The 72089-nt window shown below is 41.1% G+C and overlaps 2 protein-coding genes across 2 annotated transcripts; one reads left to right on the top strand and one right to left on the bottom strand.

Moving 5' to 3' along the window:
* The first annotated feature begins 27297 nt into the window (after nt 1-27297).
* CLPR1 (CLP protease proteolytic subunit 1) lies at nt 27298-42519 on the top strand. The gene is made up of 9 exons (XM_087691073.1): nt 27298-27621; nt 39872-39987; nt 40106-40303; nt 40389-40493; nt 41081-41143; nt 41588-41699; nt 41779-41840; nt 41930-42112; nt 42193-42519. The coding sequence occupies exons 1-9, from the start codon at nt 27405-27407 to the stop codon at nt 42274-42276; spliced, it is 1140 nt and encodes a 379-aa protein (XP_087547199.1). The 5' UTR covers nt 27298-27404; the 3' UTR covers nt 42277-42519.
* Nucleotides 33821-38117, bottom strand: LOC148039479 (uncharacterized). The gene is made up of 2 exons (XM_087689855.1): nt 38018-38117; nt 33821-35228 (listed from the first exon to the last, which is right to left on the bottom strand). Exons 1-2 carry the CDS (start codon nt 38115-38117, stop codon nt 33955-33957), a joined length of 1374 nt encoding a protein of 457 aa, XP_087545981.1. The 3' UTR covers nt 33821-33954.
* Nucleotides 42520-72089: the final 29570 nt, after the last annotated feature.

Here is a 72089-nt window from a genome sequence, read left to right as displayed (position 1 = left end):
CACATCCTGAATTTCAGCTCAAGTACTAATGTCCAGCTTGACATTCTGATCAAGGAGTGTATCCAATGGTTTGCATTCAGCCATGCTATACTTCTTTAGCATTTCCATGGCATAATGTTTCTGCATCAGCCATAAACCATTTTTAGCCTTGATTACCTCAATATCCAAAAAGTATTTCAATTCACCTAGATCTTTCATGTCAAATTCAGATTTCAACATCTGCATAACATGCTCTATCCCCAAATCATCATCACCTGTGATTATCAGGTCATCAACATAGATAACCGTCACTACTAAGCCTTTGTCTGTCTTTTTCATAAACAGACTATGATCAGCCCTACCAACAGTAAATCCCAACCTCTCCAAGTAGTTACTGATCCTAGCATGCCAAGCTCTCGGAGCCTGCTTTAGCCCATACAGTGCCTTTTTCAGCTTGCATACATAATGCTGAAAATCAGGGTGAACATACCCTTCTGGCTGAACCATATAGACATCCTCTGCCAACTCACTGTTAAGAAATGCATTCTTAACGTCCATTTGCTATAATTTCCATCCTCTAGCAGCAGCCAAAGCAATCACAGTGCGTATGGTTGCCATTTTGGCAACAGGGCTGAATACTTCCTCATAATCAAGTCCATACTGTTGGGCATACCCTTTAGCAACCAGCCTGCCTTTGTACCTTTCCACACTGCCATCTGACTTGCATTTGATTTTGTAGACCCATTTGCAGCCAATGGTCTCTTTTCCTTCAGGCAGTGGCACAAGATCCCATGTCTTATTTTCAGCCAAGGCATTCATTTCTTCATCCATGGCTGCACACCAGTTCTCATTTTCCACTGCTTCAGCATATGTACCTGGTTCTTTGATCTCCATCACTTTTGTCATGTAAGCATAATGCTTTGTAGTGTAGCCACTATATGTCAACCTGTCAACAGGGTATCTAACCCTCTGTGAGCGTCTAAGCTGTGGTGCACTACTCGATTCCTCTCTCTCATGAGGCGGAATGTACCTGCTTTGCCTTGCGCCAGGCGTATAGACAGTCGAGATACCAAGTTCACTGTCTAAAGTGTCAGTAGACTCATATCCAAAAGTCATTCTACCAGGTGTCATCATCCCAAATACATCCTCAGTAACTTTCTCTTTTCCTTTTTCCACGACATCATATCTCCCCCTCACTGACATACTGGTGTCAGTGGATGGTGAATTCCTCAATCTCCCTGTCCATGGAGATACTGTCTGACTACTAAGTCCTGTCATAGCAGTGCTCTACTGTATATCAACTATAGATACATGAGTGGAAGGCATATCCGATGGCACTATTGCCAGTGATACATACCAAGAACCCATCTCATCAAAAATAACATCCCTACTCACCAAGGACTCCCTGGTAGAGGGATCATAGCATTTGTATGCCTTCTTCTCTTGTGAATATCCAATGAAGACACACTTATGTGCTTTTGGATCGAGCTTCTTCCTTTTTCATCTGGAATATGCACATAAGCAAGACAGCCAAAGACTTTCATGTGACTTACATTCGGCTTATAGCCATACAGCTTCTCAAACGGTGACATCTCATGAATATCTGCAGTGGGAGTCCGATTCAAGATATACATGGCTGTCATAACAGCCTCAGCCCAATAATAGAGTGGCATCTTCTTCTCATTCATCATGGCATGAGCAGCTTCCATCAAGACCCTGTTCTTCCTTTCAACTACCCCATTTTGCTGAGGAGTGTAGCTGCAGGTAAGCTGCCTACGTATGCCATTTTCCCCCAGAAAGTTTTCAAACTCATTTGACACATACTCCCCACCACTATCTGACCTCAAGCAAGATATATAACAGTCAAATTCCTTTTCAACCTGCTTTTTAAACTGCTGAAAAATAGCAAACACCTCATCCTTTGTCTTCAAAATGTAAACCCAAGTATAGTGACTGTAATCATCAATGAATGTAACATAATACTTCGAGCCTCCCATGGATGCATTATGGGCTGGTCCCCAAACATCAGAGTGCACTAACTGCAACGGATGTGTACTCTGCCTTACATGCCTGACAAATGGCAACCTTGACCGCTTACCAAACTGGCAAGCATCACATACATGACCAATATCTGAATATTGGAACTTGGGTAAACCTGTAACAAGCTGTTTTTTCTGCATAATTTGCAGCCTTTGCAAATTTACATGCCCCACTCTCTTGTGCCAAATTTTCAAGTCTCTGATAGTGCTAGAACCATGGGCAAACATGGCTGAATCCAGCTCTGGCAAGGTAGCATCAAGACTAAACATTCTGCCATTCTTGTGACCACGAGCTATTAACTTGCATCCATTACCAAACTCTTCAATAAAGCAACCATGCTTGTTGAATCTAACCTGCAAGTTCTGCTCTGTCATCTAATCAACAGACAGTAGGTTCTTCGTAATTGAAGGAACATGCAATACATCATGCAAATTTTTCTTTTCGCCATCATGAACCACAAGAGGTGAAAGGTGAGAAGGATCGAAGCTTGCACGCGAGCTATGGCGGGAGAGCAAGAGCAAGAAAGAGAGAGACAAGAAATGGGAACTCCAACAGTCACAATGTGTGACCGGGCCTTCCTTTATTCAAACTGTCACTAAAAGAATAAAGAATAAAGTGACGTGACGGGCGCCCGCCACCTGCAGTGTGCAGTGGCGGGTACTGTCAGTGTAGTAATACACAGGGCGGCACGGCGGAGGCGCCTTTACCCCCAACAACCTCCCACTTAAAGGCGAATCTGCCCTAGTGAGAGAGAAAAGAAAAAAGAAAAGACAGTACAAATGTACATAGGTACAAGGGATGAGGAAAGGTGACATCTCATCCAACGCCCATCAACCTCCTGAGGAAGGCAAAGCGCTCAGTAGTGAGGCTCTTCGTGAGTAGATCTGCAGGATTCTCGTCAGTGGAGATCTTGACAAGGTCAACAGACTTGTCCTCCACGACACCACGTATGAAGTGATACCTCACCTCAATGTGTTTCGTCTTCGCATGGAAGACCGGATTCTTAGCCAACTGAATGGCACTCATAGAATCTGAATGCAGTGTAGGTCTAGCATCAATCCCAAGGTTAGCAACTAGACGGCCTAACCATATGGCCTCCTTGCAAGCCTCAGTGGCTGCAACATACTCGGCCTCAGTGGTAGACAAAGCCGTACACTTCTGAACCCTGGACATCCAAGAGACAGCCCCTCCAGCATAGGTGAATACATAGCCAGAAGTGGACTTCCTACTATCTGCATGTCCTGCATAATCGGAGTCAGTGTACCCCACGACCCCTGTATCCTGGCTGCCATAGCAAATACACATATCTGCTGTGCCCTTCAGGTACCTCATGATACCCTTCATGGCATCCCAATGTCTGCTGCCAGGTGTAGCCATATAGCGTGCCACAACACCAACTGCATGCGCAATATCTGGACGAGTGGCTATCATGGCATACATCAAACTGCCCACGGCTGAAGCATAAGGGATCTTGGCCATCTCGGCCCTCTGCTCATCTGTCTGCGGACAATCGGCCTGTGATACCTTCACATAAGAAGGTAATGGACAGCCTATAGGCTTTATGTCCTGCATGCGGAAGCGCTCAAGGACTTTATGAATGTACTCCCGTTGTGAGAGATACAAAAGCCCCTGATGCCTATCGCGCTTAATGCGCATCCCAAGTATATGTGAGGCTTGTCCCAAATCCTTCATCTCAAAGCTCTTCTTTAGCTGAGATTTAAGAGCATCTAGCTCATCATGAGCTTTCCCTGCTATCAGCATATCATCAACATAGAGTACCAAGATAAGCAAACTGCCATCACGGGCTTTCTTCGTGTAAAGACACGGATCCATAGCACTCCTGCTGTAGCCCTGTGACTGCATAAAGGAATCAAACTTATGATACCATTCCCTAGGTGCCTGCTTCAAGCCATACAAGCTCTTCTTCAACTTGCACACTAGGTGCTCCCTGCCAGGTTCTGCAAAGCCCTTAGGCTGATCCATATAGATCTCATCATGCAAGTCCCCATGTAGAAAAGCCGTCTTGACATCCATTTGATATAGATCTAAGTCAAGCTGTGCAACCAAAGCCAAGACTAAGCGCAGGGTGGTCATCTTAACCACAGGAGAGAAGACCTCATCAAAGTCCACACCATGTTCCTGCTTAAAACCCTTTGCTACCAATCTAGCCTTGTATGCCGGCTTGGGGTGTCCAGGGGTACTTTTCAGCTTGTACACCCACTTTCATGGCAAAGCCTTCTTGCCCTTAGGCAAGGCAACCAAATCCCAAGTCTCATTCTTATGCAGGGAGTCTATCTCAGACTGCATAGCCCTCTCCCAGGAGTGACTGTCACCCCTGCGCATAGCCTCATCATAAGTGAAAGGCTCTCCTGCATCTGTAACCAAAACATAATGCATAGAGGGCTGAAATCTGTCAGGTGGACGTCTGTCTCTAGCAGACCGTCTCACCGCAGGCTCTGCTGCCTGTCTAACTGCCTGTCCAACACCCTGGCCCTGTGGAGAAACTGCTGCAGGCTGTACTACTGGCTGTGCTGGAGCTCTAGGCTCCTCCTGAAAGATCATTCTGCGGATCTCAACCACCTTCTCAGGCTACCTGTGCATCTTGTCTTCATGGAAGACGACATCATGGCTGCGTACTATTTTCCGCGCCTGCGGATCCCATAGGCAATAGCCCATCTCTCCTGACTCACCATAGCCAAGGAATATGCATTTAATGCTCTTTGGATCCAATTTACTCCTCTTGTCCTTGGGCACATGGCAGAATGCCTCACATCCAAAGACACGGAGATGCGCATAAGAGGGTGGCTTACCAGCCCAAACTTCCTCTGCAACCTGGAAATCCAATCCACTGGAAGGCGATCGGTTTATGACATGCACTGCCGTACTAACTGCCTCAGCCCAAAAACTCTGGGGTAGGCCTGCATGGCTAAGCATAGAGCGCACACGCTCCTGAATAGTCCTGTTCATGCGCTCAGCCAAACCATTCTGGGGTGGGGTGTAAGGGGCGGTCAACTGACGCTTAATACCCCTGTCATCACAAAACTGCTCAAAAGCATGCGAGACATATTCTCCCCCATTATCTGTCCTAAGGCATTTCAGCCTATACCCAGTCTGGTTCTCAACAAGAGCAAGCCATCTCTGAAAAACTGCCAAGACATCGGACTTCTGCTTTATGGGATAAGCCCACACTTTCCTAGAAAAATCATCAATGAAGGTAACGAAGTACTTCGCGCCACCCATAGACATGCAAGGCATAGGCCCACAAACATCGGAATGCACCAATGCCAAGGGCTCACTCATGCGTGGCCTACTCGATTTCTTATGTGTAGACCTATTCTGCTTACCATAAAGACAATGATCACACGAGTCAAAACGTGCATAGTCCAAAGGCGGAAGATACTGCAAACCAGATAACATTTTCATTCCTTTCAAAGACATATGCCCCAAACGGGCATGCCAAAGTGATACATGTGGGATAGAGCCCACTGCCAAAACATGGTCTACAGAAGACCCAGATACAACAAGAGGATAGAGGCTGCCAGCCTTGGCGCCTCTAGCAAGCACAAGTCTGCCTTTGGTTATCTTCCAGGCAGAATCCCCAAAACAGACATGAAACCCTGCATCATCCAACTGTCCTGCAGACATAAGACTACGCGTAAGCGCAGGTACATGACGTACATCCCTAAGCAAAAAGGAACTGCGAGTGGAAAACTGCAACTGAATATCTCCACAGCCCACAATATCAAGAGACCTGTCATCTCCAAGTCTGACTGATCCAGATACAGTACGGTAAGAGTGAAACCACTCACGGTAAGGCGTCACATGGAAGGACGCACCTGAATCCAATAACCAGCACTGTGCATACATACTAGGTGTCTCAGTCAAGTGTGAAGCATCAAAAGAACTAGCTGCAAGTATGAACTCATCACTACCATCGGAATCCTTGGTCTGCATGACATTAATTTCTTCAATCTTGACGCTGGACTTCGCAGGTACTATGCTGCGATCAGAGGACTTCTCCTGCACTTTCTCTTTGCCCTTATCCTTGCGCTTCTCATTACGCAACTCATGACACTGTGGTCTAATATGGCCCTTTTTCCCACAATGATGACAAGTGACATTTGCATTGCGCCCACGCGACTTACTATGCGACTTGCCACGAGATTTAGACCGACCCTTCTGCGAGTCACGGCCTCGGCCATTACCACAGTCATACCTGTCATTCCTGCCTCTAACTGTCAAAGCATGACTACCACGAGAGGCATCCAAGTTTTTGCGATTCACCTCTTCCTGAAGAAGAGCACTCTCAACATCTACCAATTTTAGAGTAGCACTAGAGGCACAAAGAGCAGTACGGAAAACATCCCATGACTCATTCAAAGTCCCAAGCAAGAAAAGAGGAGTTACTTCCTCTCCAAAGGTGATATCCTGTGAAGTCAGGTTCTTCAGTATAGCATGGAACTGGCTCAAGTGAGCAGACATAGTCGCATTATCCTTCATGCACAGATCCATAAGCTGCTTCAACCAGTACATCTGGCTCGCCGGACTTTTCTTATCATAAAGATTCTTGATCTTATTCCATAGATCCCATGCACTCTGTGCTTCCTCAAATACATTATAATGTACATGTTCAGTGAGAGACAATACAATCGTGGACTTGCATAGCTCATCAAGTTCAAGTCAGTCATCATTGTCCATAGTTTCAGGCTGCTCCCCACTCAACCGAAGTGGCTTAATCTGAGATTTTTGCACCAAAACCTGCCATATTTGACTCTTCCAGTAAGAGTAGTTGGTACCATCCAACTTTGTAATGTTAAAGATGGCACTATCATGCGAAAATGACGCCATTATGCAGGCTGGAAATGCCCAAACAGTCCAAAACTGCTTGCTGTTTTACTGCAGAAACTGCCCAAAAATGACCAAAACGGGGTCCAAAGGGCGAGCAGAGTGTGCCAAAAGTTGCTGCCCACTTAGTACTAGGTGCGGTACACCAAATCAGGATATTTCAGCATGAAAAGTACACCTCAGTCCACCAATAACTGCTTGCTGTAATAAATTGCAGGTATGCAGTCTAGAGAGCAAACTGTCCCAAAATAGGATCCAATGTCAAGCAAACAATGCTAGGTCCAAAGCCGGCATGAAATAGACATAAGCAAGGCTAATGACAGTGAAAAGAACATGATCTCAACACCGAAGCATGTCAAAATAACATCTGCCAGTGAAAGGCACACCCCCAGACACTCTAGGCAAAGTGTTCCTGTAACTGCCAAAACCTGACACAAATAGGTGTCTGCTCAAAGAGAAAGATCCAAAATATGAGACTCAGCTCATAAGCATCCTGTGAACCAAGAGTACATCAATGCATATCCATAAAGATTGGAGTATGATCCCAAAGTCTCAATGCGTATGTAGCTGCTCAAGACATAAACTGCTCCAAATACATGTAAGTGCTCCAATAGCACGCAACTGTCAAAGGTCAAGCAAGCATGTAAAATGCTCCCACTCTAGTAAAATGATCCGATTTAGAAAAGTGATAGATAGCAAGTGAGCCGAGATAGATCAGTCATCATGAAAGAACATAAAAATAGAAGGAGTGGTGGCCTCCAATCAAACCATGCAAATGTAAAAAGGAGATGGGTTTGGAGACCCAAAATCTCTAATGTGTGACTAGTGTGCTAAATGAGAGGCCGAGAATTCTAGGTGGAACATGGTCAATTTCCAAGTGGATGAGACCACATGCCATAATGATACATCTAACAATGTGCACTGCTCTAGGATGCATTGATGTGATGGGCCTAAGATTGAAACCCTACCTAGTTTGGGTGGAAACAATGACACATTCAAAAACCCAAATAGAAAAGGGTCAAATGAGTTGAAATTCGCAAATCTCTCTATAGGAGAGGTCTTTGGGACGCTGGAATGACCAATCTATTTGAATGATAAGACACTCAAGCCCAAGGAGGTCATTCGTTTAGTTAAAAACACACAAAAAAGAATAACCCATATTGATATTATATTAGTGGGAAGACAAGGACTTGTGGATATACAAATAGCCCAAGATTAAAACTCAATGATGGAGTTACAATGAGTTGGCATGCATTGGCTAGAGCAAAATGATTTGTGCTTTATTAGGCCAAGTGGGCTATTTCTTTTGTCGCAATATCATTTATGTTGCAAGGCCAAGAGGGCCATGCGTATGTTTAGTGCATGTGCAGTTAATGAGTTTTGTTTTAGTGATGTGCTATACAAATTTAGTAGGACCCAGAGGGAGCCTCTTGCTGCACCGCAGAAGCTTCTTGTGGCCAAGTCTAGGTAACGTTCTTCTTTTATGAGTACTTGTCTTTTAAGCTATATGTGTTTCTATACTTTGGGAGAATTGTTCTTTTGTTGGGGACTAAAAATCAAGGCATGAATTCCTAGGGTTAGGTTAGGTATATCTGGGGGAGGTTCGAGTAGTTGTCTACCTCTTGTAAAGACACTATTAGGCATTGAAAGACTTGTTTTAGAAGGCAGTACTAGTGACCCTATTCTATTAGCCTACTAGGCAAATATTCTAGGAGTCCCTGCTAGTGTGAGGACACAGTTAGAGAAGCCTGTCGAAATAAAAGGAAGAAATAAGCATGAATATTTATCATGGGGTGATCCAAGATCGTGCGATCCTAAGAGGAGGTACTTGTTTCTTTCTGATGGAGAGAGAGAGAGAGAGAGAGAGAGAGAGAGAGAGAGAGAGAGAGAGAGAGAGAGAGAGAGAGAGAGTAAAGGGCTGTAGCTTAGTTGGTTAAGTTGAAAGCATGGTGATTAGAAGGTCTTAGGTTCATCAACTCCTACATTCCACATGCTCAATTATTATATATGTAAAAAATAAAGATATTTGAATCTGAGGCAGTGGGTTAATAAAGTAACTGACTTACTACTAGGATAGCCACTTGATTGTGTGTGTGTGTGTGTGTGTGTGTGTGTGTGTGTGTGTGTGTGTGTGTGTGTGTGTGTGTGTGTGTGTGTGTGTGTGTGTGTGTGTGTGTGTGTGTGTGTGTGTGTGTGTGTGTGTGTGTGTGTGTGTGTGTGTGTGTGTGTGTGTGTGTGTGTGTGTGTGTGTGTGTGCGTGTGTGCGTGCGCGTGCGTGTGAGAGGTTGTTGGGAGTAAAGGCCAACATGGCTAGCTACCCATATTACACTCACCAACCCTAGCTCATTCTTTTATTCTTAGAGTGATAAGATAATAATGTGCTTCTCACAAGAGAGCTATTAAAAGAACTAGAAACATAGCATCCTCTCTCTCTCTCTCTCTCTCTCTCTCTCTCTCTCTCTCTCTCTCTCTCTCTCTCTCTCTCTCTATATATATATATATATATATATATATATATATATATATATATATATATATGTAATCGCCATTATCTTTGCAACTCTAATAAATTAGTATTAGAGTAAGAACTGTTTATGTGTATTTGCTCGTGAATAAGCAAAAATATTGTTCCTTGATGTATGCAATGGTTTCAGAGAGATCAATATTCTAATGTACTTTGAAGCATTGATGATTCAATACCGTGTTTAAAATACATGCAGTGATTTTCACAGTGTTTGGATAATGATATATGCATTATTGCTAAGCAATGGTTCATTTTCTATATTCTCTTAGTTCAAGTGATATTGAGCAAGTGTTGTAGAAAGTCTTTCAATTTTAAAGATAATTTGTTGATTTTTTTATTGTTATTACTTAATAGTTAGTTGTAGAAAATTTTTCAATTTTTTAGTGAAATTTGTTGATTTTCCAATTATTATCACTTAACATTTAGTCGTTTTGCAAAAATGGCTTCATCATTTGCCAATGGAAGAAACCTATATAACCTCAATAAGTTTGATGGCATCAACTTTAGTTTGTGGAAGGAGAAGATCCAAGGTGTTCTTATTCAGAAGAAGCTCTCGAGGCCCATAACAGACATAGATGGAAAATCAATATACATGTCTAAAGATTACTAGTCAAAGCTTAATGCATTGGCCAAATCCACTATCTATACTTAGTTGAACATGTGTATTTCATAGTTGTGAATGAGACCACTATACATGACTTATGGAAGAAGCTATCTAACACTTGTGAGAAGAAAATGGCCTTTAATAAGATGTATCTCATGAAAAAGTTATTTTAGTTTGTAGATGAAGAAGGGCTCTACTATCGCCTCCCACCTCAATGAATTCAACATCATATTTAGTCATATGCAAGCTCAAAAGTTAAAGTTTGAAGATGAGACTAAGGCTATCTTTTTTCTATACTCCTTGAATGCATCATGAGATACCTTTAGATTAACCATCAATAATTCAGCTCTAGATGGTGACTTGAAGTTTAATAATATTGTGAGTAGGTTATTGGCTAAAGAGATATGCAAGAAATCCATAGACAAGGAAAAAATGGCCAGGTATTGGCAATTCAAGAAAAAAGAGTTGGACAATAGTACAAAGGTAAGAGCCAAGACCATGGATAATCACACAACAAAATCAAGTCCAAGAAAGATATTGAATGATTGCACTATGGTAAAATAAGTCATATCAAGAAAAATTATCACAAATGAAAGTGAGAGCAAAAAGATAAGAATAAGGACAATAAGGGTGTCGACAAGAAAGAAGTTAAAAGAAAGGTAAACATTGAAGAAATAAATGCAATACTATGCATCATGATGATAGTGAAGTGTTATTTACTTCTACTCTTCTTGCATATATGCTAGTTACAATAGATAGAAAATTCACTCAAGATTGGATTCTTAATTCTAATGCATATTTTCATGTGACTTCTCATAAGGAATGGTTCTATTCATATGATAATAGTAAGTGTGGATTAGTCTATCTTGGTAATGAATATATATGTGATCATTAGGAGAAATATGGACTCTCTTTTTTGCCCCTTAAGGAGTGAATAAACAAATATAGGCCTAACTAATGAGAAAGCTGGGATTCCAAATTCATGTAACATGAATCTTCTAGCCATATCTTGGCCCAAATCTTCCCTCAATAATAAAATAAGGGAAAATGTGGGGAATACAATACTGAAGCTTCTTGAAAGTTTGCAACTCAAATTTTCATTTTTTTATTTTTTTATGTTTGACTTTTCATTTCTCCCCTTTTCAATTTCCCCCTCTTTCTTAGGTGGAACTCAAATTTATCATATCTCTTTTCCTTCTTCTTCTTCTTGAGGAAATTTTACAGCCTCATTGTTGCTTGCTCTATCTGTAACCCTATGAAATTTCATTTCCTCTACACAAACACAGAGTGAGTTTCACATGTTTTATGAGAGCAGAGCTTGTTCTACCAAGGCCCTAAGATTTTCTTCACAAAACTTTACAGCTATATTGTTCTCTTCCATGGATATTCTATGGTAAAGTTTTATCTCGTTTGGACAAAACCTGTGCAAGTTATGTGCATTCTCTGACATGTAATTTCTTTTGCTTTGGAACTCTAGGAGTCTCTTACAATCAAGAACAATGATCTTTCGAACACTCAACTTCTTCTTCAACATCTTACAGTTTCTTTGTATACAAAGTTATAGGTATGTTGTCTTGTTTTTTTGCTGCTCCATAGTTAAATTTTATCTCATTTGGAAAAAATGTATGCAAGTTATATGCATACTGAGCTTTCCTTTGGTTTTTTACTCCAAGAGTCTTCGAGGTTGGAGAACAATGACTTTTTAAAAACTCAACTTCTTCATCTTTGGGCTTATTTGCACAGAGAGCCACAAGTATATTATCACTTTTTTCTGTTGCTCCATAGTTAAGTTTCTACTCATTTGGACAAAGCCTATGTAAGTTATATGTATGCTTTGACTCGATATTTCTTTTGTTTTTGTACTCTAGGAATTTGTCAATGAAGGAACAATGGTCTTGTTATAAGTCAACCTCTTATTCAACATCTATGGGCTTCTTTCTGAAAAGCATTACACGTACAATGTTTTTTATAAATTGTTATTTAAATTTTATTTCATTTGCAGAGAACATTTGCAAATTATACACGTGTTGATAGGTAACTTTTCTATTTGGTTATTATAGATGTCTTCACAGAGGAAAAACATCAGTAACATACTTGCAGTGGAGGTCTTCAATAGAAAAGGTAGTGGCGGTATTTGGATTTGTGATAAGTACTATAAGTTGGATTGGATTTTGATGCACCCAAGTACTCAAGGGAGTTTCAAAGTCAGGCATAAGGATGTTGCAAACCCTAGCAAACATTAGAAAGGTAGAATTTTAGAGTTCAAAAAAGTGTGTAATGGAACAAGTTCAGTAATAACAGAAGTGTTGATCCAACATGTTTATACGCACAAACAAATCTCTATACACGACAAGAACTACATTGCAAATTATAAACAAAAAAGTAAGTTTTTAAATTTTATCATTGCTTATTCTTTTGCATCAGATTTTTTTTTTAAATCTTTGCAGTGTTCTAATTCAATCTTGTTTTACTGATAGCTCTATACCCATCAACTTTGCATGAATGGTAGAATATGGAATGTTTGAGCAGCAAGATACATGTTAGGCATGAAAACATAGGTTCTTTGATCTATGATAATAACTTTGCAAGTCAACTTGCAACTCAAAATATATTTTTTAATAATTCATTGTATGTAGTAGAAAGATGGAGATTGCAGCATGTCCCACTGCCGCCACTATCTAGTGGTGAATGGTTTATTGGTAGCTTGGAGTTGTCATGAGTATGTAAGTCCAAGATAAAATTTGACATCAATAGTGCTATGAAAACCACCATAGGCTCCCAAGATGTGCATCTAATTTGGTTTATTCCATTCTCATTGTTTGCACATTTGTTTGGTTCATGTGATGTTCTGAAGAAAACAAAGATTACTTATCAATGCAAGTGTCCATCCGAGGAATGGATGAGTCAGCTATTGGGTGAGTCTTGGAAAGTCAAAAGAACACATTTTGATCAGACGATTGAGTGCAGGGTCAACCAATCTGATCTCACATTCAGGTAAATCTTTTTTTACTACTTTGAATACCTTGATTTAATTGACATAGGTCTTGCTTAGATGAATTGTTGTGTTAGTCGCATTTACTTACAATTATTTTTGTTTTTATTACAAGTATTTCATCACTAGACAAACTTTGTGTATTCGCTTTCAATATAAAAGATAGGGGGGAGTGGATCAGCTTGGATCAAGATACCCGAGATGAGACACATACAGCTCTGATAGATGTGGTTATCTTGTGGAATGGTCATAATCCTTTTGTGGTCAGCGTAGAGAGCCATTGGCCCATTTATTTTCTAAGACAAGAAATCCAATTAATGTGTAATGAGCCCCTCTACAACTTCTATTTCAAGTTAGATAATAGAAAAGTCAAGATTCGTAGTAGTGAGCAATCCATGACATGTAAACAATGTGCTTTTCCACATATCCTTGAGATAGTGGAATCCTTTTAATTTTTTTTTATAAAGAACGAATATAAACTTTTTTTACACTTATGAGTACTTTCAATTTAGATAATCTTAGTTTACTATGATCCAAGCGTACGATAATACAGACTGTAATTAGTCAATCGTGCTAGTTAAAATCATAATTAAATTGCAGGCTAGAGTTCTATAATCTATGCAATATTGTCTTTGCATAATGATATATTGTAGCTCATCTCTTCTACTTATTTCTTAAAATTAAATATTAAATTAGATCCAAGGGATTTTGAATGTCTTTTAAATTTTTTTTCTTAAAATTTTTCTATATTTTCTCTAGTTGGACTTGAATATACTCAACGATCCAAGTATATTCGAGGATATAATAATGTAGAACGAAGCATTTGTCTATATAAGTAATTTTAACAATGACTTTAAAGTATTGAAATTAAAAAACTAAGGTAAGAGTTTTAATTTGAAACTTTAGGGTTAAAAAAGAACCTTTATTTAAAACCTTAGATACATAAAAGCTATAACTTCAAACTTATTTTCACTTTGATTCTCTACTTCCCTACACTTGTGCTCTCCTTCCTTCTCTCTTTGTGTGCCATGGCTACCACTCCCACCTTTGCCGCATGGATTGGCTCCACACGCTATGCACATATAAGAGACCAGATATACCCTAGGTTTTGTGTGACCTTGAGTCTAGAGAGCTCGCTTTTCACCGTAGACCCTAGCTCTAGTATAGTGGCATCATTTTGTGATGCGGCAAACCCTCTCACCTGCTCTATTCCAGACTTTGCTCTCAGATGGGTCCCCATAGATTTCTTATATAGTTTACGTACTAGATCAAGCCATGCAAAGGTAATAAATCGAGCCCTCGTGCATGTGCGGTAGCATCTCCATGTCAAAGCAGTGCCCACCTCATCCTAGGACCACGCCATGATGGATCTCATCGAGTGCGATGTAGCATTTGCCATATATGTTTTGTGCACTGAGGTGCAAGAGGACAATGATGAAGACATCAACACATCCTCTCCGCCACAGCTAGAGTATTTCAAGAGGGAGCCTGAGGGGATTACACTTGATTCGAGAGTAGAGGCAGCACAAAGCTTAGCCATTATGCACCCATCTCCTTGCCTTGATGAGACGCCGACAAGCGATGAGCCACCCCCTCACTTCTCTCCATGCTATCATCATTGAGGGGATGGAGTATTTACTTATGCAGGATGTACTAGAAATTTTGGAGCTAAGAGAAGAAGAACTATATTATATCATGGTGCGTGATGCACCTAATGATTTTATAGATTTTGATACACAAGATGCCCCAACACATATTGATGAGGTGGCTCGATATGATGGCACGAGTGTCGATGACATCTCTACCATTGTGAGTATCCAAGAGCAGATTGAGAATGCGATGCCACAGTATGAGATCTCATATGAGGAGTTCGAGTGGTTGCAAGAAAGCATTTTTGGACCTCGACCCGACTACATATTATCTTCCCAAGAAAGAGATGAGGATGGCCCAGTTGTAGGAGCAGACCTGGATGCTCCATTATAGCAATAGATAGATGATGCAGAGAAGGTAATGTTATCGGATTAATGTTATCAAATTTAGGCAAAAAATTTATCAATAGGTCCTCTAGGGCATTGGGAGCATGGAGATAAAATTTTGCCGAGATCGAGCCCCTAGAGAAGCCCTGGCTGGAGGCTCGCGTCTATTATCGAATTCGCACAAAAATTTACTAGTAGGGCCTCTAGAGCATCAGGAGAATGGAGATAAAAAAATTTCCGGATCAAGCCCCTAAGGCATCCCTAGCTGGAGGCTCGCGTCTATGGGCCTGAATCTGCATCAGCCCCTAGAACAGCCTTAGTCGGAGGCTCGCATCTGGGGGCCTGAATCTGTAGACGCGAGCCTTTGGCCAAGGCTGCTTTGGGGGCTCGATCCGAGTAAAATTTTATCTCCATGCTCCCAATGCCCTAGAGACCCTACTAGTAAATTTTTGTGTGAATTCAATGTATATATATTTAGCACACTACATGCATAGTGAGTCTAACACAGTGAGTCTGACACTGAACTTGTGTGATGCAGGACATTGTCTATATAGATGAATTTTCATCTAGACAAGATGATCAATCTGGTAGCCAAGGAAGGGTGTAGGACTCGGCATTGAGGGAGTATATCGGCTAGCTTGTGAGTGACATTATTGTATTTCATAAGACATGCTCTCCGACTTTTGCTGAGAACTGCTTGAAGTTGAGGGCATTAACGAAGTTTGGGCCCTTCAAGACCATCCCAACGAACTCTAGCTTGGAGAAAGTAGTGTTGCTTCAACGTTCGAAGCTCCTCTACTTATTCTCTAGTACTAGGTCTAGGCCACTTTTTTCCATGGTGGCCTGTAGCATGGTTGCTAGTGTTCAAGACTCCACTGTCATTAGGTAGAAACTATTAGGGCAAAATGTGTTGCTACCTAGGATCAAGAATAGCTCTAACCATGGGGAGTGTAGCTCGAAGAAGCCTAGGAGAGAGTATATGCACTTAGTGCCAAATGAGATCTCATCAGCAATGTAATGTAATTTGTAATCTTATCTTGAAGTAATGAAAACCGATATTTGTTAAATTTGTGTGTAATTTAGTTTGTCATATGCGTCGTTTATTATTGTTTTTTACTTGAATGTTATGTTTATTTATCGAATTTATACGCAACACGATTTGTATCCTAAATTTAATACGTAGTGCTTTATCGAGTTCGTGCGTAACATGTATTCATTCAAACGCATGTAACTCAAAGACAAATAAAACAAATAACAAGCGAATAAACAAAAATAAGATGTCCCAAAAAAATTGTATTCATATTCATAACATTTTACATGGGATCCATTACAACCAGGGTTTTATAAAATCTCTTTGGAAGCTACATTCCGTATATGTTTTGGCAGTACACCCCTATCGTTGTTGATCTCTGCCGAGGACTATCCTTCTATCATCGAAGAACCTTATTATCTGCAAATCCCTATTGGTAACGATGACTCTCCTTGCATGTACTGTTGCATAGACCAAGTCTTCGAACAAGTCGATGAGGTAAGTTTTGGTAGTTTCTTATAGTGCAAGGAGGGCTTGGGCAATCCAACAATCAAGTTGTTGCAAGCATGATCCATTTGGAAAGTGCCTCATGCTATTCTTAATCAGTATAATGTCCATAATCTCATGCACTAGCTTCTGGAATGAAGCCTTTGGTATCAGGAGATGCATGGTCTTCTAGTAATAGCGGATTTCACGAAGAGCCACTATGCATGGCTTCCATCGATGTTTGTGATGTTGGTGTGGTGGTGGTGGAGTTGGGGGAGGTGGCATGTACATAGGATTTCTAGGGGGTGTCTCCAAGCCACTTGCTTAGTACATGCCATGTCTTCTAGGAGAGAAAACTCAAAACTCAAAAGTGAAATGTGTAAAATGAGGTGAAACTTTATACTTATAGAAAAACTTTTAAAAAAACCTTAAACTTGAATTAATGTATCCAGGCTTTGGAAAAATATGACCAATGATCCGATTGACGTGAAATTTTACTTGTGGACTCCTCTAAGATATATCAACTACCCAAAAAAAAATTGGCCTCATCAAAAGTCTCTAGGACACATGTCCGAAGGTTGGCATCTCGGGCCCTGAATCCCCAGATGGGGCTAATTTTTTAATATCCATGAGTTTTTATGATGCACGGCATGTGGGTGAAGTTTCACCAAATTTCGATTTATAAATTTGATGGTTCAATCATTTTTTGAAAATGCATTAACTTGATTATACTTCACTAATAACAAAAAAAACTCACCACCACACCGAGTGTCCGTAACTGCATATTAAATGTGTTGTCAACCAAACTACGTGAAATATTGAAAACTTAAAAAATCACCAAAAATAAGCAATGGATCAAATGGAATATCGCATATCCGATATAGTGTTACCAAACCACTAAATACAGTAAAGATATAGTGCATCGGCCCATGTACAACTAATCACTGATATGTGCGTGATTGCGCATTGAATTTATCCTCAACAAAACTACTTTCAAAATTAGAAACTTGGAAATATGCATAATGCAAACGAAAAGAGAAGAAAGTGGCTGAAAATGCATTGTCTTGTAGCAATATGCATGGTGGAGTAAGGCAAATGCAACAATGTGAAGAGACTCTAGGATTTATTCCTCGAAGTCACTACACAAGAAATCATTGGGCTAGAGCTACCACGGAAACGGTAGTGAAAATAGGGGAGCGTGAAACTCCTTGTGTTGCTTTACTTGACCATGGGTTTGAGATAAATGTCATTGAGCGGGGATTGTATGAAAATGGTGCATGGTCTGTGGACACTAATCATGGTTGGCGTATGAGGGCTGCAAATAATTCTTCAAGAGAGCTCTATACTGCATGTCCTAATGTAAAAGTGACAATTGGTGATGTACAGGAAGAGCAACACTTCTTTGTGCAAGATAATTCCTCATATGCAGTGATTTTGGGACAGCCCTATATTACAGGAGTGCGTATGGAAACAAAGGTACTTGATGATGGTTCTGCTTATGCAAGAGTTAGAAGCAAAGATGGAAGGAAAGCAGTCCAATTTCTTACTGTTTGTGTTAATCATCTTAGAAATCGTGATACGCTTCGAGAGTCTCCTTTGGTTCCAAATGCAAGGGAATTCAAAGACTTGGATTTTCATTAAGCACTGCTGTAATGCGGGGCTACAGTAGTGCTGTTCAGAGGGTGTACTCGCCTCTTGATGAAATGAAGCATGTATTTACTATTGGTAACTCTCAATCTACAGCAAACAGTTCATGTTGGTTTAAGCCTATGGAAGCTATGTGTAGGGTTGAACGCATATCTATGAAATGGGCTATTAAGAAACTAAGAGCATTGGGGCTCTTAGCTGAAAATGATGGCATTTCAGGCATCCTTTATGGGCTAAATATTAATGACACTATGGCTGAAATTTCAGCAACTATACATGCAGAAAATGAGGCTGAAAATAGAGTGTTGTCAGTATGTTCTTTGGATGTGTATGATGTTATAGCATTGTTTGCTCAGCAGGAAGGATTACAATGGGCTGAAGCACTTGTGGAGACAAAGTACAAAAAAGTTGATAAAAAGGTGAAACCAATTGCTTTGCCACTTTCACTAGAGAGTGAGGGTTTGTATGAAAAAGTGTCAAGTCAGCCAAGCTTACGAGATCCTAAAGATATAGGTCATCAATTTACATCTGAAACATTACAGGAATTGAAAGTTGGTGCAGAAGGGTTTCTTTTACCTGCTGAGAGAAACTGTTTTATGCAGATGTTGGCTAGACATGGGAAGGCATTTGCATTTCAACCAAGTGAAATAGGTTGTGTGGATCCAAATGTTGTCTCTCCTATGGTCATATTTATTGTGCCACATGTACCATGGAGCTTGAGGCATATTCCAGTGCCTAAAGCTTACTTGCCAAAGCTGATGGATTTGCTAAATGAAAAGATTTGCATGAAGATCTTGGAGCCTTCTTCAGCCCCATACTCAAATCGTTGGTTTACTGTGCCCAAAAAGAATGGGGCTTTGAGATTTATTCAAGACATGCAACCAGTCAATAAAGTGACCATAAGAAATGTGGGTGCAGGTCCTATGGTTGATGAATTTGCAGAGGCTTTTGCAAGCAGAGCGATCTATTCTTTGGGTGATCTTTACTCGGGTTATGATCAGTTTCAGCTTGCAATTGAAAGCAGGGATATCACAACCATGAAGACTCCTTTGGGTAGTACAGATGTGTACTCTCCCACAAGGTGCAACAAACTCATTGGCACACATGACAAATGCTATGAATAGGGTACTCAGGGATTTTATACCACAATTGACTATGCCCTTCTTGGATGATGTTCCAATCAAAGGGTGTGCAGTGGATGAAAAGAATGAAGAGATGGATGCTCATGGATACAGACAGTTTGTTGCAGACCATATTGTGGATTGTGAGAGGATTTTGACACGTCTAGAAGAGGTGCATTTAACTCTTTCTGGACAAAAGTCTGTCTTTGGAGTTGAAGAGGTTTTGATTGTTGGGCATATGTATGGGCCTTATGGGCGAAGGCCATCACCAGCAAAAATAGATGGGATTGATAGAATGCGAGATGTATGCACGAATGTATCAGAGGTGCGTAGATTCTTGGGTGCATGTGTGTTCTATTTGATATGGATTCCTCACTTTGCACATGTAGCCGATGTTCTTTATCAGCTTCTAAGGAAATGTCAAAAATTTTCATTGGGAAAGGAAGCATCAGAAAGTAATGAAGAAATTGAAGCCACTCTTAAAATTTGCTCCTACGTTGAGAAAGGCTGACTATTCACATGGAAAGCCTATCATTATTACTGTTGATATAAGCCCAATCGGGATTGGATGGGCGATTGGGCAAGATGATGAGGAAGGGCAAAGATATGCAATACGCTTTGGTGCAAAAGTATTGACTGAACGACAGAGAAAATATCCACAGGTTAAAAGAGAATTGTGGGGAATTGTGACAGCCCTTAAATGTGATAAGGAGTATTTTATGGGTGCTCATGTAGTCATTGAGACTGATTGTTTGCTGGTATTGGGTATGATTACTAGTTGTTCCGGTGGATTGTATACATAAAATCTTTGAACCCTGAATTTCAGCATATTGCAGGAAGAGATAACCCAGTGGCAGACATGTTATCTCGAGCATGCTATGAGAATGAAGATGAGATGATGGATGAGGAGAAAGAAGATGACTTTCTTATGGTTGAATTTAGTAAGAGTGAATTTAGTAATGCAAGGTGTTGCTACAGCATTAACAGAAGCTTGGACAACAAAGAGAAGACACTTTAGATGTTTTGCATCTTGTGTAGAAGTGTTTTTGGAAGACAAATATGCAGGAGAGTGGCTGAGAATTGGTCAATATCTCAATACATTAACAAAGAGAGATGAATGGTCAGATGAGGAGTTTAAGAAGATCAAGAGGAAAGCCTATGGATTTTTCTTAAAAGATGGATACTTATGGAAACATGCTAAAAAGAAACAGGGTATGCCATTGCGAGTTTTGGGTGACAGAGCTTCACAAGTAAAAGTAATGCAAGAATTTCATGAAAGCTTGTGGGCTGGCTATAGAGGTATTTGGGGCACTTTTACAAAGATCAAAGAAAGATACTGATGGCAGGGTATGTATAAGGATGTTGCTCACTTTGTGAAAACATGTATGACATGTTAAATGTATTCAACTGTGAGACATCGGGATGGATTGCAACCCACATATCCATTGTCTCTTCATTTTAAGTGGGTGGTGGATTTGGTCACAATGCCTACAGGTCTTTGGAAAATGAGATATCTTGTGCTTGCTCATGAAGACTTGACTAATCAAGTGGAAGGGAGAGCTCTACGTACTAAGACGACAAATGCCGTATGTACTTTTCTCTTAGAAGAGATCTTTTGTCGATATGGCTGTGTGGGAAAAATTACAGCAGATAGGGGTGAGTTGGATGCAGATGAAGCTCATGATTTCTTTGTACGGTGGCCTTACGCATTAGACAGTTGGAAAGAAAGTCAGAAGGCATAGAGGCATCAACTACAAAGTTAAGGGCAGCAAGGATACAGAACAAGAAACGGTCTGACAAAAGACATAGATTGGGACCAAGAACCATACAAGATGGGGATTGGGTATTGGTTTATGATAGCAGTTTAGATAACCAGCATAGTGCCATGCGTAAAGTTTCCAAAAGATGGTTTGGACCCTATGTGGTAAGATAGGTGTTTGATAATGCTACTTATGCATAAAATGAGTTGGATGGGACATCCATAAAACTTCCAGTAGCAGGGAAAAGAATCAAATTATTCAAAAGGCGGGAATCTACTGCCTATGAGTTGCCAGAATTGGAAGAAAATAGTGGCCATGATACAAGGGCTAGCCAGGAAGATATGGAAGAAGAAGTAAAGGATATGGTTGCAAAGGATGAGGAGGACTCAGAATCCGGTGACAACTAGGATTTTGGCACATACCGAAGGATGTACAGGTTTAGAGGGGGTGGATGTCATGATGTTATGAGGACACAGTGTGAAAAAGTATGGAATGCATCATCATCCGACTTCTCTATTGATCTAGAGAGTCAATGTGATCTGAGCCATTAGTACTAGTGTGAGTTGCATGGATTATCTGAAAATACTAGATTTTTGGATAATTTTAGTCTATTTTTGATATTATTTATTGTAAAAATTCGAAAAAGTTAGAAAAAGCTTCTAGATTAGGATGGCATGCAAAAGCTAGTTGCTTTTTCAACCAATTAGGAGATTTTTCATAAAAAAGACAGATTGACGAAATTACGCGCGTCGCGATCGCTGTAAATAGGCTAAAAACTACAAATTGAACTAAAAGAATAAGAAGGAGTGATCAGGGAGATCCGTGACCAGGCATCCTAGGGTTTTACCCCCCTTTCGGAGCCAATGGAGCCATCAAATTTGGGTTCCGGGCAGCAGAGAAATAGCTGATTTTTCTGATCCACGTTTTTGGTTTACGAAGGAGCTCCAGGAGAACTAATGCCTGGAGATTGCTTCTAAGTAGCGCAAAGATTCCAGATTCTTTCAATACATATTAATTCAATTCATTGTGATTTGTTTTTGTAGTGTTTACCACTTGGATATTCTCTATCTTCTCTTCCATCTCCTATCTCTACTTCCTTCTACTTCTGATCCCTGGTGGATTCGACCTTTCGACAAAAACCCCTCCGACAATGTCTTGCACCTACATCCTGTAAAAAATATATATATGCAAATATTAACTTGGATTAACATTCAAATCACGCAATTACACCCCTTTGATTCACTATTTCTGTATTCTTTTTTACCCAATTGGATCTTGTCTCTTTCTCTTGATTTTGGTCAAGATAGACCCTTATCTGCCTATAATCTTAGCTTTTAATCTACCTCTAATCAGCATCCAATCTTATCTTCTGTTCTATCCAAAATACTCTCTCTCTCTCTCTCTCTCTCTCTCTCTCTCTCTCTCTCTCTCTCTCTCTCTCTCTCAGAATTGATCAAAGATATTTAAACACATTTATACAAAAGCTTGGCCAGTAGAGAACAATAACATCATCTTATCTTCTACCCTAATTTACTCTCTGTCGTCACTCTATCACTTATTTTCTTAGTTCATCTCACACAATCCTCTCTCTTCCCCCCTCCTTCTCCCTCTTTCCCCCTCTCTCTCTCTCTCCCTCCCCCTCTCTCTCTATGAATTGACACTTAAGGATTAAACAACAACTATGAATAATAATAATATCATAGAGATTTAAAAAATAAAGATACCTCTATTATCACTTGATTGCTTGTAGTATAGAGTGTTGAAGAGGAAGATATCTTATAGCATAGTGCTGAAGAGGGAGATTGCTTGTAGTAGGGTAGAGAGTATTGTATATAGAGAATATTTGATTTCAGCAAATGCTATCAAGACCACTCTTAAGATTGCTTGTAGCAAGATAGATAGTGTTGTAGATAGTACTAAGTGTTGCTTTAGAAGAATTCGTATGCAAGAAACCATATTCTGGAGGGAAGGAGAAGAGTACACAAAATTTTGGACAAAACTAGAGCTTTGAGAGGGAATGAAGAAATGCCCAGAAATAGGCATATACTTGTCCAAAAATGATAAAAAATTACAAGAAAACTCTCGAGTCAAAAAGGTGTCTTTGCGTAAAAAATAATCCTAAAATATGATGTGTACGTTATTTTATATCATTTTTTAACTTCCACCCTTTTAAGAAGCAAGAATGAGAATGATTCTAATGTATTTTCATGTTGAAGGATTTTGAGAAAAAGTGACATGATCCTATAGTTTGAGAATAAAATAATAGGTGAAATCTAGTGAAAATACAAATACGAGATTTGCTTGATTTAGAAGATCTCTTATTACGATTTTATTTTGGAATCTCTTTTTAGAGAGAGAGAGAGGTGAGAGAAACCCTTTAAGGGGCAAAAAAGAGAGTCCATATTTCTTCTAATGATAGTTAGTGTAAGTAACATGTAGTTTGCTTTTCAAAATGGATCTATCTTTACTCTTTAGAATATATACCATGTACCCAAGCTTACCAAACACTTGATATAGATTGGTCAATTGAATGACGTGGGTTACTCTACTACTTTGGGGAGCTAGTCATGGAAAGTTCACAAGGGATCATTTGTTGTTGTTGCTAAAGGAACCAAATGTAGCACTTTGTATCCCCTTCATGTATCTTCTATAAAAATCATGTAAGTGCAAAAATCTATTTGCCAAATGTAGCCTTGTGGCATCACTAGTTGGGACATATGTTTAGAAAATGAATGAAAATGCTCTCATTGGATTATGTCCCTTCACTTGAATTTTTTTGATCTTTTTATTTGGGAGCATTGTACATACAAAGAGCATGGATGTTTAGGTTTTTATATGTACACATCCAGCTTTCAACATGTTCATCCTTCTCTTGTTTCTTTTGATCTTTTTGTTTGCAGGCATTGTATATACAAAAAGCACTATCGACACAGAAAGTAAGCCTTCTCTTGTTTATTCTAATATTTCTATTTATAAGTATTATATATATAGAAAGCATACACATTAAACCCATAAGTAAAACTTATATAGAAAAACAAGTGAGCCACTTGACTTAGTGGATAGCGATATATATAGGTTTATACTCACAAAGTCTATAGGGGGCATCTTATTTTATCACATTCATTGATGATGCATCTAGAAAAGTGCAGGCTTTCAATATGGATAGGAAAGATGAGGCTTTGTCTTGTTTTAAACTTTTCTAGCACTTGTAGAAAATCAATATAGTAAGGGACTTAAGTGTCTCAGAATGGTGGATAATATCTCTCTCACAAGTTTATGAATTTTTGTGAAGTACATGAGATTAAAAAAAAAAACTCACTGCACCTAGTAATCCTACCCAAAATGGTGTTGCAAAGAGTATAAATAGGATGATAAAATAAAAGGATGTTGAGTATGTTATCTAATTCCAGTCTTACTCAAGGATTTTGGGCTAAGTATATGGTGATTATTATATATTTGATAAATAGGTCACCTAATACTACTTTGGATGGTGGTGTTCCTATAAATAGGTATAGTCGAGTAAAAAGCCCTCTTATGATCGCTTAAGAGTGTTTGGTTGTGAAGTTTATGTGAATGTGCCAACGGAAAAGCATATTAAGTTAAAAACAAAATCTATTAAGTGCAACTTTTTGGGCTATGGACAAAGTGGCGAGATGGCCTACCACCTTTGGGATCTAGAAGGTAAAAATATTGTCCATAATAATTATGTGATCTTCAATGAGAAGAAGATGCATAAGGAGCCTCTTAAGGAAGTGGAAACAAGAAAGGTTCCTTTCTAAGATATAGTCCCACCTATTATTTTGCCATGCAAGAAAAGTGCTAGTAAGTGTGCAAAAAGAGGGCATAAGTGATGCTTCAACTAGTAAGACAAAAGTAGCGAGATTTGTTGAGCAACATGTTGAGAGCCTCCTTATGAAGAAAAAGTTAGCCCATTATGGCATGAAAATCTACTTGTATCTCTCGTCCCCCAAAGAGATGTTGCCTATGTGATGTTGACAGGTTGTGAATAGCCATCTTGTTATACAAAGAGGCCATGACTCATGATGATAAGCTTAAGTGGACCTAGCTATATAGTCTGAAATGGATTCTATTATGAAGAATCAATATTTTTTACATGTGGTGAATTTGACTACCCTTCACATTGCGCATGCCTTGGTGGCTAAAAATGGCACGGATCTTGTGCAATTAGATGTCAAGATAACATTTTTGCATGGTTACCTTCATGATGAGGTCTACATGCATTAGCTAGGGTTTTGCGGAACATGACAAGGAAAAGCTTGGCAGTAAGCTAAAAAAGAGTATATATAGATTAAACCAGGCACCACATGAATGATACAATAAATTTCATACCTTATGCAGTCTCATGGATACAAGAGAAGTGAGATAGAATGTACCCTAGAAAGTCTAAAGATGATAGCTTGATAGTGTTGATCCTTTATATGAATGATATGTTGATAACTGGAAAAAACAAGTATGGGATTGATACCTTGAAGAAAACATTAATGGAAACCTTTGAAACGAAAGATTTGGGACATGTAAATCACATTGTGGCATGCATATAATCATGGATAGGACAAAGAGATTGCTCTATCTGTCCCAAAAGAATTATGACAGCAAAGTGTTACAACATTTCAATATGGAGGGGGGGAAGGCAATTAGTACTTCATTGCCTCCATATGTGAGACTTAGTATTAATGATTATTCCAAATGTGATGAGGAGAGGACTAAAATGGGTAAGGTTCCATGTCTACCATGTGTGGGTAGTCTCGTATATGCTATGCTTGCAAATTACTTGGACATTGCCTTTGCAATGGGAGAAGTGAGTAGATACATGTTCAATCCTAGCAAGAATAATTGGAAAATGGATCTTGAGGTACTTGAATGGTACAAGAGATATGTGCATATGCTTTGGGAAAGTAGTAGTGGTAAACTTGATACACCAACGCAAACTATGCACGTAATATCGACAACATAAAGTCAACCACATGATATGATTTTACCTTATATGGTGGTGCAATCTTATAAATGTTTCACTTGTAGAAATGTGTGGCATTATCTACACTAAAGTTGACTATATTACAATCACAGAGACATGCAAAGAAGCCATATAGCTTACTCGTTTAGCAAGAGACTTGGGCCTTGGTGAAGATATGCCATTGTTGCACAATGATAGTCAAGTGTCATGATGTTGACAAAGAATCCGGTGTTTCATGTGAAAACCAAGGACATAGAAGAGAGGTATTACTTTATTTGTTAGGTGCTTGAGGATAAGTGAGTTGAGCTTATCAAAGTTCATATTGATGATAACCCTGCATACTTTCTCACTAAGAGTCTACCCTCTGAAAAGTTTGCATGTTGGAGGGAGTTGATGGGCATTGGGAGAGGATAACTCACATGTATTATACATCACATATCCTGTCATTCCTTTGTCTCCCTTAAAGACACATTGACATTTAAGCGGGACGTTGTTGGGGTAAAGGTCAATGTGAGGTTGCTAGGGAGGTGAGTCATTTGTAAGTTTGTTTGTTTAGCAATATTGCTCAACAAGGTAGTGGTTATAAAGCAATGAGATTTTGAATCTTGGAGTGCTTGAAAATTACTTCTATTTTTGTGATTTGTTGTTGCATCTTGCCACTTGCTAGCACCTAGTTGCTCACCTTCTTTGGATCACTTGTATACCTTCTCTCTTTCTCTCTCTCTCTCTCTCTCTTTGTGCCTACCCCACAAATTACCTCTTTGCCTATCCCACTTGTCACTTCTGCCATCCTTGCCCCCTCTCTACTTGCCCTCCTTGTCGCTACCATGTCTTACCCCCGCTCTACTTGCCATGCCAATCAGTCTTGCTCTTCTCTATCTACCTTGCTAGACACTCCTACCCCCTCTCTTTACTTGTTACTATCCCATCATCCCTACCATGCCCCACTGGTCATTCTTGTCCTCCCTCCGCCTATCACTACCCCACCATCAATACACTACCTCTATCAAAGCTGCAAAGAGAATTAAGATTTACATAGAGATAGAGAGAAGACACTATGTTTTGGTATCTCCAATAGCTCTCTTGTGAGTAGTACCTTATTTTCTTATTACTCAAAGGATAAAACAATGAACTTGGAGCATCATGGAGATTTTACCGTTTGATAGAAATATCAATAGCTTTCATATTTAAATTAAAAAAGTTAAATAAATCAACCTCGTATTATTAAACTTGACTATGTAAACTTATGCAAGTTATGGTTCGCATCGTGACTCGTGATATGTGTGTGATACAATGACATGACGATATGATATTTTGAATATTTGGCCTAAGGTCTTCAAGGAGAAGATCGTAGTAAAAGTATACAGGATTTTGAAGAGGAAGAGGCGAAGGAGAGGAGAGAGGAGCATCGAATAGAGCTAGGCCATGGCGATGCCCGCCCAGGGTGCCCTGTCAACACTGGAGCCTCTGCAGTCCCTCTCGTCTCGCCGCCCGCTGGGTTTCAAGTCTTCATTCTGCGGAGAGAAAATCGCGTTCGACCTCGCCAAACCAGATCAATGCCGCCGCAAGCGTGCGACTTGTGCATCGGCGTCCTTCCAGCACATACCCAAGCAGTTTCGGCAGGATAATCTCAAGGATGGCTGTAAGATAATTTCTACTTGCTGTAAAATCATGTCTTTTCAGCCGGGTTCTTTTCTGACACATACAGCCGTAGTTTCTCACTTGCCTGTTGTGAGTTCTAGTCTCTGTAAAGCACCGTCTTTACGATGGGTTCATTTTTATCATATACAGCTGTATTTTCTTACTTGACTGTTTTGAGGTCTGATTGATTGAGACATTAGTGCGCAATAATCCTTCTACATCGCATTCTACTGAGCACAATAATCACTATACATCAAGATTGTACTCATATGCCTTTATTTTTGCCACATAGAGCGCCATTTTTTCACTTGCCCCTGCTGAGCTCTTGCTAATTGAGATATTAGTGAGCACAATAATCTTTGTACACCACATTATTTCTCATAGTGTGTCCTGCATCTTATTTTTGCCTTCAATACGGTTGTGGTTATGGGGTTTGTTTATCTCAGGCTTTAACTTCTGGTTTGTATTCCTTTTTGTTGAGAGATAGTCATCATAGAACCTACCTATGAAGATGTTGCAGTCATCTTTCTTTCCGTGGAGTCCAGTCATGAGGTTTTGCGAAATGGGGTTTGGGCCGGAGGTTGAAACAGGGAAATGGGTTTTACATCTATTTTTAGGAATATTTTAATATTAGACATATATAAATGGTTAATACCATTTAAATGTTGAACATCTACACCAAATCACTTCAATTCCTTAACAACATAGAGTATACATGTAACTTTAGAAGAGATTTGACAAATATATATGATTCTACCAAAAAGATTAAGATTGTAAAATCATAATCCATGACTTCCATAAACTTTCAAGATCAAGATTTAGAAGTTATAACTTAGAACCTAATATAAAAGACTGCAGTATGCCATGGCCCATGAATAATGACGACATATGTCAAGATTGAAGACTCAACAGTGAACAGCCATAGACTATAGTTGCTTGAGATGCCTCTATATTTGCATCCACAGAGATGTTGGCACCAATAGAAGCACCAACATCTATGCACACACACTCTCTCTTTGGAGCACTAGCACGTATGGGAGGAGGTGGAACCGTAGGACGTGTACTTTGACGTTGAATATCATCCTCATTTGCTACATTGACGACAAGGCATTGCCTCCTTCAATGCTCTAAACTAGTAAACACATCATTAGGCACATCAAGGCAATATTCAATATCCTTATCACTAACACGAGCAAGATGATCCTTGCTTCCTGTGCGTATGACATGACAGTAGTTGCATTCGCACCGCTTCGAGCCATCGCTAGCTTCATAGTTGTTGATCATGCATGCGTGGCTACAAAATGTATCCTTCACCTTTGCTGTTCCTTGCTGGAAATAGAGGAAACCAGCAGCAAAGGTGGGGAAAACCAGCATGGACAGTGAAGGACAAAGAGAGGAGAGAGATCGATTGTTGGACAAAATAGCTCCAAAACTGAGGGAAAATTGCTGTAAATAGTGTGGATAGGAAAGGAAAAGTATTGGGTAGTTGAGGGATGAGGGATGTAGGGTTTCAAGGCTGTAGATAGCTATAGATGTGAAAGGGGGAAGCAAACAAGAAGTAGGGAGAGTGATTAGCTGAGAAGGGAAACAGGGAGAAATCTGTACATAGCAAGGCGAAATGAGCAGGCTGTCACAAAATTGGAGAGTTTACCTTGTTTGTTTGAAATCACTGTCTCAAAACATTTCAAGGCCGAAACATTTCCGCTTTGGGTAGCTTGGAATGCCATTTCGTGCAACTATACTCCACAACTTATCCAACCCCTTAGTTATAGAAGCTTAGCCAAGTATATCGTGGTTTCTTCTATGCGGCTTAATCAACACTCAAGGAATCTTGGAATTCATATATAATTTATATCCTTAGGATCATTGTTCTAAATCATTTCCTACACTCTTAGTTTGTTGCCGCCTAGTCTATTCCATTTCATTATCAAGGTACATCCTTTTAGTATTTGCTAGCTTGGTGCTCTCTCTCTCTCTCTCTCCCCCCCCCGTAAAGGTACTTCCCCTTCGAGTCTTCTATCTCCTAGCTTAATTGAACCTCTCTACAGTAGGAGGTGCTCATGATCTATTTACCCACTAAGTTTCAAACTAGAAAAATTACTCACTTCCTAGCAACATCAATGGGGTATGATTCTAGGATTTCATCTCACTCTAAAAGTATAATATATTTATCTATACATCAGGATGATCCTCTACTTTCCAATGTTAAGAAGCAAACAGTAACATGACAAAAATCCATAAACCTCATGAGTTGTATCTTCAAAATGAGAAGAGATAGAATATACATTTCATATTAGTTTTCTTTCCAAGTGAAAATCCCATCTGTTTTCTACACCATACACGAACATTGTCTGAAAAAACATCATGTTTGATCCTCCTTTATTGAGATTCAAAGTGGAAAGGGAGTAAAACCTCTATAGGGTATGGAAGGTTGCCATAAATTTCTCTCCTTTCTCTTCAGTCTGACTTGATCTTACCCCTTGGTTTGACCCCTAGCATTTACTAAACCATGATGATGAATGCATTGGATATCGGAGCACCCTATATGCCTCTCTTGGGCTTGCTTTGGGCCTGTCAAATCAGTGGCAGCAGCAGACTCTAAACTGGCTGCCCTTCTTTGACCTTCCACTCAAGGGGAATACGACACTTCTGCCAAATTGAAGTGTTGGATCTCACATCAAAGTAGCCCCGCTTTCTTGAAAATCGTGCTCCCAATTTGACTTTCATATCTTTTCAGTTGCTCCATATGTTCATATACTGATTGAAAAACTATCCTCAATTTGAGGTTGAAGTTGCTTGCTTTTGCTTTGGCTATTGTTCTCCTATTGTGCCTTTTCTTTCCTGCAAAGCATACCACCACCTAATTGGCTACTTGACTTTTTTACCTGTTGAAACTTTTGGCATGTCAAAACAAAACAAATGACCAGGCCACATTGCTGATATGGCTGCCTCCAACCTCCTCAAGCAATCATGCTCAATGGTTTACTTGCACATGGGTGCACGACCCTTTGAAACATGTCATCCTCCTGTTCCTTGCTTTGCTCAGGCTATTAGTTGCCTTGTGGATAGTCTAAACTATTGAGAAACCCTTCACATGCAGTTTGCATTCTGCGTTTTGTGTTTAGGGTTTCATAGTGGACAGCCCCAAAAAGGGGCTGGGCCACAGTGGGGCACCACCCTAGACATCTGACACCCTCCCTCCGGGCGCCACCCTAGACAGTCTCTTACCTATTTGTAGGCTGTCTCTGTCACTCATTCTTCATGGTTGATTCATTCAGTCCGTCACCTCTTCTCTTCTGCCTCTCCACTGCCCTCACACCCCTTCAGGAGAACATTGCAAGTCCAAGGGAACAAATCTTATGAATTGACAGTAGATGATACCCTAAACCTGGTACATGCAAGACCTCTGAGGTATGGGTACCACCACGTCCATCTGGAATAAGCTGCATCTCACCCCGTCCTGCAATAGACACCGAAGAGCTATCTCCAATGAGAATCTGCCCACGCGAAGGTCGCAACTGGGCAACACCATCTGATGAAGGAGTCATGTGTCAGGAGGCACCACTGTCAACGATCCACTCTCGAGCCTGGGGAGCTGTCATCGCAGCATCAAAAGCATTCGGTGTAGAGTCCTCAATGACAGCTAGATGAAGAAACGCAGCTGATAAGGGTGCAGCCACCGCTTCAGAATCCTTCGTGTCCTTCTTGTTGGTGTCCTTCTTGTCTTTGTCAAGGCAATCCTTCTTCCAATGGCCGGTCTTTCCACAAATATGGCATGTGGATTCTTTGTCCTTGTCCTTGTCCTTCTTTGACTTGTTATTCCCCTTCTTCTTCTTTTGGTCCTTTCCCTTCTTTTGAGAGGCTTGACTTGTCAGTGCCTCCGACTTGGAAGCATTCTGTCCCTTCAGTTGTTCCTCTTGGTCCAAGACCATAGGAACCAACTCTTCCCACCGAAGAGTGGACTCTCTCCCCGAAGCAATGAGGGCAGAGTAGAAAGCACCGAATCGTGGCGGCAACTGGGACAAGAGTGTGATCGCCATGTCTTCGGAGGAAATCGGCTTCCCCGCATTCTGAACCTGCATCTGAAGCTGTCTAAGCTTGTTGATGTGCTCACGCAACGAAGAAGACTTGTTCACGGACAAGGTCCGTATCTGCACCTCCAAAGAAACCCGCTTCATAAGGGTCATCCGGTTATACATCTGATCAAGCTCCAGCCATATCTCCCGAGCCACTGTTAAGTGCTTGATGTGAGCTATCACGGCTGTAGTGCAAGACAAAAAGAAAGGAACGAATCCTGGCATTTAGTTTGTCCCAGTGAGATTGTGCCTTGGCCAACTCCGCATGAGCATCGGAAGAGAGTTTGGACTCATCTCTCACCGAGGGCCGGTCGATCTCCTCCTGTACAAGCTCCGTCAAATCGTAGGACTCGAGGATGGCGAGCATCATCACGTGCCAAATGCGGTAATTATTGCCATTGAGCTTCTGATCTGCGGGAAGAGCCGGTAAGACAGGCACCTTCCGGTCCATGATCATTTGGAACTCCAAGTCAATCTCTGTAGACATCTTCACCTGTAATGCCTTTACAAACGCAAAATCAGCCCCCTCTGACTGTGAAAACGCAGCCTGCTAGGGCTCTTCCGCGTCCCGAAACTTCTTCACCCGCCAGAGGCGATGAAAAAGCAAAACCTGCACTTGAAAGCTGAAAACTCAAACTTCCTCCTCGTCAAACAGCAGAAAACAGCAGCAAATCCACCACCTGGACTCCTTTCCCGCGCGCCCACGCTCGCTTCAGCCTTGTTTCGAGACGCAGCCCTCCTGCTTGCCCTCAAACGCTGAAAACACAGCCTTGTGTCGCGATGGAAACTCTTCTTCAGGTTAGTTCTGCACTCAGTTAGCCCTTCTACATTGCTCTGATACCATGTCGGAGTGCAGCGGTGCGGAAGCGTAGGACTGAGAGAGAGAGAACGCAGAGAGAAGAGAGAGAAAGAGACAATGGTAAATGAAGATCTGCTGTATAAAGTGTGCTGTATACAAAGATATGCAGATATGTACACGGGTGCAGTGCGCTGGACTGCGTGTCTCCACCTCAACGATGCAACCTGTTGTTCACCTCGAAGTCCGTTGCAGTCTGCACGATCTCCTGTTTGAAATCTGCGAATAGAGATGGAATCTGTGCGAGCCTCCAGCCTGTAATCTGCGAGCAGAAGTGTGTAGAGATTCCTAGAAATCGCGGCTATAAATAGCCAAAATCTGAGCGCCAGATAACTGCATGTTGGCTGCATTAAATGCAGCCGACTGTACGGAAGCAGGTCGGACTGCCACATGGCAGTTCGACTGTACAGTCCGACTGGACTGTGGACTGTGCAGTCCGACCGGACTGTGGACTGTGCAGTCCGACCAGGCGACTGATCTTTAACAATAGCTTGCACTCCCAAGGATACAGGCTTTATGATCCCGTTTCATCGGAGGTATACATGAGTTGAGATGTTTGGTTCATGGAGTTTCCAGCTATAGAGAGGGGTGTTGAGCATCTCATCCTTGGAGATCTGAGCACCTACTCCAATGCCTTTGGAGTTCGAGGCTCCAATCTCAGTCAAGGAGGAGAGTCATAGAAACATGAAACGGGGAACGGGAACGGGAACGGGGACGGAGACGGGAACGCCAAACCTAGGGAACGGGGACGTGGGAACGGGAACGACCTTTAAAAAATCAAAATTCATGAAAAAAAATTAATATTTCACTGATAATCCATGTGGACTCTGGGAGTCTGGAGTGTTAAAACTTAAAACCAAGGTATATAATCCACAAGGACAAATCATTTTAAGTTTTAAGTTTTAACTTTAAGATATCATGCATTATTCTAAAACTACTCATTAGAAATTGAATTGCAACTTACAAGGCTCAAGAGGTAAGCTATTCAATTATAAATAATAAAATCCATAATACATATGCCAAAAATCATAAATGATAAAACAATGAACAATGAACTAAACTTAAAAGTCTAAGCTAAAAGAACATGCCTATGGTACCATTGCCAAAAAACTTAAAAGATTACAAATATGAAATTGAAGTCTAATCTTTGAAAGAACATGCTCATTGCCCCAAAAAAGATTGCAAATATAAAGTCTAATCTCTAGACTAAAGCAAAATGCGGCATGCCGCATGCCAAAATAGCCCAAAGGGCAACTGCAAGACTGCAAGACTCAAGTACAAGTATAATATCGACATGGCACAACTGTCAACAACCCAAGTGTCACAGTGTCATCAATGATCATAATATCATATATAATGTAAATGTGTCATGTATCATGAGACTCGTGATAAGTAAGCTAAATCAAAGATCATGATGGGGCTCTGAGGCTGCTCTAGCCACTCCTGAAGTGCCAGCCTCATCATCATGTGTACCATGAATTGCTGCATCTCCCTCAACATCAGCATGTGTCTCCTCTTCTTGCTGCATCTCCCACTCTGTGAATGGATCAGGCTTTGTTGTCATACTGTTACATAACATCCTCAAATTAGCACTAACGAATACTAGATCGTTTGCCCTCTCCACACCAAGACGGTTCCTCTTCTTTGAAGCAATGTGAGCGTAGGTACTCCACAATTGCTCCAAACAAGAGGAGCTAACTGACTGACTCAAAATACGGATGGCTAGTTGCTGCAACTCTGGACCATCCGAACCATAGTCCTCCCACCACAAAGCTGCCCCAATCTTACAGCGATCCTCCTGTGCATCCCCACAACCAAAAGAACCCCGAAAGGTCCTATAACATGAAAGCTGATCTCTGATCTTTCGTCTAGTGCCATGATCAGGCACTAGACGAGACAATATAAGTCTCCATGCATCCATAACCTCACTGTCATTCTCTTGACCCTTGCCTTGGAACTCAGGATCCACAACAAATGCAGCTGCATGCATGGGTGAGCTATAGGAGTTCCACCTCGTCACAACTAAATGGTGTATTTCCTCATACGCCTCATCATTTGGTGCCAACTCCTGCAACTTTTCATTCAACCTGTCCATAGCCTCATATACCTTGCCAATGCAAGGTTGCATAGCATCCATAACCCTCAATAAATGTACAATGGGTGATACCATACGATCTATCAGCTTTACATCATCCCAAAAAGTGGAGTTATTTGCTTTCTCCAAGCATAAGATACCTGTAGGAGTATCTGCCAATGTTGATGAGGTAAACTCATCACTAAGAAATAACTGCCTCAAGGCACCACTGCATTCTCTTAACCTGCCTAGCATCAAGAAGTTAAAGGCAAATCTGGTATCAGAGTATTTTAAAAGTGTCTTCTTCGACCGCAAAGAAAAGTGATGGCGAAGAAATTGGTGATTCAAAACAAAGCTAACCATTTGAGCTCCTTGCTCTATGACAGGTGCAATCCATGACAGGTTACCAATATCCTTTAGTAGGTTGTTCAAGCAATGAGCCATACAATATGAAACTGTGATATGTGGATAATATCCCTGAATAATAGCACCTACTGCCCTATTTGCAGGCTCTCCATCTGCAACAAATCCCACAACATGCTCTGGGCCAATAAGCTCAACACCTGTAACCCACTCTGCTGCAAGTACATCTGCTGACTTTCCTGTCCCGATGCATCATGTGAAGATATAAAATACATTTTCCCACGAGAATAAGCAACCATACCATGAATGGATCGCTTGCGTGTATCACTCCAACCATCAGCAATCAAAGAAACTCCATTTTTAGCCCACATGCTCTTTCTAGTCACTGCTGCTTGCTCAACAAGGCGCTTTTCCTTGTCGAGCAAAGTGGTGCGTAAGGTCTCTGATGATGGAGGTACATACGAAGGGCCATACTCACCAATCTTCTTGCACATCAATTTAAAATACTCTGACCTGGCTGCACGAAATTGAATGTGGTCATGATAAAAAAAGCGTGCCACTGATGTATCCACCTCTTCCTTCTTCTTGGGATCCCAACTAGCATCAAGTGTGCTTTGTCTACGTGCAACATGTGGCGTTGTTGATGCCATGGCCGATGCAATACCTGTAGTAGGTGTGGAGGTAGCACTTCCTGATACTGACCCTGCTCTAGATACATCTGATGGGGATGGTGTCACAAAAGTTGCAGGGTCAACTGCAACACGTCGTGGTCTAGATGCAAGATAAGCTTGTTGACCTGCTACACGGTCACGAAGCTCCCTTTGCTTCTCCAAGGTCACATTTGGACAAAACTGCACCTCTGAATTTGGCTCATGTAGGAGATGAGCTCGGACCTGATTATGTATAAATATTAAAATTTAAAATGGAACAAGTGGCAATTGGTAGTCCATATTGAATATTCTAATATTTAAGTAACTTTGAAAAATTAAAATCAATAAAAATTTGAAATACAAGTGCTCGGCTGAATGGATTACCTTGTTTGCTCCACTAGTTCGCTTGTATGGGCAAAGCTTGCAAGTCCATGGTCGAGATTCTCCACCACTCAAAGGGCGGTCAGCATTTACTTCTTCCCACCATGACCAATCATCAGACCTTCTTCCTCGACCACCAACCCGACGAGCGGGGCGGGAAGATGAAGCCATTTATGATTTCAGGCTGAAAATTGAAGGCCTTAGGTTCAAGAGTCGAGAGAAGGAAAATTTGAAGGCTGAAAATTGATTATTGAAGGCTCGAGAGAAGGGAGAAGGCTCAAGAGTCAAGAGTCAAGACTCACTCAAGAGTCGAGAGAGAAGGGAAAGGGAGAGAAGGGAGAAGAAGAAGAAGGTTCATGGAAGAAGGAAGAAGAGAAGGGAGAAGTGAAGAGAAGGTAGAAGGAAGAAGAGAAGGTAGAAGGAAGAAGAGAAGGAAGAGAAGAAAGAATAAGAAGAGAAAGAAAAAGAAGGAAGAGAAGGAAGAGAAGGAAGAGAAGGAAGAGGTTGGAGGTGGGAGGAGAAAGAAGAGAAAGAAGAAGAAGGAAGAGAGGTAAGAGAAGGAAGAAGGTGGCTGGGCCTAGGGGCAGGAGAACTGGGCCAGGCTGAGGCGGGAGCAGGAGAAATGGGCCAGGCGAGACGCAGGCGGGAGCAGACGGAATGCAGGCGGAACGAAACAGAACAGCTCGAAGACGAAAACAGGGCGCGGGCGAAAACTGGGCGCAGGCACTTGCCACGTGGCATTCCCTGTCACGTTTCAGACAGGGAACGCAGCAGGGAACGCGTTTCCTGCTGCGTTCCCTGTCTGAAACGGGACAGGGAACGTTCCATTTTTTGGAAACGCGGTCCGAGCCGGAAACATGCCGGGGATGGCGATTCTGCGTGCCGGGGGGCCGTTCCGGCCGTTTCCTGTCACTATGAGGAGAGTGCTTCACCTCGGGATTCATCCGTTTCGCTAGCATCGGTGGACATTCTAGAGACTTCGGCATAGGTAGAGCGGTGAGGGGAGCATCGGCCTCCTTCTCGTTGGGCATGTGATATACCTTGTAATTCAGGGATTAAGGGAGTTCTTGAGGAGTGGAAGTTGCATGATGGCCTTTGGCGCTTTTGAAGAAACCAAGCACACTCCCCCAGGCTTATTTGTACTAACTATTGTTTGATATCTTGTGCCATGCAAGATAGAGAGCCTACCTCCGTGAAGGAGACTTTATAGTCATAACATTGGAAGAAGGCTATGGAGTAGGAGTTGGATGTGATTGAGTGGAATGGCAGTTGGGATCTTGTGCCTCGGCCCGCTCGTAGGAAGGTGATTGGAGTCAAATAGGTCTTTAAGACCAAGTATCATAGTGATGGTACTTTGGATAAGGACAAGGCACGGCTCGTTGTAAAAGGCCTCGCCCAATGGCGGGGATGGATTTCCATGACACCTTTGCATCTACATCTTAGATGGCTACTGGAGCAACAAGTAGTCCACAATTGCCCTTTCTTCTACAGAGGTGGAGTATAGAGTAGTGTCTTCTACCACATGTGAGACATTGTGGCTTCAGAGGTTATTAGGAAAGCTTGGTTTCCACAGATAGGTCCTACAACACTTCATTGCGACAATGAGAGTTGCACTGACTTGGCTCGGAATCTTGTGTTTCATACTAGGTCGAAGCACATTGAGATACAATACCATTTCATTGGGGAGGAGATCTTGCATGAGATTATTGAAATGGTATACTGCAAGACAAAGGACAATTCGGCAGATTTGTTTATGAAGGCGCTTCCTCAGGTCCTTTGACAACACTTTAGATCCTTGAACCTTATGTCCCCTCTAGGATCTGAGAGGGGGTGTTAGAGATTCAGTCATCCCCTAGACTAGCATCGTCAGGCTACGATGGAATAGTTGGTTCTCTCGGGCACAATTACACATTTCCGGTTTGTTTTTGGGCTTTTTCCATAGTCATCAGGAGTGGGCACTTTTTAATAAGCAAGTTGGACAATTTGTGGGGAGGCACCAGTGCCACATGGCACATCTACTTTGCAAACCGCTGGTTTTATCAAAGTTTTATGTGCAATCGGTAGTTTGGCAGCTGGTTGGCCAGCGGACCTGGTCATTGTTACGGCTATTTTCCAGCTATTTAGGCTGAGCCCAAGTCAGTCCACATTCACTTGCGTTTTCAAGTTGTGAGAGAGATTGGCTTGAGGAGATAACTTCGACAGTCTGTTTCTATATTTGCCTTCGTTATTTCAGCATTCATTGATTGCAGATTTCTGTATTCTACTGTCTCTTTTTTCTCTCCCTCTTCTCTCATGTCCATTGTCTTTTAGTCTTGTCCATATGCTTCCGCATTCGCTGCACTTCGACAACTCAAAATGCAAAAAACACAAACACAAACAGAGAGAGAAGAGAACTCTAAAGTGAATGAATCAATGCAGTAAATAAATGTAAGAGTGTACATAATGCTCGAGGGTAGAGCAGTGAATGATGTCGAAGGGTGATTGTCCATTGGAGACAGATATGGAGTGCTGTAACCACAATTCAGAGCTTAAAGAGACTGGGAAAGTGCTTAAAACTGTCATTAGAGATAGTATGTAGCCATGCAACAGTAGAAGAACTGTCAGATGATGGAGGCAGCCTGTCAATCTGCAAAATTCAGGGCTGATACAGTCACCAGGAGGAGAACAGCCTGTTGCCAGGTAGCAGATGGTGCAAACCCAAGCTGATTAGGTGTTAGAGTTTACATTGTTAGCCTGCTCTCTTTTCATTCTCAGTCTGTCATCTTCTGGTTGTGAGCTCCTGTCAGAGTCTGGCAGGAGACAGAGGAGCTCTGTCAGTTTTGTGTCTGCTGATTTAGTCTGCATTCCCTTCTCGAGTGGCACTCAGCCCAAAATGGGCTTTTTTGTGTGCAGTCGGCCCATATTTGGGCAGGTCGGCCAGTTTGTGTGCAGTCGGCCAGTTTGTGGGCAGGTCGGCCAGTTTCAGCCAGGTCGGCCAGTTTTGGCTGGTTTGGGGCTATATATAGCAGCCCCCCCAGTCATTTTTATTACACATTCTTCTGCAGATTCAGCACACACTCCCTCCTCTCCCGCTCCGGCATTGGTGCTGCCATTGCTTCCAGCCTGTTCTGGTGCCCTCACTGACGCTTCGGGCTGCGTGCAGGGACTGATCAGTCCACAGTTTTGTATTCAGCATTCATTACAGTCAGTGCAGATTTTCTTCCTTCATTTTCTGCTTTCTCTCTCTCCTCCTCTGTGTTCGTGCTCTTCTTCCGTTGCACACTCTCACATGCATGTGGGACCCAAACTCTCTAGAACTGCTCCTTGTTTAATGAAACTTTTGGTAATTTACATTTTTTGGGGCTGTTCAAAGAGCTAATCAGTATGGAATGAAGTTTTAGGTCAATAGGTGCCCACACGGCAAGTGACTCACTGTTATACATGACTATCTCATGTTTGGTATATGGATTCCATTTCCCAAGCATATCTCTGAGTTCTCCCTTTGCAATGTTCTTTTGGTTTCTTCAATTTTCTCTTTTCTCTCATGTTGTGCAGTCTATTACAGCAGTCTTCTATGCTTCCATTGCTGCACCCACTTTTGACAGAATGGCCATGTAAAATATTTAAAGGAGGGAAGAGATTCCATGAGACTTTTTGGAAAAGAATGGAGTTGCTACATTGAATAAACTTACCATGTATACATACAAAACTGGATTGAATGTAAATGTAATTTGTGTTTGCAATAATAGCATTTTGTCAGTACTATTATGCAGTAGAATCATGGTTGCCATTTCACCATATATGTTGAGAATTTACTTTACATGTTCAAGTCAGCTCATGTTGCTTATGTTGTACACTTTGCTGTCTGGCAGTGATAGAAAATTTTAAAAATGTACCCAGTTACCTGTATGGGCTTAACCCTTCTCAGATGGACATGTTTCTTACAGAAGACAGCCCAATCAAGCGCCAGGCTGAAAGAGTTACAGAGGTATTTCAGTTTTGGCATATATTTTTCAACAAACTGACATTAGAATATCATGCAAATAGATTTTGCTACTTTCTAAAGCATCTAGATGGACATGATTTTTTATTTTGTTTAATTGCAGAACACAATCTCATCAGCACATAATTACAGGGAAGGAACTGGTATGTGGAATCTCACATCGCTGCAAAATGGACCCTCTCGTCTTAGTATGAGTGTAAGCATGTACCGTGGAGGAGGTGGATACGGAAGGCCAAAGACATCCCCACCAGACCTGCCTTCTCTTTTGTTGGATGCTAGAATCTGTTATCTTGGCATGCCAGTATGGACCTTTGATAGATTCTCATGGCATTTCTAGATATAGCATATCAAATAAATGGTTGCTTATTTTTATATAATGTGTACAGATTGTACCAGCTGTTACAGAGCTTGTAGTTGCAGAACTACTCTGGCTTGATTATGACAACCCCAGCAAACCTATCTATTTCTATATCAATTCACCAGGAACCCAGGTTGGCTTTCTTTGTCATTTGGCTGATTGCTCTGTTCATATCTGTGGTAGTATCCTCTGTCATGCAAATATGATCCTTGACAGACTTGGTAAAAGCTGATAGGGCCTCAGTCCTGTGAACGTGTGTATTGCTAAAAGGCCAATTTTTGGGCAGAAGTCCTTGGGTGTAATGCACTCTCACAGTGGACCGAGTTTTCCTTTGATGAAATATTTTAGGTGAAGCTATAGTGCACAATAGAGGACACATTCGTAAAGAACCACTTTACATTGAGGCTCAAGGAACTGAAGAATTCATCAATCAAGACAGACTGTGTCTGAGAACCTATGGGATCCTCCTATTCAAGATTGAAATGCTTTTTGTGTCTATGCTGCAGATGAAGCTTACACGCAGAGTAGTAATGCTTTTTACAAGTAGAAAATGGACAAAACTGTGCATAGGGACTATTCATTCAACCCCTGATCTGAAACATCTAGTGAATCTTACAAGTTTTTATGTTTCTTAAAAAAAAAAGGGGAAAGCATGCTCTGGATTTTCATTCTGCAGTGTTGGTTGGTCCTTTAATACTAATGCAATCCATTTGTATTCAGAATGATAAAAGGGAGAGTATTGGATTTGAGACAGAAGCTTATGCAATCGCTGATACTATTGCGGTAATTTCAATATCTGACACTTTTGGAAGGTTTTGCTTGGCACTCTCATGTCTTGAAAGCTATGTGGGTAACATCATCAAGATTGTGGTAGTGGCATTGGAGCTTTTTGTTCATCTGCATTCAGCTGCTTTGTGTTTGCATTAGCTGGTGTTGGATCTGTGATTGAAACACTTGAATCCTGTAAAACTGCTTTCACCTTGTGATTGTGACTATTGTAAGAATCTGTTTTTAGCTTTACGAAGGTGGTGTATCATATGAATGCTCTAGAATGCTGACTTTTACGAAGTGTGGAAAAGTTGGTGTAAACCTCAGTATATATTTCACTACCAATCCATGGCCTCGATTTGTGCAGATTATCCCACAAAACTATCACTTCGTTTTTTTGAGTTGAGTTATGTTGTCTGTTGGTGTCCATCTTATGGCAGAGATTGTCTATTTTTTCAGTATGTCAAAGCTAAAGTCTACACTGTAAACTGTGGAACGGCATTCGGCCAAGCAGCGATGCTGCTTTCTAGAGGAGAAAAAGGTTTTCGAGCTGTCCAACCCAACTGTGTTAGTAAGTACTCCAAACTTTTCACTGGGGTGCATAATGCAGTCTTTGCATTAGTCTATCTAAAATGGATTCACTGCTTCAGCTAAGATCTACTCGCCTAAAGTCAACCAGTCGAGTGGAGCTGCAACTGAGATGTGGATAAAGGTACATGTAGCTTGTGTTTAACTGCTAGCCATTGGTTTAAGCATGCATAAAATGAGCATAAATGTCACAATACTGGCTGTACTTTGCAGGCCAAGGAATTGGATGCAAATACAGATTATTATGTTGAGTTACTAGCCAAAGGTACTGGTAAAAGTGAAGAGGAGATTCGCAAGGATATTCAAAGGCCCAAATATTTTAGGGCTCAAGAGGCGATTGACTATGGACTTGCAGACAGGATTATAGAAAGCCGGGGTGTTGCTATGGAACGCAGAGTAAGCAAACAATTTAGTTGTGGCAGTTATAATTGCTGTAAGGTGTTGTACTTGCTGTTTATTGCTCTTGGCATGTGCAGAATTATGATGAGATGCTGGCTCAGGCTAAGGCTACAAGAGCTAGAGGTGGCCCCCAAGCTGCAGCAGCAGCTGGTCTAAGATAGGCACGGGAGATTGCCAATGTATATTTCCATGTATATTTGAAAAATAAAAACTTTATTGTCATAAGTGGATAAAAGAGCTCAACACAAAGCTATGCTTTTATAAAAAATGCAATATAAGTGCAGTTAGAATTCCAATCAGAATGGGCGCACATTATTGCTCTTGAAATGTTGTTCAAATATGAGAGTAGCTGCAGATCGATATTGCAATTTATTGGGCAGCTCCCTTTAGTTGATCAAATGCACAACAGCAATCTGATGATAAAATAGATTAATTTAAGTTACTAGCTCTTGAAATTGCTTCAGCTGAGCTATTTTTTCTTGAGGTGCAGTGAGGTTTGGAGGACGTGTAATTCATGGGAGAGTGTTGAAAGCTCCATCCATTGTTGCCTAATAAAAATTTGGCATTCAAAGCTCATACTTTTCTGCTACAAGCATCGTGGAAGGTCATTAGGCTCTAATGTGTTCAAATTATTTAGAAGTCTCTAATGCTTGGTGCGAAGAAGCTTCTACTCCATGTCCACGGATGTTGAAATGATGGATAACCATGTATACCACATTGGTTTAAGCTTGGTAGGCATGTTTCTTCTTTTTTGGTATTGAAAATGCAGCGTTTTCTGTTGTAGATTTTCTGATAATGTCTACATTGTCTACACGACCATCATCGGTAACACACAATTTTGGTGATGTGAGAAACTGGGGATTCAAGAGAAACCAGGAGCAGTTACTCACGGCTGAATCTATGTTCATTGCTCTCCTATGAACCAACGATCTTTAATGGCTACTGAAGAGCATAATTTAAGCTAGTAAAATCTACAGTTTGGTCCATTCTAGTTATTCACAGTAATTGAATGTGACCATAGCTAGTGGATGTTGACATGCAGGGAAAACTTACTTTATGATGCTAGTGTCTGTGGTTTGGTCTAGTTGTCACTGTGAAGCTGTTGATAATGAGCAACCATAACATGTGGTAGATATCTAGCATCAGCTTTCTAAGGAAAACAATCTTGTTATCATGTCCGATGTTGAGTTACTCATTAGGACTTGTGCATGTAGCATTGCAATGCTGGAAGAAAAGCCAGAAGATCCACTAATCTTTCAGAGAATCCCTCAGTTAAATGGACTAATAACTGCAATTTGATTGCAGTAACATGTGCAGTCCCAGTATTTTGTATAGAACATTCATGTAGTCACAGGATGCTGAAAACTGTGCTGCATTGTAATTAGAGGAATACAGATGATGTTGATGATTTTGTATTTTGCTATTGATGCCTTAATGTTGGGCTGATCATGAGCAGCAATTGTGATGAAGCAGTGATAGTACTTTGCAGAGGAGCGGAAAGTATGGTTGTGGTTAAAACAAGAAGTTGTAAACCAAAACTAAAAGCAAATGTGCCGGAGATGCCTCATCTCCATGTGGCATCAAGATACATGTATTGAGAGGTTAATTCGATGATATATCCACATGGCATCAAGCTAGCATTGGGATGTCGACCCCTTTGCCTACATAATTGTTTGCATGAGCAAAGTCTTGTAAGCACTTGCAAAATCACACGTGCTTTATTTTCGGAGTGCTACAAATAAAAGCTATTTCTTACTGTCACAATGGTTGGTCTCTATATCTAGAAGTCCAAAGCCAAAAATTGGAAAGGATCTATTAAACTAGGGAAGAGAGAAGGAAATGGGTAAAGTTCTTGCCAAAGTATCAATCACTTTCTTATTCTACACCACTAAGCCATGGAGAAGTGGCTAGCCTTATACAAGGCGGCAAATGAGGAGAGAAGGGTGGCTAGAAACACTTTTAGGATTGCCAATAAATAATGGAACATATGATATGTGAACAAGTTAGGAGCATTGCCATACATCACAATGCATGAAATACAAATGAGTTAGAAGCATTGCCGAATTCATGACTCTCAGATTGTTGTAGGATGCATTGATGACGGCAAGGCAAGAGAAAATAGTTACAATTAAGGAGGCGAAAGAGTTTCCAAAGGTGTGTAGGCAAAAGGTAAGTGGTAGTGTTATTTGCTATTGTCTAATTTAATTTTTTGTGTGCAATCGTAACACTTCCATCTAATGTCACACTTTGCTTTGTGTATCCATATTCTCCTTTGAAACAAGTATGGCCTTGTGGTCAATATTTCTCTACAGAGCATGTGGATCGCAAGCACTAAGCTTTGATTGAGAAGGAATGGAAAAATATTAGGAGGGATATACATCCAAAGGCAAATTTTTCCTTTGGATTACTTACGATAAGGTCTATGAGCATGTGGATCGCAAGCACTAAGCTTTGATTGAGAAGGAATGGAAAAATATGAGGAGGGATATACATCCAAAGGCAAATTTTTCCTCTATGGATTACTTACGACAAGGTCATGAAGAATGGATAGAAGCATCAGCAGATCGTCACACATTTTGTATTTTCATCCTGGACATGCAATGATCCAAGGTGGTCATGGAGGGCCAAGGTGTAACCGTCCAAAGTACCAATGGGGATTCAAAGAGATTGACTTTATAAGGACGTGGACAGAATTTTATGGTATTTATCTCCTTCATCTTCACACTAGACTTAGGAACAATGTTGTGATCATCAAAGGATTTGGCATTATCTTGCGCTTTCGCTTTGCCTTTTTCAATGCATCTATAATTGTGCATTTTATGGCACTAGGACCTAATGCGACCCTCTTGCTCACAATAATGACATCTCGAATAGAACTTACAATTGTGAGATGTGATTATCCATGAGATTGAGACTTGCCCTTGTTGAGTTGTGAGTCTCTACTATGTTTATTATTTCCATTTCCACCATTCTTTCCTGTCATTGTAAGTGCGTGAGCAGTGGGGGTTGCATCAATATTCTTCTTCACTTCTTCTATAAACAAGGAGAAAAACCTTAATTTAAAATCATTTTTGGGGGGATTATCACTCATAGAATATGAAATTTATCTCATGACTTTAGTAGTGTGGTGCTTTTTTATGGTTCTCAAGTGCAACGAGCGTCTACATGTTGATGCTTGTATCCATTCTTCATGAGTCTTTCCTAATACGTCATGGTGACCATCTGTTTGCACAAGAGTGGTTATAGATTTCTTATGCAAAATCATGTGTCTGATAGTGAGTTCCGTGATAACTTGATTCAAAAATTTTTTCCCCAATCACTTATCAACCCAATAGGACAACCAAATCTAGTCATAATGTTAGAATACAAAAATTTGGCCACACTTACTACTTTATTGTCCTTCAATGCTTGATCTTCAACCCATTTAGTACAGTAATCCATACAAACCAAAATATATATGTTACCAGTTCTCTTAGCTGCTAACTTAATCGGCCCCACAAAATCAATTCCCCACTTTTGAAAAGGCTCAAGTGGTAAGACACAATTATCTTGCATTCTATCCCTGCTGTTAAGAGGCCGAACTTCTTTCAAACATTGCAAACATTCTTTAGCATACTGGATTATCCAAGTTACTCTCATAAGGTCTATCAATATTGCTAACTCGTGTCCTAGAAACTTTGAGGTGTTAGTGAAGTTTGTGGAGTGGAGCTTAGCGATACAAAGTCCCTCATAGGTGACAAATTGGATCTTTCAATGAGTGAAGAGCTTCATATAGATCTAGAAGTCAATGCAGTCCCTTGCCAAGGTGAGATTGAGGAAAACATTTGATGTGCCCATTGCATTGCTCATTAACCCACCATCGTCCTTTATAAAATCTTAAGGTTTGAGAGAATATCAAAAGGATTTTTTGAAATTGTTAAGAGTTTTTTATAATATCCATTCCTTGGGGGGGGGAGAGAGAGAGAGAGAGAGAGAGAGAGAGAGAGAGAGAGAGAGAGAGAGAGAGAGAGAGAGAGAGAGAGAGAGAGAGAGAGAGAGAGAGAGAGAGAGAGAGAGAGAGAGAGAGAGAGAGAGAGAGAGAGAGAGAGAGAGAGAGAGATTCTATAACTTGTCTTTGGATTTCCAAGTAGTACTACACACGTTGCCATATCATCTAGGTCCATTATAGAGATAAGGAGATTCATGATATGTTTTTGAGCATAGATCTTGCCACATGAGAGATTCACCAAGCAAGAGGGCATGTCCCTATATCATTCTTTCTCATGTGCAAAGAGATTGGGCCTATCACATTAGGATAGAGCCAATCATGGTAGAGTTTATGAAAGTAGAGCTAATCATTTCAATGATTGCCATGTCCATGATTATGTGGTTGCTATCAAGGGATTGATGGTATACCTCTTCGTCATAACATGTTCATAAGTATCTCACAACTCCATCACGTGACACTAGGTCTCTCAATTGCATTCAATCGTAGTAGTATCTCTATAAAAACATTTGCATCCAATTGAACATGATCCCCATCTAAAGAAGTACTATCGCCAGTTCTTCTCAAAGCCCTAGAAAAGATGTGATATATCTCTTTAGAATTTAGTCAAGCTATAAGACCCTCTCTATGATCAACATAAGACTTGGCCAACAAGTGCATGTTCATCTCCCATAAGACTAGAATTGAGTTAACACTTGTACCCTCTTCTTCCCATGTTTTACAATTGACATTATTTTCTATATCATCAACTTCAATAGGTTCCTCTAGGATTTGGTCTTTCTATACAATTTTTCCTTCCCAATTAGGGTTTTCATATAAACTAGGGGTGCCTTTATAGCCGTAAAGTTAAATTGGATCTATAACAATAGTGCCGCACTTGAACAAAACATCATCATCACAACTCGTGAATTCAAGCTCAATGTAGGACACTCTTTTGGCTTTTGACTAATCTAGAACCAATCCCTCTTCAATGTACCTGGGAGTTTTTCCTAGGAAGCACACCTCTTGCAAAGCAAACTCCCCACATGGGACCTCCCTTTGATCCAAATCTACTGACTCTCCTTCAACCACATTGACACCCAACTTATTATCGTTCTCAATCCTCCTTTAGGATTCCTCAACAAGCATGGCAAAACCTTTTCTTCTAGGTACTCTAAGGACTAAGACACTCCATTTTTCCCTTTTCCTTGCACAACTCTAGAATTCAATTCCTAGCAGAGGTTTTTGTCCTCACATCCTATTTTCCTAGAGAAACACTCTTGCTTTTCATCTAAGTCCAAGTCTTCTTGAAAACTATCTCCATAGGCCAACAAGTTTTCTATAAGGTAGTCTCTTTCCAACATAGTTTCATGAGCTTATAAGGGCATTTCCTCTTCATTCTCTCTTAATGTGCAATAAACTATCTCAAGAATTCCCTTTAGCAAGCTCCAACTTGTGAAGAAAATGAGGATCGGTGGTGGTGAAGGAGAGATATGTGCTGCTCAAGAAGCATGAGAAGGAGATCTCAAGTACAAGAAAAAGATTTTGCTTATTAAGTTGCTCAAAGTACAACAGATACACTCTCTTATCTATTGAGAGTGACCTTTGGCCACGTTTATATAGCCTTTGAGTGAGCTAGGGTTAGGGTTTCCCTTGTCATCTAGTCCATTCACACCTCACCTTCTCTCATGCACCCTTGCTTACATAAGGTTCTCATGCAATACTTCTAACACCCCCCCCCGAATGGCAAGGTGGCATTGGATTACATAGCATGGAAATGTTTCCCCCCTCAAGTAATCAATGGGATGCCTTAATAAAGTAGGCTACAAGGATGTTTATGGAAAGATAATACAAAGGATACTAAAAAAGGCGGTCATCAAGTGCTTTGGAGACATAGTTGGCCTCCAATTCTTTTGATGCTTCAGTGGGGTTAGAACATTTACTGGTGATATGTCATCTTTTCTTACATTTGTTACACTTCACCTTGTTGGGATATTTTTTCTAGAAATTGCTTAGAATATGTCCCTTTTTATTGCAAAAGGAACATTTAGTGGAAACCATATGAACTAAGAGTTGATCACGGGTTGTTGAGGTAGATGCTAAACTAGTGTTGCCTTCCTTTTGATTTCTTTTCTCCTCATCTAGACAATATTGAATGGAAACTTCAAGTATAGGATTTGGTATATTTGTTAGATTAGTTATACGAGTTGGGAAGACTTTCCTTAAAGCCTTTAAAAGTATTACAATGGCATCTTCTTTAGCAACTTGAGCTTGAGGACTGAAGCTAGTTGGGCCATTATCCCCTTTATATGGGAAATGAACTTTCCCAACTCTTCTCCTTGCTTGTATTCTGAGTGGAATAACTCTATTTTGAGGAAGATTTTGGAGTTTTTTCCTCTTGCACCATATAATTTCTTGACCTCAACCCACTTCTCCTTTGCAATTACAAGTTGATTAATGTGGTGGATTAAGGATTCATCTAGGTGCAATGTTATTGTGGCTTGGGCTCTTTCATCATCTTCTACATCTATAGGGTTGGATGGGTCAATGGCCTTAGTCCCTTGAATGAAGGGCTAGCAACCCTTCTCCATCATTTTATATTTCACCAATACCTGCCATGGATGGAAACCTATCCCATCAAACTTGTGGATTTGAGGTTTTACATCAACATAGGCCATGATAGGAAGGCCTTACACTGATTGCACAAGGCAATGGTAGTGTCTAATCAATCCTTTACAAAGCGAGCAATAAGAGTGGAAGCAAATGAAATGATGCTTAAATCAAATAAGTAACAAGCTGAAAGTGATTTAAAATCTGATTAAAAAATCAACAAGGTAACATTTGGAGAGGAACAGTGACAAGATCTACGTGTTTATAATTTTACATGTATCCTTACAATGTCTCTTAATGAGATAAGCACTTAACGACCATGCTAAAAATAGCAGAGAAGGAATTTTGGCAAATCCTCTTAGGTGGAGTCAGCTCTTGAAGTGCAATTTGCAAGCTAGACACGAAGAATTCTACAGGGAGAATTGTTTTGGTTCCGTAGGTCAACCTAAAGGGGGTCTTTCCGACAACCGTTTTGTAAGCTGTGCGATAAGCCCACAAGGCTGCCATCAGCTTGTTATCCCAGTCGTTGCGTGAGGCTGAGACTACCTTGGTTAGGACATTGACAAGAATCTTATTCGTGGATTCTGCCTGGCCGTTTGCTTGAGGGTAGTATGGGGAGGATTTCCAATGGATAATTAGAAAGGTGGATAGGAGATGAGCTATCGCTTCATTAATGAAGTGTGCCCCCTAGTCAATACTAGTTTGATGGGACATCCGAATCGTGAGATCACCTACTCCCACAAGAACTTGGCAGTCGTTCGAGCATCGTTCTTTCGTGTTGCCCTCACCTCTGCCCACTTCGTTAGGTAGTCTGTGGCCACAATGATGTATTTGGCCTGAGAATACTGTGCAGCGGGGCTGATGGGTCCTATGAAGTCGATTCCCCATTTTTCGAAGGGTTGTCGTGCAATGATTGGGGTCAACTCTATTTGATCATTGCAAATTGAGACCTTCATCCACCGATGACATTTGTCACAATGCTTAACAAATAGTGCGGCATCACGGAACAGTGTTGGCCACCATAATTGAGACTGCAACACCTTGCGGGCCATCGTATCTCCGCTAAAGTGTCCACCATCAATCCCACTGTGTGCCTCTGAGAGCACATCATGCATCTCATGTTTGCACACGCATCTACGCAAGCAATCCATCTTGCCCTAAGCGATATAGCTGGCCTGCTATCAACTTGTAGGGTTGGATTTTGAGAATAAGTCACCTCAGCCTTGCCTTCTCTATTGGTCGTTCAGGCAGTCCGTGTGCTCAAGCACTTGGACTATGTCATCTGCCCAATATGGCATTAGATCGGCCTTGAATAAATCTCTCCCGTTGGAGAGGTTAAAGAGGTGGGCGTTTGGCAATTCATCGGTAATGCCTTCTCCAGCGGATTCTCCTGTGGGGATGCGTGACATATGGTCAGCCATGTATTACTGTTTTCCCTTTCGTACAACCATGGAGAAGTCAAACTCCAAAAGTAGAAGGAGCCACCGAGCTATCTGTCCTATAGCACAAGGTTTTCTCACTAGGTATAGCAAGGCTTGATGGTCCACAAAGAAGGTGAAGGGTGTAGCCAATGGATAATGCCGGAACTTCTTTATAGCAAACACCATGGCCAAGCCCTCTCTTTCTGTCGTCGAGTAGTTCGTTTCTGTCTCCGTGAGTTGTCTGCTAGCAAAGCTCACTCGATAGTCTAGGTTGTGCTTGCTAGGTTGGCACAACACTGCCCCACAACAAATTTAGAAGCGTTGATATGCACGTGGAAGGTTATGGTCCAATTCAGGGCTCGTAGAATTGGTGTTGTGGTTAGATCCTTCTTCAACTCTTCATATGCTCATTGGCATGCTTCAGTCCATTCAAAGACAATCAGCAACTTGTATAAAGGTCTGGCTATCAATGCGTAATTTAGCAAAACTGACGATAGTATCCTGTATGGCCTAAGAAGCATTGAACTCCCTTGTAGTTGGTTGGGGGTGAAAGGTTGACAATAACCCTGACTTTCGAGAAGTCAGTGGCAATGCCGTTCTTCGACACCATGTGGCCGAGGATGCATCCATGCTTCACCCAAAATTGGCATTTCAAGGGGTTCAAGGAGAGATGATATAGGCAACACCGATCAAAGACTGCTTGGAGTTTGTTTAAGTGTTCCATCCAGGTCGAGTGAACATAGAGGTCATCGACAAAGACTTCCAACTCCTTGTGAAGCATGTCTTTAAATATGGTGCACATGAGATGTTGGAAGGTGGCAGGGGCATTAGTCAACCCGAAAGGCATGACTATGTAAGCAAAGATGCCCCATTCGTCGGTGGCGAAGGCAGTCTTATGCCTGTCGGCAGGATGCACTTGCACCTAATTGTATCCTGAAAAGCCATCCAGAAAACTGTAGGCCTCCTTGTCCGCCACTCTTTCAAGCATGTGCTTGGTGTATGGCAATGGATAATTGTCCCTTTTAGTAGCAGCGTTCACCTTCTTGTAATTGACACACACTCTAATTTTTCTATTTTTCTTCATCATGATGACTATGGGTGATACCAAGTCCGTGTGCTCAATTTTGTAAATGAATCCTGCTCTCATCAGCTTATCAATCTCTTCCTTGACAGCATGAGTGTGCTTTGGATTCATTGGGTACGGTCGCTGCTTCAGCGGCGCTGCGTCTGGTGTCATGGATATATTATGAGTCACTACACTCGGGTCTACCCCTTTAAGCTCTTCCAGGGACCATATGAATACGTCTACGTACTCTCGCAAGAGAGCGACAAGATTTGTTTCTTCTTCCTCAGTCAAGTCATCGGCAATGAAGGCTGGTCGGGGTGTCTCCCCTTCCTAGGCTAAGTTCACCTCTTTGACCCTGGTTGGTCCCTCAATTGGTTCGCTCATTTGCCCCTGCCGTTTGGCACCCAACAAGATCACTACCCTATCTCCTTTCTTGAATTTTGTAAATTGTTTAGGGAGGTCTTGTGGTTTTCGATGTTCGTCTGTTCGTGTGTCCCTAGGTTGGTTTCGCCCTTCCCTGCTTCAATCGTCTGCGCATCAGGTGGATGGGTAGGTCCCCGTTGGTGCGTCGAGCCTAGGTATTTCTGGGTCGCTTACCTCTGACTCGAAGTCAAACTAGCCGTTTTCTCTAGAAGAGGGGGTCTCCCCTGGTGGTCGCAGTTCATATGGTGATTTTGCCCTACGCACCGATGTCGCTCCTAGTTGAGCTAGGCCTACTTATACTGAAGGTCTATGGCTCCTACGTGTTCTAACCAGGCACGATCACAATTTATGTGCATGATTCCTCGCTCTATCCTATAGACACTTCTCTTTTGTGGCTTGGAGTCTGCCCATATTTGTTCTATTTCATGTCCCTCAGTGTCGTATTCTGTCATGTCCAACTCACCCTCACTTCCATCACTGAAGGATTGGAAGTCTTCATACTCGTTGTCAGAGTTCTCTATGTCAGACTGCTCATTGTCTCTTAGGGCTCGGTATATTTCTTGTCGTTGATCAGGGACTGGGGCCCAGTTGTACATAAGGTTCAAGTCATGCACCCTAGTCCATTGCCACTTGGATTCGCCTAAGAGATGTTGGAGTGGTTTGAAGTTTGATGTTGAATTGTCAGCCAGCTTGTCTGTTAAGTGTTCCAAATCCTCCTGGAGTTCTCTCTTGTTGCTTGGCACTTGGAGGGTGACGGGCTTAGGTCTCCCAAGAAGAGTTCCTTCCATCATGCAAACTGGTACAAAGGGCGTGCCATTGGTCGTGCCCATCATCTTGATGGCTTGCTCATATGCCTCTTGATCCAAGAAATGCACGTCGACTATAGCAAGGACATGCATCCAATCTCGCTCATCCTCTGGGCATGGGGTATACTTGGTCAAGGACCCATAAGACTTCTTGACCTGATTGTCACCCTTGAAAATCACAGAGATGGCATCCAAGTTGACTGGCAAGGTCTTCCAAGTGTCCATCTCTACCCTCACAGCTTCCATCCTGTTGCCTAAGAATATCAAGCTGTTACCCCAATCTTTGATAACTCTGGCATTGCACATCTAGGGTCGGCCTAACAGGACATCGTAGTCCACCCCCTTCATGACTATAAAGTCGATAGAGAACCGGACACCTGCGATTTTCACTGGCCAGTTTTTAAGTATCTCGAATGGCTTCACTCTCATGCCGTTTGCTAATGTGACATTAAATCGAGCAATCTCAACAGGTGGGTTTCCCTAGGTCTGTAATACTGCTTGGCTTAGCACACTAACCCCGGATCCCATGTCTACGATCCCCTTTCTCGTTGTGTCGCCTAAGGCTAGGACTGGTAACACTGCATGCATCTTGGTGCCTTCCCAGAAAGCATTAACATACAAGGATTTTGGCACAGAGTGCAACGTTAGACTCCATATTTGTGTTTCTGCATCGTGATCATGCAGATCTGCAGCTTGTTCTCATGACCCCTCGACCCATTGCTTGAGGTCTTGCCATAGAGTGGGATGCTGCTTAAGTAGGTCTCCTAGGCTTAACGTCACAGGGGTGGTCACTAGCATGGTAAGGAGGCTGTCGGCTGCTTGTCCCTCTTCTACACCGGATTGTCCTGGCCAATAGCCGTGACTCATTTGTGGGCCTGTAATATCAAGGCTTGGCCTAAGGGCTATTGCCTGCGGTGCGGTTGCATCTCCCAACTTTGGTCGAGGGGGTGAGACCGCCGTGTTCATGCTAGTGAGATCATCGATCTTGTCTTCTAGGATGGGCTCAGCATCCCTTAAGTGCTCTTGGGCCTCTTTTACCCAGTCCTTCACTTTCTCTATGGCCTCAAGTTGGCGCTTTGGATGCGGGTACTCCCCCACCTTGGCACTTTTCTTTTCGGCCGTCTTAGGGGCTGAAGTTTCTACCTCTGCATCCGTGACTTTCTTTCCAACAGGCAGAGTTGTAGCACTCTCAGTTTTCAGTGCGATCTTAGCCTCCGACCTCTTCTTCCTTCGCCTGCGGCTCTTCTTCCCTATCGAGGCTGCATCGAGGTTGTGCCCCAGTAGTGGTATACCGGCCTGCTTTGTCTAGGCACGGGTCATGACCCGTAACGGGATGGATGTGGCCTCCCCATCAAACAACCCTAATCAAACAGATGGTGCGTTGGCTGAACTTGCATAAGGTTTCCGCTTTGGGCAATCGGTGAAGAGATGGGTGATTCCACACTCAATGCACCTTAGGTTAGCTTTGTCTCGATTCTGCTGCTCCCTCTCGGGGCAACGTGATGAGACATGACCCAGGTGACCACAAGTCCATCAGATGATTGGATCATGTGTCTGCCCTCCTAGGCCTCTACCTCGTCCTCTCCCCAACGCCATCACTGGTACTGATCAATAGTCCATAAGGACTACGTTGCCCTCGTCGTCGTGAGAGACATAAGGGCATAAGTAAGTCTCTTCCTTATTTGGCTCTTCCACGTAGTGGACTGGAACGCCACTCGGTGGATGGGTCACATAGGGAACGGCGGCCTAGGTATACCTGTAGGGTTTATGTCCACCCTAGGGATAGCCAGCTTAATGTCGTTAGGTGCAGGAAGGGCCAATGGGACTTCCCTTCCGAAAAGTGGCTGCGGCCTATTTGCTAGGTAAGGCTGACCGTATGGTTGGGAGTACAGAAGTCTCTTGGGAAATCTACAATGCGCAATGTCGTGACCGAACCTGCCGCAGTTAGCGCAATGTCTCGACTGAGGGTCTTGACACGGCCGACAAATGGTTTTTTCCACAATACACACATTGGACGTGTGATCGTGTTGGTCATCTCCACAGGTCTTGGAGCTTAACTATCTCTATCTTGACATTAGCCAAGTCTTGGTTTGTCTCGGTGGCCTTCCCCTTATCTTGGGATGATGGGGCTGGTCGCTCACTAGAGACTGATGCTCTTTTTGAGGTTCGAGATGGCTTCTTCTGAGTTGGAGCTCTTGGAGCTCCTCTCTTTCAGTTGATCATCAACTCTGATAGCTTCCTCAAAAACCCTAGCTAGCATGTCTTGCTGCAAGCTCGAGTTGGCTGCCAAAGCCTTATACAGTCCCTCGTTTCGAATTTCGCTGATGAACACACTTAAAACTACTGTTTCAGTCAGTTGCTCGCCTGTAGGGATTCTCTTGAAGAGGCTCCTCACGTAGGTTACGTAATCGCGAATGTCCTCCTCTTTCTGATGGACATTCATCAGTCGTACTAGCAGATTGTCGGAGTATCCAGGCTCAGAAAATCTCTTAATGAAGAGGTTCTTTAGGCTATTGGAATTTGCTCGCTCTGTGGCGTCTAAGATTGTATACCAAGTCTTGCCCTTGTCACCTAAGCAGAGCCCAAACACTTGAGAGCGCTGAGTCAGGTCGCTGAGGCTGTTGGCTTTACAGACTTGCTCAGACTGCTCTACAAAGTTATATGGGTCATCGTGAGGTTGGTACTTGTCGAGCTACTTTGCGACTATTGGGATTTTAGACTGGCTCTTAGAGCCTTGGATTGCTCCTAACCCTGCCAGTAGTGAGGTCACCAATGTTGCAGCACTTTGCTCTGCTACGGTGTTGTCTAACAATTGCTTCATAAGAAGCTCGCTCAGCGTTAAGTCTCCTTCTAGGGCTCTCTCGTGATCCGTTTGCGGCTAAGTTCAACACTCACTGCACCTCACGCAACTCTGTGCTTTGCCTTTGACTCATGGCATGCTGGTCTCTATTGTATGTGGCTATGCTTTACAACACCTTGTCAGCTAGCTTCCTTTCTTCTTTTAAGTCTACGATGATAGCATTTGTTGTCCGACCGTAGTGCTCAAACCGAGCGTGCGCATCGTAGCTGCTGACTAGTTGCTGAATAGCCTCTGGGAAGACGCCTAAGTCGAGTTCCTCGTTAGACCTGTGGTCTGAGCTTTCCTCTACCATAGTCGAGTTCTCGTGCTTCGCCAAGCTATCGATCAGGTTGAGTAGGTTTGTCAAATCCCCTTCGTTTGCACCCGCTTGCTTGGTCCTACTTCGCGTGTTGATGGTTTGTCTCTATCTATGGGTTCTCTCCTATTCGCGGGTTCCTTGAGTGGCTTATCTGAGTGAGTTCCTTAACTTATTAAAGACAATCCTCAATTTATCTCCACTCCATGCATGTGTTCTTCCTAGTGCACTTGTGCTCAACCAGACTTTTAATTTTCCTTAAGTGCACTTCAAGTGCGGAAATTCAAGGTGAGTGCGGCAAACAGCATCTACGCATCTTACGCACCCTTGCTTCGTTTTGGGCCTGATAGGCTTTGTTGATCAACAATTCTCTGGCTGTCTAGACACGATTTAGGGCTTTTCGGTTACGTTGCCTTGCCATTTTTGGGTCCAATCAAGGTTTTATGGCTCAGCGTGTTGCCTCTAGGTCTCTAGGTTTCTAGGTATCATGACAGCCCACTCAAATTGCTAAATGACTACGCCTTACAATTTTGTCTATTCCATATGCCAGAATCAGGTTCTGAGCATCAAGAGGGCTTACAACAGTTTGTGCTGTTGAGCTCCAGCTGGGTCAGGTCAAATTTCTGAGAAATTGAGGCAAATACACACTCGGCCCAAATAGTTCGAATTGCAGGGGCCGAGTGGGTGACTCGGACGGGCTGAATCGCACTAGTTCGAGTACAAAAAGTTTTTCGCGGGCCGAGGTCCAAATGGCGTGACTCGAATGGGCCGAGGGCTGAGTTGGGTCCTGGAGATCGAGGGCCCAACTAGTGAATGGGGCCGAGTGGACTTTGGGCCGAGTGTCGAGTGGTCAAAAGGCCGAGTGCCACCACTCGGATGGACTGAGTGGACAAAGGACCGAGGGCTGATTAGGGTTTTTGGGTCGAGGTCCAAATGGCCGGGTTTGAGGGCCGAGTCTGGGGCTCGGTCTAACAAAGGCTGCTCAGACGGGCCGAACGCGGCACGACAAATGCCGCGCGACGACGATTTCAATCAAATCTCACGAGCCAAGCAATCATTCCAAGCACAAACTTTCACATCCCGGCTAAGGCACCAAGGGAAGTGATTGGTATACCTGGGGTGAGCGGTAGGCTTTCCAATGACAAGATCAAATCGAATCTTTACGGGCTCTCTCTCTCTCTCTCTCTCTCACTACAATGGTTGCAAATGAGCTCTCCCTTGGCCTCTTGGCTCTTAAACCCCCTCCCGGGTAAGGGTTTGATGCTCCCAATCACTCACTTGCCGACATTAAGCATCCCAAGCAAGATTTTTGCCATTTTTTGCATGATTTATGCCCTGTTTTGCAACAGTAAACCCTACCCTTTCCCGGTTTGATTTCCTAATCCTATCCTATACTAAATGCAACGAGAATCGAAAGTAACAAACTGAAATGATTTCTCCATGTTTTCCAATCATCAAAAAAACTAACTAACCCAAAATACTTACTTGTTTCGAAGATTAAAACACTCAACCTTCCTACCTATCTCAAGCTCTGTTTCGGGGATGAATCCCTTACTTCAATACTTGATATGGGGCGCACAAGCGCTCAAGCTTGAATCTGTTGGTCCTGGCAACAATGGAACCAAAATGTGGGAGCTTTCGCTCAACCGCTAGGACCCACAGACCGCTTATTGTTTCAAGGATTCCAAGCGAGCTCTAATGGCTACCTCTCACATAGCGGACGGGCCGTCGATCCTACGAGTGTAGTGAGCTTACCTTGATGCTGATATGAGTTGTCTTCTCTCTTGCACACACCCGTAGCTCCACGATCCTAGATGCTAGCTCAAGCATCCTCAAGCATCCTCAAGCCTCCTCCATCTCCAAGCTCCATCCACCATAGCTGCGCGTGCAAGAGAAGGGAAGAGAAGAGAAGAAGAGAATAGGGGATAGTGAAGAACTTCACCCTCTTGATCCCTCACTCTCACACACTCACTCCCTCACACTCTCACACTTCCTCTCTCAAAAGCACACACAAGCAAGAAGAGAAGAGCTCTTGTTAGCCACACACCAAAGAATGAGCTTCCATTCACTTTTTGAACTTTATATATAAAAACCCTAAAACCCCATGGGTACCCATCCCTTCTTACATGACCGGCCATTGTGGCAAGGTCCCTTTTTCTAATTCCTTCTTCTTGCTTCATGCCCTAAGCCTATCCTCGTCTATTCTTTTACAAGTGGCACAGGAGGGAGCCTGGCGCTCTTTTACAAGAGTTTTTGGAGTTTTTGAGGCGCCTTTTATTTAAAATTACGCTTTTGGCCCCGACTTAGCTTTAGAGGCCGACTCCGTGTCTTCGCTCCTCTTCCATCTTCTTCCCGCTTTTTCATTCATTCTTCCACCTTCTTGGCTTGGGGTTACCAACTGCTTTTGGATTTGTGAATGATGAATTATGGCTCTTATGATTCTGGGCTTGCACAGCCGGACGAATTGTGGATCGTGTTGGTTTGGGACATTGGGGTCCCCAACCCAATGCTCTCTTACACTCTGCGGAGTGTGGAAAAACTCACCTATGGGTGGGGGTCCTACGCTCTGGAGGGAGGTAGGTGTTTTTGATTTTGATCACTCGAGCACATGAGAGGGCAAAGGGCCGAGTGGTAAGTGCCCCTGTTATGTAGGACGGCTCTTGAGGCTCAGGGAAGCTTAGAGGGGCTCTGAGCCAGTAAATTTTTCTTGTTGATCATGAACGGAGTGCGATCACATACAGCCTAGTCCCGAGGGATTAGAAGGTCCTATCCTAGGCTGGACAGTGTCTTTATGCGAAAAGATGGTTTTGTAACACTCTGCAGAGTGATGGCTCTAGATGTTATTATGAAATAAAGTATCTGATTTTTCAAATTGTTTGTTATGTGCTAAAGGTTGAGTTTAATGAACCTAGTCTAACAGAGTAATAAAAAGAAGCTGATTTTATATGTCCCAAAGAGTGTGGTAGTATGCTTTGCTAATTAGAAAACTAAGCAAACCCATCGAGGAAAGTGGGAGGCTTCGATCTTGACGATTGGATGCCTGTGGTTGGGTGGACCCGATAAGACCAGCAACTTTCCAACATTAGATAGAGCTAATTAAATCGTGATCCTCCCTATATCGATAGGATTAATTATTAGGTTTAACACTGTTTTAGGGGGACGAAGCTGAGATTTTACCTTATGGGTAGGGGGATCAAGTTATACTCTTTCCCGTCTCTCACTCTCTTTGAACCAAGTGCGGTGTTAACCTCACTCCTACCTTTGATTGATTACAAAGTGGTCTTTCTTAGGTGGGCATTAGATTGCTGTTAGGGGTAACTTGTCCACTCTTCCCTTGTGAAGTAGAACTGAGATTCTCATGTTCAACTAAGTCCAAGGCTTCCCATGTGGAGATGGGATGGTGATGTGCATGGATATGAATTTCAGTCGACTACTAGAGGACTCCTCCGGGTTTGTTGGAGGAGGAACCTTACAAAAAAAGCATTTTTAACATCCATCTACCATAATTTCCAGCCCTTAGATGTTGTCAATGCAATGACCGTTCGCACTGTTGTCATCTTGGCAACTGGACTAAATGCCTCTTCATAATCCAAGCTGTATTGTTGTGTATATCCCTTTGCAACCAGCCTGGCTTTATACCGTTCTAGTGAACCATTTGACTTGCATTTTACTTTGTAGACCCATTTGCAGCTAATGGGTACTTTGCCTTCAGGCAACTTGACCAAATCCCATGTTTCATTTTCAACCACCTATTTTCATCAGGAACATGCACATAAGCAATGGAGCCAAACACCTTAACATGCCTGATGTCTGGCTTGTGCCCATATAGCTTTTCATAGGGAGTTACATCATGAATCCCGGCTGTAGGAGTTCTATTTAGCATATAAACAATAGTAACCACTACTTCAACAGCCCAATAAGCATTTGGCAAACTCTTTTCATTAAGCATTGCCCTTGCCGATTCCATAAGCACACGGCTTTTCCTCTCTACTACACCATTCTGTTGTGGTGTATAACTGCAAATAAGCTATCTTTTTATACCATATCTGGCAAGATACCTGTCAAACTCTCTGGATACATATTCTCCGCCTCCATCTGATCTTAAACATGAGATATAATAGCCTAGTTCATTTTCAGCATGCTTTTTGAAGTTTTTTAAAGCATCAAATACCTCATCTTTGTGTTTCATAATGTACAGCCATGTGTATCTGCTGAAATCATCAATGAAAGAGACATAATATCGAGCACCACCAAAAGAAGCATTATGAGACGGACCCCATACATCTAAGTGTACTAACTGCAATGGATGAGAACTGTTCATGACATGTCTCATAAAAGGAAACCTTGCTTGTTTCCCAAACTGACAAGCAGAGCATACATGTCCAAGATCATTGTATTTGAACTTAGGTAACCCAAGTACAACCTCTTTTTGCTGCAGAGATTTCAGCTTCTGAACATTTACATGTCAATACGTTTATGCCAAATTTCAACATCCCATAAAACTCCATCATCATGGGAAAACATGGCTACCGTCAAATCCAGAATAGAGGCATCCAATGTAAACATGTTGCCATCCCTTCTGTCTTTAACAATCAATTTATAGTCATTACCATATTCCTCGATAAAGCATTCATCCTTATTGAATTTGACTTGCAAATTCTGCTCTGTCCAACATACAAAAGATTTTTAGTGATCGATGGTACATGAAGCATATCATGTAGACTCTTTTTCTTGTTGTTAGGCATAAGCAATGGGACCACACCTGTATGCTAAACATCATGCTGGGTATCACCCATAGTGCCAGACGACATATCCATGAGAACCAGCAACCAACCCATCAAGCCATTCTCTATGGGGGGGGTATCATATGATTAGAGGCCCCTAAATCTATGTACCATTTCTCATATCTGCTGCTTAGGTACATTCTTTGATACATGTTGCATAGCAAAGAACCTGTCTCCCTGATCATCTTGAGCACCACTGGAAGATGTATAATTTCCATGTTGTTTGCCTTTTGCTTTCATGTCTGCTTGCTTCTTATGACAATATTTGGCAATATGCCCATATCTGCCATAATAATAACAGTCTCTGTCCATGTTAGACTGCTCATTTGACTGCCAAGATCCACCATCTCTACCTCTAGGTGATCTCCCCCTGCCTCTTAAACCACCCTGTCCTTACATATTCCAAATATTTCATGCATTCTACTGTTGTTGTCCATAGGTATTTCGAGTGCCTCCTCGACCTCGAAAAGAACCACGGCCTCTACCAGCTCTATCACGCCACTGGCTAGAGTAGAGAATAGTGTCTCTACCTTGAGATGAACTAGAGCAACCTGTGTTAAGACTAAGCTTTACTTCTTCATGCACCAATAATGCAAGCAGTTCATCCCAACCAAGGGGTTCTGCTCTTATAGAAATAGAAGTATCAAATGCCTTGTACTCCTTGCCAAGCCCATTCAATATCACTGTAATCATATCATCCTCTGAAACACTAGACCCAATAGTAGCCAGCTGGTCGACTATGGTCTTTATCTCTATCCAGTATGCTTGAATGCTCCTGCCATTTCTTGACATATTATTAAATTGTTGCTTAAGTTGTATCTTCCTTGCATGTGTGACATTACCATAATTTTTCATGAGTGTATCCCAAGCATCTTTCGGGGAATGACAACTGGTAATCTACATAGCCATTGAATTAGAAATGCAAAAAGAGAACCAATGTAGTACTTTGCTAGCTCTTTCCGACCACTTTTGGTGAGCTCTTGGTTGATCCTGTGTTGGATTTCGTTCAGGTAATTTGGGTTCAGCCCGTGCATAAATCCCAATATCCTCTACCAATCAAAAAATTCTGCATCCTAAACTTCCATAGTGTGAAGTTCTTGTTATTAAGATTATCACCAACAATTTGGGTGATGTTATCAGTGCCCTAAGCATTTGTCGTATTGTAGCATACAATTTTTAATCAATGTCTGACTCCCCCGCAAACCAAGATGTCTTACTAACCAATTTCAGCATTCAACTTTTATGATAGTTTTTTGCAACAAAATCCTTGTTGAAATCACAATATTTCAGCCCACAAACATGTCAGATACATCCACAATCAAGTGGCATATTATATAGGTACATCAACCAATTCATTCATAGAGCATGTAGTTGTTGCATACACTGTGTACATTCAATCTTACTGATAGTAGAGAAACATACAATCTGCAATAAGCAACTAGTAAATAACTAGAAACCTTTTCTCAATCAAAACAGAGATATTTTTGTGTCAAACATGCCCCAAAACATCCTAGATATTTTCCACTATATGTGAAAGTCCATACATCACCTTTCGAGCACACTGTAGTACATGTAAAACAAAGTACAAACGCCAAATATCTTCCTAGCTAATAACAGTCAGCCAATACGCAGCGAAGACAAGGTCAATCCAAACTCAAAAGCTTCCTGAATCATAGCATACATATGCCAATACATATAGAGACCAAGACATGATCATATTGACATTCATATATGCCATGTCTTCAAGAACCAATGTCATATAACTCCTGTATTGTTCATGTACAACAAATAATCATGTCAATGCAGTTGATTTTCAGCTCCATACGTCACCATTCAATGTTCTTTTCAGTTCATACAACATCCAATGTCATATATTGCTTCAAGAAGTAATAGATGCTTACTATCTATAGTAGTTCAGGGCAGATTTCCAGCCTGTTAAAACCTTCCAAAGCTGAGCATTTGACACTCCAGAACCATGCTCAAATGCATGAGAATAAGGGCATATACATTGTTTGGATGAAAGCCACTAGTGCCCTGGAACAACCTATTGTTTATTGCAGTAAACAGCCTGTCTACACAGGTCTGTGCTAAATATCTCAAAATCTGTGAAGAATTTGAAAAAACTTTCTTCTGCAAAGTTGTAGACCACGTGCAGGCACAGTCTCTGTGCTGAATATCTCAAAATCTGTGAAGAATTTGAAAAAACTTTCTTCTGCAAAGTTGTAGACCACGTGCAGGCACAATCTCCTTTGATGATGTTTTTTTTAGATCTGATGTCTTCGATGTCAAATGGCTACTCACATGTGCTCAATGAAGCCTTATAAAGCTCCCAAACAAGCCACATTAAGCTCTTGCACAAGCACAAAGCATAAACCCTAGCATACCTTGACATGAACAATGGCAACCTTTCTTCTTCAGCAAGAGACTCGTATCTTCAAGCTCCAAATCTAGACTCCTTCAATGCCATGCTCCAGAGAGCCCATTCATGTTGGCTCTGATACCATGTTGAAATATAAGAGAGACAGAGTGGAGCCAAAGAGTGAGCAATCAACTCATCTCATCCATCTTCATTATTCAATCTCTACTAACATGAAAGAGATAGTACAACTAGGTTACCACTAACTATGACTAACTGTGGTTAGGTCAACATCGACTTATTTAATGTCCCACACATAAGTACAACTAGACACAGATGTAGGTTGTTGAGAAATAAGCATGAGAACTCTCCTTATACTAGAGAGGATAAGGGTAGCTAGATGTAAATGGACTAGAGGACATGGGAGCAAAGGGAAACCCTAACCCTAACTTCTCCAGAGGCTATATAAACAACCTAAAGTGCATACTCGCTGTTGAGGAGAGTGTACTAGTTGTACCTTTAAACAACTTACTAAGCAAGATCTTTCTCTTGTACTTGATCTCTCTCTCTCTCCCTCTTGTGCACACCCTTTCATTCTTCCAACTCTAATTTACAACATGGTATCAGAGCTATCTCTGATCCCTCAGCTTCCCTCAACCTTTCTATCCACCTAAGTGCACAAGAAGAAATATTGTCTTCTCATTTTCCCTCATTTCCACCATAGCCATCTTGACCCACCTCTGTTGGAGGACTTGGGGAGAGCAAAGGAAAGCATTTCAACTCTTGACTTCTTCTAGATATATCCTCCTCAGCTGAGAGCGACTTGGCATGGCACATCAGAGGCTGACATAAAAGGCGTCGTGGAGGGCAACATTGCAGAAATCGTGAAAACTGGCATAGATTTGTAGGTGGCCTGATACGAGCTGAAGAACAACTGTAGAAGGCACAATCATGGGGGCTACCATAGGGCTTTCAAAGTCCCCCCCAGTAGGCCATCTCCCTGTAATAGGGTTTGAAGAAATTCCTCCTGTGCTGGTGGCTATGAGACAAACCCTAAGTGTAAGTTTCTGGCAGCTATAGCCAGGGAGCTTCAAGCTCACTCATTTTCCACTTTTATCAACCTGGCATTATCAACAATGATTTTAATCACACTGAGAAACACTTGTCAATATTTGTTTCTTTCATGTGGAGCTTAAATGTAGAGTGATTCTCAATCCATGGGCAATATTAAACTTGTAAAGATCAACCTACATTATGAGTACTAGAATGGATGTTGATAAGAGTGCTTCTCAGTACTATTGATGCATTCAACTGATGCTCCATATTGTTTGCTGCTAGTAAATTAGAGATATGAGTGTTATTGTACTCTCCTTTGATTCATCCCATAGCATAGAGTTGATTGATAAGTCGTGCTCCACCAAGAACTCATCCAATAGGCCACATTATCAAGAGGAGCCTAAGGTCCAGTCAAAGCTCACCTCGTTGAAACCTAGAAAAGTAGTAAAGCTTAAATCAAGGGTTGTTCGAAGAGCAGGACCTCCTAAATCCTATCTTGAGATATTGCATATGTATGATTTCCAACCTTTTTCAACTCTACAACTTTAAAAGTTGGTTATAATTTGTAAGGCTATTTGGTTGTACTTGGACACCTGTAAAGAACTAGACACTGCCATTGCTTAAGGCAATAGGTAAGACCTTCTTATACTAGACATGGCCTATGCAGATGTAAGGCCTCAAATTCGCAAGTTCAATGGAAAATATTTTCATCCCTGGCAAGTTCTGGTAAAATATAAAATGATGGAACAAGGCTACTGGCCCTACATAAAAGGGACCAAAGTGATTGGCCCATCCAATCCTCTCAATATAGAAGATGATGAAAGAGTTCAGGCCATCATCATGCTTCATTTAAATGAATCTTTAATTCATCATATTGACCAACTCTCCACTTCCAAGGAGTAGTGGGATAAACTTGAAAGGCTCTACGGTGCTACAAGGAAGAACTCCAAGATCTTTGTAAAGATTGAGTTTTTTAGTTTGGAGTATAGATAGGGAGAAGATCTCGGCAAGTTTATTTCACATATGAAGGGGCTTATGGCACAACAAGCCTCCATTCAAGCATCCATTCATGACGACGATGCCATTGCCAGCCTTTTGAAGTCTGTGAAGAAGGTATTTCCAACCCTTGTGACTACCCTAACTAATATCCCAAACCCAACCTTGGCAAGTACCATCTAGTCATGCTTGGATGAAGAGAAGAGAAACCATACTGAAGGGACTTCAGCATTTACTTCCCGTGAGCAAGTGTTAGTCCATACAGCTTTTACAAAGTGCTCCTTCTGTCATAAAAAAGGGCATATTGTAAATAATTGCTGGAAGAAATATCCTGACAAAATGAAGTGCAATAAATGCAAAAAGATTGGGCATATCACTAGTAAGTGTCCCAGTGTTCCTGAAGTAACTAAGGAATTGGAGGCCAACTTTGCCTCCACAAATGAACGACTCTTTTGAGTCTTTTAATACTCTCTACATATAACCATCTTCTATAGCCTGATTTATAAAGGCATCTCATTGGGAATTAAGGGGGGGCATCTTATCATGCTTTACCCAATGCCACCTGGCATTGAGGGGGGGTGTTGAGAAATAAGCATGAGAACTCTCCTTATACTAGAGAGGATAAGGGTAGCTAGATGTAAATGGACTCGAGGACAAGGGAGCAAAGGGAAACACTAACCCTAACTTCTCCAGAGGCTATATAAACAACCTAAAATACATACTCGCTGTTGAGGAGAGTGTACTAGTTGTACCTTTGAACAACTTACTAAGCAAGATCTTTCTCTTGTACTTGATCTCTCTCTCTCCCTCTTGTGCACACCCTTTCATGCTTCCAACTCTGATTTACAACATAGGTAATGTCGATCACACACACATACATATGAGCAATTGAGCTTGAAGTATCAACAATATGGAATAATGGCATGGACCTTATAGGAACAACTAGGATCAAACTTATCCCCTCTTATGTACAATAACTATTTATAGTAACTTATCAATAATAGTAACAAAGGCTTCTCCTTGGAAAACTGATCAACTAGCCATGTAAGAAGCATAGACATGATCTCTTTGCCAATAACTTCCTTATCTTTCTCCTCTCTTAGGGTGCCTCACTTGGCCTCTCGTTATGATTTTGATATGTTTCCCCGTTGGTGTGCACGCTAATGCTCATCTTTGGTTTTCAAATTCCCTCCAAGGACAATGTTGTTGGATGGATGCAATTCATATCTTCAGTTCTACACCAATTAGCGTGCTACTAGATGGACGCATTACAAGTAGCCTTCAATTCTAAACAATCATATCTATGGATTGTCTCTTCAATTTTGCACCACCACTACAAGATGGATGGAACAAACATACTTCAGTTTTGTCCATCAACGCTGGACATTACATGGCTAGATGTGTGTATCTTGTGTGTTGGCACAACTTACATTTGGGTAGCACCTCCTTCAAGAAAATCTTTCATGTCTTGAGAGTATTCTTGCGCAACCTGGAGATCCTACCTTGAGTGTGTGATAATCAATGTTTTTAAATTTGTTTTATACATCCATGTAGAGCTCATTCACTAAACATAAAGTATGGCTTACTTCATGATAACTAAAATTGAACAATCTAGGTGTCCCACATTTTTTGTGCTATCCCAACTTAACATATATACAATGCTCTCACTTAATACTACATTGTCAAGTTTAAGTGATAAAGTGATAATTTATTCAAGTCTTTGGATTTCATTGTTTTCACAACACATTATCATTATCCTCTTAAAAATGGAGTTGCGCATGTTGAAGAGGTAATCATGTTGCTAATCCAAAATTATAACATGTCGGTTCTTGAGTTTGCTAGCTTTTTATGATTAGGAGACCTAGATATCTTATATATTGCTGACAAGTAAGAGGAAAGTACATGATTCCCAATCTATCTAAAATAAGGAAGTTATACAAAGTTTTCTTGCAAAAAAAGGGTTTAGCATGTATTTGAGATCTTATTGTATCTTGTTTATAAGGTCTTTGATAGGTGAAGGGCTTGAAATTTCAAGAGCATTTCCAATGAACTTGATGTGTATATGCATCATTTTTGTGATTTATGAGCATCTCAATGTCATTAGACTAAGTTATCTATGCCTAATTAACCATAATGTATTTCCATTTTCTATATCCATAGAAGTCTTAATGCATAAAGGCACTTGCATGGTTTAGAAAAACATTTCCTAGGTACCATTTATGTGATATTGATAGTTGGCACGTTAACTATAAAAAATCCAAGTTGATGATGGCCTTTTGACTTGAATGTTCTACTACTGACTATATTGCCTTGTGTGTGTGTGTGTGTGTGTGTGTGTGTGTGTGTGTGTGTGTGTGTGTGTGTGTGTGTGCGCGTGTGCGTGCGTGCGTGTGCGCACGCGCGTGGGTGTGTGTGTGTGCGTGTGCGTGTGCATGTGCGTGCGTGCGTGCGTGCATGTGTGTGTGTGTGTGTGTGTGTGTGTGTGTGTGTGTGTGTGTGTGTGTGTGTGTGTGTGTGTGTGTGTGTGTGTGTGTGTGTGTGTGTGTGTGTGTGTGTGTGTGTGTGAAATTATACATATATACTATTACCAACTTCAAGAACATTTATAGAGAGAGGAGATGAACTTGTTTTAGTTACAAGGAACTGCATTAGTTTACCATGTAAAAAGAAGGAAATTATACCAACTCTAGAGAGAGAGAGAGTGTGTGTGTGGTTGGGGGGGGGGAGGAAGAGAACAAAATTGATTTAGTTAAAAGGGGCTACATTAGTTTATGGTGAGGAGAAGGGGAATTAAGAGAAAAAAAAGTGAGCTTGATTTAGTTAACGTGGTGGAAAAGGAGAGAGAGAGAAACCTAGATTTAGAAAGTGGGTAGGTGGAGAGTATTAAGGCTTTAGCAGAGCTACTAGCCTTTTCAATCAAAACTATCGAGCTGCATGCAGATGGCAGGAATGGGAGCATCGCCATCATCACCATCTCCAGACATGCTTCTCCCAATGAGATAGATGATCGGAGAGAGGCAGTTCATGTTTGGCTTCTAGTGCATGATCATGACAGGATGAATATGGCGAATATGCATCAGTAGTAGTGGCACAGCAGCAACAGGAACGGTAGGCCATGGCCATCTGTCTCTTTGTTGCACAAGAAACTCTATACCACTTTCTATATAGGAAGAAAAACAAAATTTGCTAGATAGATTTCCACATAACTAGAAATAGTCTAATATAGAAAAAATCAAACTTTACTAGATTGCCAATCTAGAAAGATAGTTTTCAATATAGAAAGTTTTTTCTAGTTAACTTACTATATAGAAAGCTTTAATTGAATAGCTTACTATATAGGAAGTTTATTATCATAACTATCTATATAGTAACTTCATTAAAAAAAGTTACTATATAGTAACTTCATAAATAGACATTATCTATATAGTAACTTCATTGAAAAAGTTACCACATAAGAAATTATAATATATAACATCTATATAGTAACTATATCATACAACTTAGCATATATGAGGCATATAACGACATAATAAAATCTCATAGAATGATATTTTTATATCTCTTATATAAATAATAATAGAATAATACTTGATTTAAAAAGTGATTTTAAGAAAGTAAAAGTGAATAATAGAATTCTTGCCAATGTCCACAATACAAAAGTAGCATACTATAATGTGAAATCCAAATTGTCCCTATTCTACTACATTAATATCATCTAGGCTTAAACTTCCAATGACTATATCTTTGATTATAACTCATTTTTGCACCATGACCCAGTGTACTATAGCCTTTTTGATGGCATCAAAATTATGCTTTGTAGAATTTGTAGTGAAAGTGAAATCTCTCTTAATGATATTAAAAGTGGATTTTAATGACATATATAACTCATCCACCGTAGCAATATCCAAATATTTTAACAAGATCATTTCTTCATCTACCTCACTCAACATACTCTGCAATTCCAAAAAAACGATTTTAGTAAAAAAAATTTATATTTACATATTTAGCAATACACACATACACTAAATAAATACAACACATATAACCTAAGAGCCTTGGCATTTATCAAGTGTCTTAACATGGCTCCTAGCTAGTCACACACATTGGAGTTTTCAATCCCCTATTAAGTATCATAAAAGGGCTAATTTATCAAAATCAAGACATGCATATTTGACTTAAGAGACACTCAAAGATAAAAATAAATAAATTAAACAAAGATAATATTTAATAAAAAAGCTATAGAGATAAAAAGAATGAGAAATATATTAGTACCTTTGGGATGGGTTTGCTTTTTCTCAATCTATAATTTTTTTAAAATAATGGTATTAAATTACAATGTGATCTATATTAATATTTAATTTTTACAAAGCATTGAAGATAACTAACATGTGTAGGCATTGACTAGTTTTTGAATACTTGTATAGGCATGAGCATATTCTCATATCACTTGAGGAACTTGCCATCTATGCCACAAGAACACCATTCAATAAAAAATTTATATAATCTCTTAATAATTTTAGTTTTCAAGCTTACTATAATAAACTTATGCTCAAGAAAACCTAGTGTAAAAAGCAAATGAGAGATTACAAAATCCTACTTAGATAGAAAGATTGTGTCCCTACGGCCAGAAATGTCCATCACAACAATTATCCTTTTCCCAAGCATGGTTAGACATCTCCTCAAACAAGTGATACTTGGAGTTTACTACAATAAACTTATGCTTTAAAAAACCTAGTTTTAAAAGCAAACAAGAGATTACGAAACCCTACTTGGATAGGAAGATTGTGTCCCTAGGGCCAAAAAGGCCAATCACAGCAATTATCCTTTCCCAAGCATGGTTAGACATCTTCTCAACAAAGCAAATGAGAGATTACAAAACCCTACTTGGATAGGAAGATTGTGTCCCTAGGGACAAAAAGGCCCATCACAACAGTTATCCTTTCCCAAGCATGGTTAGACGTCTCCTCAAACAAGAGATACTTGGAGCTTACTATAGTAAACTTATGCTCAAGAAAACCTAGCGTTAAAAGCATTTGTACTAACTAAGGAAAGAACTTAATTGAGAGCATAAATTCTCATATATTCTTGCAAGAGTTTATAGGATTTGATAGCAAACTCAAAATATAGAGCACATTCCCAAAGGATAATCACTCAAAAGAAATACATGACAATGGAGTAGATCATCTTGACTACCATTACAACGTTACACTGCATGGAAGGATAATCACTCTTACTTTATTAGCAACATGCCACCCCTTGCATACAAATCTTGCTTGATGTACATGTTTGGTCTCACAATATGAGGCTTTATGAGATGTAAGACTTAATGTTTTATGCATATTTGATACATTTAAAAAACTCAAGATACCACAAAAACTTTATTGCAATTCAAGTTTTGAACCCATATACAAAAAAATATAAGTATTCATTGGGAGTCTAACAAGGTGACTTTTGAACAATGCATTGTTAAAAGATCCATCCAAAAGAAAGTAGAACATTAATTTCCATGTATGTAGTTAAGAATGAGAGTGATCATTAAAAGAACGTGGCTACCACTTGACACATGGTGACTCCCAACTTTTGTGTGCATATAGATTGCTTAGCGACATGCAAAGAAAGACTACTCTCTTGGAAATGGATTATGTGACCATTGTCCAAGGAACATAAAATTCATATGGAAAAACTGGAGAAGGATCCTTACAATAGCCTAGAAATCCATAATGAAAAGAGAAAGCAAAAAGTGAGTCATGGTTGAAAGGTCCAACAAAGCAACTATAATATTTTCTCTAACCAAAATCAAGAATAGATACATGTGTTATTTAACAACCAAAATTCACTTATATTTGATGGGAAGAGTTCAAAGTGAAGACAACTTTGTTCAATGGTTCCTAGCAAAATATCAAGCAAGAGCATATTTGCTGCAACATCACTTCATCAGTGACAATTCTTCTTCACACTAGTGAAAGATGGTGCTAAGCATTGATACATTTTGGATGGTATTGGCTGTTTTTGGAAACTTGATTTATGCCCTACCATGAAACATACAAAGTTAATCTAGATGAGCTCCTACATTAAGAGTGCCTAGTATGGATGTAGTTCCCATCTTTCCTAAACTGGCTAGAGGGAGAGGTGGGGGGTGCCGGCTAAGATTCTTGAAAAAGTTCTCTACATGCTACAAAATGTGTTGGAAGTATTGCATGCTCAAAAGTGAGCCAATATCTTATGGGATTGTTGCAAAGAGATCATAGAAGTTTTTGCACTATATAATGCAAATGCCTCAAAATTATCACAAAAGTCAAGATTTCTTCTTTCAATGATTCATGCTATATTTTCAAATCCTAAAAGCATTTTTCCAAAGCATGCACAAGCACGGGTAGTGAAAAAGAAGGCAAGGTGCTAACGGAGAAAGAAGTTATAAAGCCTTTGCAAAACATGGAAGATTTTGATAGCACTAAAATGATTGTTGAGAATGCTAAGAGAGGGTAACCAAAGAGAAGAAAAACTAAAGAGGCCCCAAGATGCAAGGAAAATGTCAAGACTCAATAAGTTGCTATGCATAGAAGACAAAGGGCTATAAAACCAAAGTAGAATCTCAAGAAAATAGCTACAAAGTCATTGGTGGACCATGGTATATTTGCATGATCAGAATACATAATCTTCACATATTGTCCCTAGAAGAAGTCAAAGTAGGGGAAACCTAGAGATATAGCACTAGTATTCGAGTATGACTTGTTTGTAGACCTATGGCATAAAGTCTCTTTAGCATAGCAAGATGGTCATGGTTCAACACTCTCTATCAAAGTGTATAAACATAGAAGACATTGAGGTTGTATCAACATGTCTCACTAATTTGTATCGATATAGTTAATGATTCTTACAACACCATATTGGGGAATATGGGAATTTTCCATAAGTTTGGGACACATTGTCAAATCTTTGGATTTTTCATAACTTGTACACTATAACTCCAAATTGAGCGCTCTATAGCTCAATAAATTCCATTTTTCAAGCGCTTTCCAATGATAGGTCACATCATATGGTTTTGAGAAACTTATGTGCATGTTATCCAGGTGCCACCTTTTTAGTATTCAAAAAATGGGAATTGGGAGATTCCAAAACTCACTAATATTGTGCTTTACCATGAAATTATATCACCACTTTGAGTAGTAGGAAGGTCACAAACAAGGCCATCCTTGGAGAACATGTGAATGGGGGTCACAAAAGAGATTACATGAAATAACAAAAAAACTCTATAAATATTTATGAGTCCAAAAGGCACTTAACTTGACATCTATGGCGATCCGAATGGCTATGCACACAAAGCAAATGAGCTGGCA

Source organism: Lygodium microphyllum, chromosome 2 (assembly GCF_053477565.2).
Source record: "Lygodium microphyllum isolate KBCC chromosome 2, Lygodium_microphyllum_v1.1.10, whole genome shotgun sequence".
Classification (NCBI taxonomy): Eukaryota; Viridiplantae; Streptophyta; class Polypodiopsida; order Schizaeales; family Lygodiaceae; genus Lygodium; species Lygodium microphyllum.
The sequence above is the reverse complement of the archived record's forward strand: the minus strand, read 5'-3'. Positions and strand labels throughout refer to the sequence as shown.

Bases quoted from the DNA above. Each gene is read 5' to 3' on its own strand.
- CLPR1 (XM_087691073.1), top strand. From the start codon at position 27,405: ATGGCGATGCCCGCCCAGGGTGCCCTGTCAACACTGGAGCCTCTGCAG. The intron at 27,622-39,871 runs GTAAGATAATTT...GCTGTCTGGCAG, and splicing joins GGATAATCTCAAGGATGGCT to TGATAGAAAATTTTAAAAAT. The intron at 41,700-41,778 runs GTAAGTACTCCA...TCACTGCTTCAG, and splicing joins TGTCCAACCCAACTGTGTTA to CTAAGATCTACTCGCCTAAA.
- LOC148039479 (XM_087689855.1), bottom strand. From the start codon at position 38,117: ATGACCAGGTCCGCTGGCCAACCAGCTGCCAAACTACCGATTGCACAT. The intron at 35,229-38,017 runs GTGCCTCCCCAC...GCATCGGGACAG, and splicing joins AGATGTGCCATGTGGCACTG to GAAAGTCAGCAGATGTACTT.